General features: G+C 49.5%; 2 pseudogenes; both read right to left on the bottom strand.

The window, feature by feature from the left end:
- Window positions 1-11558: 11558 nt before the first annotated feature.
- Window positions 11559-18665, bottom strand: LOC147118702 (uncharacterized; annotated as a pseudogene).
- A 29249-nt stretch (window positions 18666-47914) lies between these two features.
- On the bottom strand, window positions 47915-48646 carry LOC147118701 (T cell receptor alpha variable 38-2/delta variable 8 pseudogene; annotated as a pseudogene).
- Between the last annotated feature and the right edge of the window lie 23443 nt (window positions 48647-72089).

The following is a 72089-nucleotide window of genomic DNA, read 5'->3' as shown; positions in this document are numbered from 1 at the left end:
TCAAACAGGAAAAGATCAGACCGGCGGGTGTTTAAAATTCAGATTCAAAACATGTTAGAAATGAGAGAAAAGCTGAAGTGTGTTTGGTCCACAATTACCTGTCAGAAATGCCCCCCACACAACCCAGATGCTGAGTAGCCGCATTGTCGCTGTCCGCTCTGTAAAATAGAGTGTTGGATATTTGAAGACTCCCGTTCTAATCCCCGCCCTCAATAAACTGCTGTCGTGTCTCAGGATGCTCTCACCTCACTTCCTAGTGGCCCCAGTGGTGCTGTGAGACCGGTAGGTGGTGAGCTGGCTGTCAGTGAATGGAAACACCCCGAGCTACATAGCTACATGGTTCTGCTTTTAGAGACCGGTGGGATTGAACCCTTGTCTGTTTATTGGAACCGGAAAGCAGAGGGTTGCTAACGGAATTATTTTATTCCGGGGTCAATTCGTTCTCTAGAATTTGTTTCGCCTTACCTTCAGGATACTGGTAATCACGACTCCAGTGAGCTTTCCCTAACGATTCAGTGAAATAACGATTCCGTAATTTATTGGAGTGATTTATAGATGCGTGATATTAGAACGATGATATCTGCTGTTACTGAACAAACAATTGAACAGACTTAAAGAATAAACTCTCCCTGTAATTTAAACAGCGTTTCGAACACCGACCCCTTTTGTTGTTTGTATCTAAAATGTCTTTAAGTTCTATCTGTTGATTTCAGACCTTATTTCTGCCAGTAATTAATTCTTTAAAGATTCATAATCTTCAGATTTTGGATTTGCAATGAAGGAGAATGGAGGGAGCGGCGCATCGGCGCTTTTCAGCAGTTTACCGCTCATTCGCTTAAAGTCCCCGGGAGCAGAGCGGGGGAGCGGGTTCAAAGCCTCCAGGGTGAGATGTAGGGCGGATCCTCGATTACAAGAGCTCAACACCAGCAGAGCGTGAAAAGACTGTCCTTACAACTTTCACTCACAGTAGAAAAGGACGTGGCGCTGAAAAACAAACACAGCACGCCCCGTAAACATCGATCTCCACCATCGGTGCAGTTAATGGCTTCAGGAATCAGGCCTCATTCACATTTTAATATTCCTTTCCCCATCTTCTACAGCCTTCCACTCTCTGGTCCTGCCTACTGTTTAGTGTCAGAATTCAATTCTTCAACATCATGAATGTCTTTTCGTGATGATTATTGCCCGACATACCAACACAGCTGTGGTAAACCACTGTTATTGTTTTCATTGTTGTTCACTGTGGTTCACTACTGTTATCGTTATTGGCACATTGTTACCTCTTGCTACTCACTGTGTACCAATGCATGCCTCAGCTGGCTCCGCCTACGTGACCTGGTATAAAGTTGGCTGCTCGGCAGCCCACCTCCTTCTTGGGACCAGTCGCCCACGAGAGGCATGCTCTGTGCTTTAGTTAATAAAAACCTTTTCATTACTATCCTAATTCATCGCCTTTTATGGAATAATTGATAAGCGTATCATTTTATTAACTAAAATTAAAATGTCGGGACCTGAGCAGCAACAACAGCAACAACAGCAGGCGTTGCTGTGAGCCCTCAGACCAGCATGCCTGGACCTCGACCCTCAAGCGGCGGGTTCAGCTACCAATTTCGAACACTGGCTGAGCTGCTTTGAATCCTTCCTAGAAGCCTCTGCCGTGACATCGGAGGAGAACAAATTAAAAGTTCTGACCACCCAGGTGAGCCCTCAAGTATATACACTCATCCGGGACGCTACTACGTACACGGCAGCTCTCGACCTGCTAAAAGGCAATACAAGTGCCCAGTGAATACGATTTACGCCAGACACCTCCTGGGATCCCGCAGGCAGCAACCGGGGGAATCGGTAGAGACATTTTTACGGGCGTTACAGACACTCTGCAGGGACTGCGACTGTAAGGCGGTAACGGCTGTTGCGCACGCGGAGGGACTTATCTGTGATGCCTTCGTTAAGGGCATCCAGTCCGACTACTCCCGGCAGAGACTGCTCGAAAGCAAGGAGCTCGACCTGAAGACGGCCGTAGCCCTCACGCTCTCACTAGATGCGGCCCACCAAAACCTCGAAGCATACTCACGTAACGGTGCTGCGCCATGGCCATCGCGACCTTGGGACATGGGACTGCCGCCCCCGGTACCAACTACTGCAGCAATGTCCCGAAATCAACTGGGACCGCCGCCCCCGGTACCAACTACTGCAACGATGTCCCGTAACCAGGCCCAAAAATGCTACTTCCGTGGCCTGTTAAAACACCCTAGAGCGCGCTGCCTGGCGAAGACCGCTACCTGCTGTGGCTGCGGGAAGAAAGGCCATTACGCCAACGCCTGCAGAGGGAAACCCGCGAACGCCAGCAGCGCCGTGTGTGAACCGTGCGGGCAGCCATCTTCTCCACCATTTTGTGCACCTCCGGCCATGTGGGGATCGGAATCATGGCCGCCGCCATTTTGCCCACCGCACTCAACTGCCATTTTGTCTCCAGACTCGACCGCCGTCTCGTCTGACGACCATATCGGCTCACTCAGCCATACACTGGCCTCCGTTACGCTGGATCAAGCTGTCCCTCATCATCTGTCCAGGTCCATGATGGACATTACGGTAAATGGCCGCGCCACTACTTGCCTGTTTGACAGCGGGAGCACGGAGAGTTTTATTCACCCCCACACGGTGCGTAGCCACTCCCTCACCGTCCTGCCAATGCGCCATCAGATTTCTATGGCGTCCAAGTCTCATTCAACGGACGTCGGTGGCTACGGTGTGGTGACCCTTTCGGTTAGGGGCACCGAATATAAAAATTTTAAACTTCTTGTCCTGCCCCGTCTTTGCGCTGCCATTCTGCTAGGGTTGGATTTTCAGTGCCACCTCAAAAGTGTCACATTGGCATACGGTGGACCCCTCCCCCCACTCACAGTCTGCAACCAACAGTTTTTAAATCACCCGCCGCGCACCACTTGCAGTCTTTCCACACTCAAAGTCCCCCCCTCCCCTGTTCGCTAACCTCACCCACGACTGTAAACCCATCGCTACCAAGAGCAGGTGGTACAGTGCCGGGGACAGAGCTTTTATTAGTGCTGAGGTGGAGCGGCTCCTGAAGGAGGGCATTATCGAAGGGAGCACCAGCCCCTGGCGAGCCCAGGTTGTAGTCGTTAAGATCGCCGATAAACGCCACCTGGTCATTGGCTACAGCCAAACCATAAACCGGTACACCCAGCTGGACGCATACCCCCTTCCCCGCATATCTGATATGGTCAATCAGATTGCGCAATACAGGGTATTCTCCACCATTGACCATAAATCAGCATACCACCAACTCCCTATCCACCATGAGGACAGCCAGTATACTGCCTTCGAGGCAAACGGCCGCCTCTACCACTTCCTTAGGGTTCCTTTCGGCGTCACCAACGGGGTTTCGGTCTTCCAAAGGGAGATGGACCGGATGGTCGACCAGAACGCGCTGCAGGCCACCTTTCCCTATCTGGATAACGTCACCATCTGCGGCCACGACCAGCAGGACCATGACGTTAATCTCGCGAAATTCCTCCGTACGGCCCAGTGGCTGAATCTAACATACAATAAGGAGAAATGTATGTTTCACACCAAGCGCCTTGCCATCCTCGGCTGCGTAGTGGAGAATGGAGTCATTGGGCCCGACCCCGACAGAATGCGCCCCCTTATGGAGCGCCCCCTCCCCCACTGCCAAAAAGCACTGAAGAGATGTCTGGGGTTTTTCTCTTACTACGCTCAGTGGGTGCCCAACTATGCAGACAAAGCCAGACCCCTCATCAAGTCCACCTCCTTCCCCCTGACATCAGAGGTGGGTGCAGCCTTCACTCTTATCAAGAGTGATATTGCGAAGGCCACAATGCACGCAGTGGATGAGTCCATCCCTTTCCAAGTGGAGAGCGATGCGTCCGACTTCGCCCTAGCTGCAACCCTTAACCAGGCGGGGAGACCCATGGCCTTTTTCTCAAGGACCCTCCAGGGCCCCGAGATTCGACACTCCTCTGTCGAAAAGGAGGCCCAGGCTATTGTGGAAGTGGTGTGGCACTGGAGGCATTACCTGGCCGGAAAACGATTTACCCTTCTCACTGACCAGCGTTCTGTTGCTTTTATGTCCAATAATAAGCAGAGGGGCAAAATCAAGAACGACAAGATCTTGAGGTGGAGAATTGAACTCTCCACCTACAATTACGATAGCTTGTACCGGCCCGGGAAACTCAATGAGCCCCCAGATGCTCTATCACGAGGTACATGCGCCAATGTGCAGGTTGATAGACTGCGGACCCTCCACAATGACCTCTGCCACCCCGGGGCCACCAGATTCTGCCACTTCATTAAGGCCCGCAACCTGTCCTACTCCATCGAGGAGGTCAGGACTATGACCAGGAACTGCCAAACCTGTGCCGAATGCAAACCGCATTTTTATAGGCCAGACAGAGCACACCTGATCAAGGCTACCTGCCCCTTCGAGCGCTTGAGCATCGACTTTAAGGGGTCTCTCCCTTCCTCTGACCGCAACGTGTACTTCCTCAACATAGTTGATTAGTACTCCTGTTTTCCCTTTGCCATCCCTTGCCCAGACATGACCAGTACAACGGTCATCAAATGCCTGAATGACCTCTTCGCCTTGTTCGGGTTCCCTAGCTATATACATAGCAACCGGGGCTCCTCTTTCATGAGCGACGAACTTCAGCAGTATCTGCTCACGAGAGGTATTGCTACGAGCAGGACCACCAGCTACAACCCCCGGGGGAACGGCCAGGTGGAAAGAGAGAAATCTAAGGGCATTCCGACCTCTCGCTGGCAGGAGGTCCTCCCTGCGGCGCTCCACTCCATCTGGTCACTGCTTTGTACTGCCACTAATGCCACCCCTCATGAGCAAATGTTCGTTTTCCCCAGGAAGTCCACATCGGGAACCTCGCTACCGACATGGCTGACTTCTCCTGGGCCCGTCCTACTGCAGAGGCACGTGAGGACCCATAAAACGGACCCCCTGGTCGAGAGGGTGAACCTCCTACACGCCAACCCCCAGTATGCCTACGTGGCATACCCAGACGGGCGGGAGGACACGGTCTCCATACGAGACCTCGCACCCTCGGGCGCCCCTGAATCACCACCGTTATTCCCCACCACTTCTCCCAACCCAACCCCTGTAGACGGCATGCCGGAGCCCCAGGACCCTTCGTTGACCACTCAGACACCAGATTCGACGTTGGATACTGCACCACCGCCGCCGCTGCTACGACGATCAGGATGGCATACAAGGCCTCCTGATAGACTTACCTACATGAACTTTTAGCACACTTCACCCCGCCGGACTCAATTTTAAACAAGGGGTGAATGTGGTAAACCACTGTTATTGTTTTCATTGTTGTTCACTGTGGTTCACTACTGTTATCGTTATTGGCACATTGTTACCTCTTGCTACTCACTGTGTACCAATGCATGCCTCAGCTGGCTCCGCCTACGTGACCTGGTATAAAGTTGGCTGCTCGGCAGCCCACTTCCTTCTTGGGACCAGTCCCCAACGAGAGGCATGCTCTGTTCTTTAGTTAATAAAAACCTTTTCATTACTATCCTAATTCATCACCTTTTATGGAATAATTGATAAGCGTATCAACAACGCATTGTGGATTTCAAATATTAATCTTCAATTCATTCCAAAATAGACACAACTTTTGGAGAAACAGCTTTTAACTCACTGCCCGGGGCCTGGGTCAAAAGAATAAATATTGTGACCTTCCGCCCTCTGGTGGATATTCTGAGAACTGTACAGATGTCTGTGAACAGGGTGAGAAATCCCGTGTTCACTCACTGACCTGTCTGCAGTTTCTGTTTATGGGAAGTTGTGTTGGAGCGGTTCTGAATAAATGTACAGAGAAGCAGCAAAGGTTTTACATCGTTAAACTAAAGGCTGGTTGAAGGAAGTTCAGAGGATTACGGGTGAGGAGCAGAGACAAGGCATGAGAAGGTATAGGCAGGGAAAGGGCATCGAAAGACATGAGGGGAGGTAAGGCGCCACCGATGGATTTGTGAAGTTTTTTAAAATTATAAATGGGAGTTGAAATCACCAATATAATTACGCCAGTGGAGTTCACCTGGTGTTGTTGAGTATTGTGTTTTTTGCCCTTTTAAGAATGTCCCTGTGACTGTCACTGTGGAGGCTGAATTGTCGCTGCTGTTTATGGGTGTGAGAGCGCCCCCTGGTGAGCACTAACTGGAACTTTCAGTGTGGTTTTTTGTACGGGATCCGCAATATCTCTGCAGCAGTGTGGGGCTCATGGCACAGACATACACGGCGATGTTGGAGATCAGGGCTTTGCCGATCGTTTGCTCGGTAATCTTGGTAGTTCGATGGTACGTAGAAGAGAATCGGTCAGTGAAGTCGGGGTTCAAGATCACTATCCCTCTCATAAGATGAATCACGTACTGTGGAGGCTGCCCGGGCTGCTGACTGTACCAGAACAGAGAAGGGCTTCTGTCGCCTGTTTTCAAGGTGCAGGTGAGTGTGACATTACTTTCCTCTTCAACCGTCATTTCAGGGATCGGCTGTTCCACTGTGTCTTGGTGGCTCCATTCTAACATAGAATAATAGTAACAGTCATATCATCAACATCACCATTATCATCACCATCATCATCCTCAGGATCATCTAACCAATTATCACAGCTGGGTTACAGCAGTCAGGAGGAGAATGGATGTTCACTGGGGAGGAAATCCTTACTGAGAAGTGATGTAATGATGAGGAGCGGTGTGAGTCGGTTCCACATGATGCTCCCTGAGTCTGTAACGCTGCAGTCCGGGAAATCCTCTGTCGGAGCAGAAATGCAGATCACCGTCCCACTGCACAGCTGATCCAACCAATGACAAACAGGGAACAGAGGCAGCAATCTCTCCAATAACACAGGGCAGGCAAGGCGGGTCAGAGCGAGAGCAGCAAACCGAAGCTGTGGGCGGGGCTTCCGCGGGCGGTGTTGTCACACGTGAGATCCACCTGTGAGGAACTGAATTGAACAATAATGGCCCCTTCGCATATGATATAACTCTGCCTCTCTATAAGGGTTGCGCCATTTGCACATTCGTTACAAATACGGGGCACGCAGGCTCGCGACATGAATTGCTGAATTATTATATTATTCAATAATTACCGAAATCTTCAACAGTGATGTGGGTTAAAACCAGGGGTTGAGACTAGCGCTGGGAAATAGAACACACTGCAAACGATCCCAAGGTTCTGCAGGCACACTGATCATTAACACTAAACTAACTTGTGAAATTAATAAACTGTAAGGGATTGCATGACATTAATGAGCATTAATATGACGTAAAAAAACAATTTCACGTTAATTTATGTTGAGAAAGTGTCAGTACGTATTGGTTGGTGTAAGGTGACCGGCGGTGGGAATCCGCGCTCTGTCAGCGCCATCTGGTGTCTGGGTTTAAAGTATCTCCTTTGAGCTGATCTCACAGAACGCGGTTTCTGCACAAGGTGTCCCGAGGCCCTTCTCACTGCGGGCCTCAGTGCACAGTAGTGCACGGCGCTGTCAGCGAGCTGCAGCTCAGTCAGGGGCCTCTCTCGGCCTAGATCTGCCGACAGTCAATTTACACAGATCGATAGGATCCGACATTAAGCGGAGCTTCACTTTAGTGATTATCTCCCTGAATTTCTTAGTGGTGTGGTCACAATCGCTGTTTATCGGGAATATTTTACATCGTAGATACATAATATTTATTGATATATTATTATGTTATGTTAGATTATGTTATGCTACATATTGTATTTTATTGTATTGTATTATATTATATTATGTAATATTATATCATGTTATGTTATATTACATTGTATTGTGTTATATTGTATTGTATACTATATTCTACAGTATTGTATTATATTTTATTATGATATGTTATGTTATGTTATATTATATTAAATTGTATTGTATTAATTATAATCAACTGCGCTGTATTAATTAGATTAGATTATATCTACAGACTCTTCTCGGGTGCCACTGGCAGTGAAGAGGTATGGCAGTCTCCCGAGTCAGTGGTTGTTCCCGAGGGACACACTGCATCGTTGACCTGTTCCACCACAATCTTAGGACGGATCCTACAATGGTACAGACAATACCCGAGGCGAACCGTGCAGCACCTGGCGACCGCTACCAGCGATCAGAGCAGGATCCCGGCTCGGTTCAGTTCAGTAGAGAAGCGCAGTGCTCTGACTGTTAGCGACGCTCGAGTGACAGACACCACCACCTATTTCTGTGCGGTGGAGACACAATGCAGCAAAGATCAGCACAAACTTTACAACAACTGCAGGCTGTGCCATTATCAGAGCGCTCAGTGTTTTCTAACAATGGGAGCCACCACCAATCTCCCAGTAAGTGAAGCCTGCTCCTGAATTCAGTTTTCTCTTTAATATCAGACGAGAAGGGTCAACATATTATAAAAATGCTTCTATTTTCTGTCGAACTCAAAACCAGGCATCATGTGCTCACATATTCCTTACTGATAATAATGGTCGTGCTGCCCAGTGAGTCTGTGTTTAAATGTTTCGTGGGTTATCTTTACTGCCAGACTGACAGTCTGTGTTTTGTTACATGAACGAGTGGCGCAGACTCAGTGTCCCAGGATCCGTCTGAATGAACGGTTGTGGAAGAACAGACCCTGATACTCAGCTGTAGTTTCACCACATACGATAGGTTTCCCTACCTCCACTGGTCCATCTAGTATTCCTGGTAATCTCCGTGATATTTACTGACGAGATATTGCTCGGGACAGGGAGACAAGTCACCAGATTTCCCTGATCAGTTCTCCGCTGATTTGGTCAAAGACAAAGACAACCATATCATCTTTGATACAGAAACCTGACAGTCTTTGGTCTCTGTGGGCTTGAGGTCAAAGTAAACCACAGATACAAACACAAAGAACATTTAATGGAGCTGTAAATACTCGCTGAGGTTTGTGTACGGGGCCTTTGCTTGTATCTGACGCTATGCCTCACTGCACAGTGATAGACCGCCCCGTCCTCCACACTCAAGCCACTTATATTGAAGTAACCGTGCTTTCTAGATGTGTTAGAATCCGCCAGATATTCTCCTGAGTCTTCTTCACCCTTATGTGCTACTAGTTTGCTAATTATCCAGCTTGGATGCTGTGCCGGTTTCTGTCGGTACCATTGCATAGTGTAAATATTCGGGGCTGTATATTCGGAATCTAACTGCACCGAACTCTCTTCTGACACGGCGATTGTCACCAGAGACTGTGTTGCTGGATCTGCACATAGTCCGCCTGTGAAGATAGGGAACAAAACAGCAGACGGTTAAACTGGATCGATCTAAACTTGTGTCTCTAGCCTCCCATCTACCCAGCTGCCCATCATGTGGATATTTCTCATGAGTAATTGCATTAAAGCCTTACACAAGATCTTTGCATCAATCGGTTAACGTGTGTTATTTTATATCATCCAGTACTTACTGTCGAACACAGCCGCAAGTATTATTAGCAACACGAGTGACTCGATCCGTCGCAATGAATTGGACTGGAATGAGGCAGAGATTGAGGAGAGCGGTAATCCGGGCTGTTCAGCTCATTGTTCCACCCGCACACCGCAGGGGGCTGACTTCGTTATGACGTCACTCAGACTACCGATTGGCTTTGGCGTTTGCATCACGTGACTTTCTAAGCCCGCTGCTTCAGTTTGGTTCCCTCTGCTGGCGGATTCTGTTATATCGATTTAGTATGAGGTGATTGAGGGGAATTAGCATTTGTTGATCATATATAAAAACACGTGAGCCAGATATTGTGTCTCAAAAACCTATATTATAGCTGATTAAACACTGTATTTCTTATACTTCCTTCATTTCCGTCTCACTCTATTTGGTCCCAGTCACTGTCTCAGTGAGCAGTAGCAGGTTTACCACAGGCTTCTCGAGACCCAACCATCGCCCTTTCCGTTCCATCAGCTCCGAGTGCAGCTGAGCGACACCGCGCACTTTCTGCGGTTACACAGAGCCCTGAATTCGCAGCCCCACCCACAGCTTCCGTTTGCTGCTCTCGCTCTGACCCGCCTTGCCAGCCCCGTGTTATTGGAGAGATTGCGGCCTCTGTTCCTTGTTTGGCATTGGTTGGATCAGCAGTGCAGTTGGTGGGGTTCTTTATTTCTGCTCCGACAAAGCCTTTTCCGGACTGCAGAGTTACAGACTCAGGGAAATCATGCAGAACCGTATCGCACCGCTCCTCATCATTATATCACTTCTCAGTAAATATTTCTTTCCCAGTAAAAATGAATTCTCCCCCTGACTCCTGTAACCCCGATGTTATTATTGGTGAAATGACGATGAATATGTTGATTGAGATGATGATGATGGTGGTGAGTATTGCTATTATTTCATGCTAGAATGGAGCCACCAAGACACAGTGGAACAGCCGGTCCCTGAAATGACGGTTGAAGAGGAAAATAATGTCACTCTAACCTGCACCTTGAAATCAAGCGACAGTAGAACTTATGTGTTCTGGTACAGTCAGCACCCCGGGCAGACCGCACAGTACCTGGTTCGTATTATCGGAGTGAATGTAAAAAGAAACCCAGACATCACTGGGGAGTGACCTTGAACCAATAGGAACCACTGACGAGGTCTATTCCGGTCCGGGATCAGGCTTTTAACGGGAGCGACTGGTTCGGACTCAAATCAAAAAAAATCAAATCAAATCAACTTTTATTGTCATTGTTAGTGCACAAGTGCAGTACAACGAAATGTAGGCTTGCGGCTCCCGAGAGTGTACAATTTGGATTAGGACACTTAACATTTCAACATACATTTGTACATATATATTAGCATAAATATGACCATAATAAAGTGCATTGGCAGATGTGCAGGCTTTAGTGTTTATTTGTGGAGTTCAGTAGGATGACAGCCCTGGGAAAGAAGCTGTTCCTAAATCTGGTCGTACGGGTGCGAATGCATCTGTAGCGTCTTCCAGATGGTAGGAGGGCGAACAGACTGTGACTGGGGTGGGTAGGGTCTTTGATGATGGACCGTGCCCTCCGTAGGCAGCGTTTCTGATATATATGTTCTATGGTCGGTAGCCGGGTGCCGGTAATGCGTTGGGCAGTTTTGACTACCCGTTGCAGGGCTTTCCGGTCATGGGAGCTACAGCTGCCGTACCATACCGTGATACAGTTTGTCAGGATGCTCTCTATAGTGCAGCGGTAGAAGTTAGAGAGGATCGGGGGTGACAGATTACATCCCTTCAGCCTCCTCAAGAAATATAGGCGCTGCTGGGCCTTCTTCACCAGAGAGGAGGTGTTGAGGGACCAGGAGAGGTCTTCCGTGATGTGGACTCCGAGGAACTTAAAGCTGGCCACCCTTTCCACTTCCGCCCCATTGATGTGGATGCGGCTATTCAGTGCCTGGGTTGTGTTTGGGGTGCTTATTGTCGGTAAGGATTAGTCCAATCATGTCGTGTTCAAACTAAAGTGTTAATATTATTTAACTGACACCTTTTAGTACTCGATCCATAACTTTAAGGGAAAACAGCTGATCAGAAGCAGAAAGGACAGTTTAACCGATCGGTTCATTCTGTGATCGATCTTTCGGGCCGATTGGATTCTGCAGTTTGTTTTCTCGGCCGCTCCTGGAAACAGTTGTGTGACAGTTTGATCTGAGGTTAATCTGGTTTCCTCTCGGCGTGTGTTTGAGCGCCTGAAAGCGCGCTGCTCATTGTGGCTGCATCTGCCGCGATTCTACACAACCCCTACAGACAGGAGCTCCGCCCTACAGTCCAATGGCAGTTTTTGTACAGGGCTCTGACTGCTTTCCATCACTGTGAGTCTCAGGGCGCAGTAATACACGGCAGCGTCAGTCAGCTGTAGCCCCGAGATGGTTAAACTGGTGAATTTAGTCGGGGTCTGGAGCTCAGCAGAGAAACGGGTTTTAGCAAATTCTGCTTTATCTTCAGCACCGCCCGAGTATTTCCTCAGTATAAACACGGGCTGTGTGTCTGGGTGTTGCCGGTACCAGTATAAAAAATAGCCGCTCTGTGTAGTATCATAGGTAGAGTTTAAAGTCACCGCTTCTCCTTCTGTCTTAACTCCTGAGGACAGCGGCTGAGTGACAGAATCTCCAAGACTCAGGTCTGAAAAACATGTTCAAACAGGAAAAGATCAGACCGGCGGGTGTTTAAAATTCAGATTCAAAACATGTTAGAAATGAGAGAAAAGCTGAAATGTGTTTGGTCCACAATTACCTGTCAGAAATGCCCCCCACACAACCCAGATGCTGAGTAGCCGAATTGTCGCTGTCCGCTCTGTAAAAGAGAGTGTTGGATATTTGAAGACTCCCGTTCTAATCCCCGCCCTCAAAAACCTGCTGTCGTGTCTCAGGATGCTCTGACCTCACTTCCTAGTGGCCCCAGTGGTGCTGTGAGACCGGTCGGTGGTGAGCTGGCTGTCAGTGAATGGAAACACCCCGAGCTACATAGCTACATGGTTCTGCTTTTAGAGACCGGTGGGATTGAACCCTTGTCTGTTTATTGTAACCGGGAAGCAGAGGGTTGCTAACGGGATTATTTTATTCCGGGGTCAATTCGTTCTCTAGAATTTGGTTCGCCTTACCTTCAGGATACTGGTAATCACGACTCCAGTGAGCTTTCCCTAACGATTCAGTGAAATAACGATTCCGTAATTTATTGGAGTGATTTATAGATGCGTGATATTAGAACGATGATATCTGCTGTTACTGAACAAACAATTGAACAGACTTAAAGAATAAACTCTCCCTGTAATTTAAACAGCGTTTCGAACACTGACCCCTTTTGTTGTTTGTATCTAAAATGTCTTTAATTCTATCTGTTGATTTCAGACCTTATTTCTGCCAGTAATTAATTCTTTAAAGATTCATAATCATCAGATTTTGGATTTGCAATGAAGGAGAATGGAGGGAGCGGCGCATCGGCGCTTTTCAGCAATTTACCGCTCGTTCGCTTAAAGTCCCCGGGAGCAGAGCGGGGGAGCGGGTTCAAAGCCTCCAGGGTGAGATGTAGGGCGGATCCTCGATAACAAGAGCTCAACACCAGCAGAGCGTGAAAACTGTCCTTACAATTTTCACTCATAGTAGAAAAGGACGTGGCGCTGAAAAACAAACACAGCACGCCCCGGAAACATCGATCTCCACCATCGGTGCAGTTAATGGCTTCAGAAATCAGGCCTCATTCACATTTTAATATTCCTTTCCCCATCTTCTACACCCTTCCACTCTCTGGTCCTGCCTACTGTTTAGTGTCAGAATTCAATTCTTCAACATCATGAATGTCTTTTCGTGATGATTATTTCCCGACATACCAACACAGCTGTGGTAAACCACTGTTATTGTTTTCATTGTTGTTCACTGTGGTTCACTACTGTTATCGTTATTGGCACATTGTTACCTCTTGCTACTCACTGTGTACCAATGCATGCCTCAGCTGGCTCCGCCTACGTGACCTGGTATAAAGGTGGCTGCTCGGCAGCCCACTTCCTTCTTGGGACCAGTCGCCCACGAGAGGCATGCTCTGTTCTTTAGTTAATAAAAACCTTTTCATTACTATCCTAATTCATCGCCTTTTATGGAATAATTGATAAGCGTATCAATTTTATTAACTAAAATTAAAACGTCGGGACCTGAGCAGCAACAACAGCAACAGCAGCAGGCGTTGCTGCGAGCCCTCAGACCAGCATGCCTGGCCCTCGACCCTCAAGCGGCGGGTTCAGATACCAATTTCGAACACTGGCTGAGCTGCTTTGAATCCTTCCTAGAAGCCTCTGCCGTGACATCGGAGGAGAACAAATTAAAAGTTCTGACCGCCCAGGTGAGCCCTCAAGTATATACACTCATCCGGGATGCTACTACGTACACGGCAGCTCTCGACCTGCTAAAAGGCAATACAAGCGCCCAGTGAATACGATTTACGCCAGACACCTCCTGGGATCCCGCAGGCAGCAACCGGGGGAATCGGTAGAGACATTTTTACGGGCGTTACAGACACTCTGCAGGGACTGCGACTGTAAGGCGGTAACGGCTGTTGCGCACGCGGAGGGACTTATCTGTGATGCCTTCGTTAAGGGCCTCCAGTCCGACTACTCCCGGCAGAGACTGCTCGAAAGCAAGGAGCTCGACCTGAAGATGGCCGTAGCCCTCGCGCTCTCACTAGATGCGGCCCACCAAAACCTCGAAGCATACTCACGTAACGGTGCTGCGCCATGGCCATCGCGACCTTGGGACATGGGACTGCCGCCCCCGGTACCAACTACTGCAGCAATGTCCCGAAATCAACTGGGACCGCCGCCCCCGGTACCAACTACTGCAATGATGTCCCATAACCAGGCCCAAAAATGCTACTTCTGTGGCCTGTTAAAACACCCTAGAGCGCGCTGCCTGGCGAAGACCGCTACCTGCTGTGGCTGCGGGAAGAAAGGCCATTACGCCAACGCCTGCAGAGGGAAACCCGTGAACGCCAGCAGCGCCGCGTGTGAACCGTTGGGGCAGCCATCTTCTCCACCATTTTGTGCACCGCCGGCCGTGTGGGGATCGGAATCATGGCCGCCGCCATTTTGCCCACCGCACTCAACTGCCATTTTGTCTGCAGACTCGACCACCGTCTCGTCTGACGACCATATCGGCTCACTCAGCCATACACTGGCCTCCGTTACACTGGATCAAGCTCTCCCTCATCATCTGTCCAGGTCCATAATGGACGTTACGGTAAATGGCCGCGCCACTACTTGCCTGTTTGACAGCGGGAGCACGGAGAGTTTTATTCACCCCGACACGGTGCGTAGCCACTCCCTCACCATCCTGCCAACGCGCCATCAGATTTCTATGGCGTCCAAGTCTCATTCAACGGACGTTGGCGGCTACGGTGTGGTGACCCTTTCGGTTAGGGGCACCGAATATAAAAATTTTAAACTTCTTGTCCTGCCCCGTCTTTGCGCTGCCATTCTGCTAGGGTTGGATTTTCAGTGCCACCTCAAAAGTGTCACATTGGCATATGGTGGACCCCTCCCCCCACTCACAGTCTGCAACCAACAGTTTTTAAATCACCCGCCGCGCACCACTTGCAGTCTTTCCACACTCAAAGTCCCCCCCCTCCCCTGTTCGCTAACCTCACCCACGACTCTAAACCCATCGCTACCAAGAGCAGGCGGTACAGTGCCGGGGACAGAGCTTTTATTAGCGCTGAGGTGGAGCGGCTCCTGAAGGAGGGCATTATCGAAGGGAGCACCAGCCCCTGGCGAGCCCAGGTTGTAATCGTTAAGACCGCCGATAAACGCCACCTGGTCATTGACTACAGCCAAACCATAAACCGGTACACCCAGCTGGACGCATACCCCCTTCCCCGCATATCTGATATGGTCAATCAGATTGCGCAATGCAGGGTATTCTCCACCATTGACCTTAAGTCAGCATACCACCAACTCCCTATCCACCATGAGGACAGCCAGTATACTGCCTTCGAGGCAAACGGCCGCCTCTACCACTTCCTTAGGGTTCCTTTCGGCGTCACCAACGGGGTTTCGGTCTTCCAAAGGGAGATGGACTGGATGGTCGACCAGAACGCGCTGCAGGCCACCTTTCCCTATCTGGATAACGTCACCATCTGCGGCCACGACCAGCAGGACCATGACGTTAATCTAGCGAAATTCCTCCGTACGGCCCAGTGGCTGAATCTAACATACAATAAGGAGAAATGTATGTTTCACACCAAGCGCCTTGCCATCCTCGGCTGCGTAGTGGAGAATGGAGTCATTGGGCCCGACCCCGACAGAATGCGCCCCTTATGGAGCTCCCCCTCCCCCACTGCCAAAAAGCACTGAAGAGATGCCTGGGGTTTTTCTCTTACTACGCTCAGTGGGTGCCCAACTATGCAGACAAAGCCAGACCCCTCATCAAGTCCACCTCCTTCCCCCTGGCATCAGAGGTGGGTGCAGCCAGCACTCTTATCAAGAGTGATATTGCGAAGGCCACAATGCACGCAATGGATGAGTCCATCCCTTTCCAAGTGGAGAGCGATGCGTCCGACTTCGCCCTAGCTGCAACCCTTAACCAGGCGGGGAGACCCATGGCCTTTTTCTCAAGGACCCTCCAGGGCCCCGAGATTCGACACTCCTCTGTCGAAAAAGAGGCCCAGGCTATTGTGGACGTGGTGCGGCACTGGAGGCATTACCTGGCCGGAAAACGATTTACCCTTCTCACTGACCAGCGTTCTGTTGCTTTTATGTCCAATAATAAGCAGAGGGGCAAAATCAAGAACGATAAGATCTTGAGGTGGAGAATTGAACTCTCCACCTACAATTACGATAGCTTGTACCGGCCCGGGAAACTCAATGAGCCCCCAGATGCTCTATCACGAGATACATGCGCCAATGTGCAGGTTGATAGACTGCGGACCCTCCACAATGACCTCTGCCACCCCGGGGCCACCAGCTTCTGCCACTTCATTGAGGCCCGCAACCTGTCCTACTCCATCGAGGAGGTCAGGACTATGACCAGGAACTGCCAAACCTGTGCCGAATGCAAACCGCATTTTTATAGGCCAGACAGAGCACACCTGATCAAGGCTTCCTGCCCCTACGAGCGCTTGAGCATCGACTTTAAGGGGCCTCTCCCTTCCTCTGACCGCAACGTGTACTTCCTCAACATAGTTGACGAGTACTCCTGTTTTCCCTTTGCCATCCCTTGCCCAGACATGACCAGTACCACGGTCATCAAATGCCTGAATGACCTCTTCACCTTGTTCGGGTTCCCTAGCTATATACATAGCGACCGGGGCTCCTCTTTCATGAGCGACGAACTTCAGCAGTATCTGCTCACGAGAGGTATTGCTACGAGCAGGACCACCAGCGACAACCCCCGGGGGAACGGCCAGGTGGAAAGAGAGAAATCTAAGGGCCTTCCGACCTCTCGCTGGCAGGAGGTCCTCCCTGCGGCGCTCCACTCCATCCGGTCACTGCTTTGTACTGCCACTAATGCCACCCCTCATGAGCAAATGTTCGTTTTCCCCAGGAAGTCCACATCGGGAACCTCGCTACCGATATGGCTGACTTCTCCTGGGCCCGCCCTACTGCAGAGGCACGTGAGGACCCATAAAACGGACCCCCTGGTCGAGAGGGTGAACCTCCTACACGCCAACCCCCAGTATGCCTACGTGGCATACCCAGACGGGCGGGAGGACACGGTCTCCATACGAGACCTCGCACCCTCGGGCGCCCCTGAATCACCACCGTTATTCCCCACCACTTCTCCCAACCCAACCCCTGTAGACGGCATGCCGGAGCCCCAGGACCCTTCGTTGACCACTCAGACACCAGATTCGACGTTGGATACTGCACCACCGCCGCCGCTGCTGCTACGACGATCAGGATGGCATACAAGGCCTCCTGATAGACTTACCTACATGAACTTTTAGCACACTTCACCCCGCCGGACTCAATTTTAAACAAGGGGTGAATGTGGTAAACCACTGTTATTGTTTTCATTGTTGTTCACTGTGGTTCACTACTGTTATCGTTATTGGCACATTGTTACCCCTTGCTACTCACTGTGTACCAATGCATGCCTCAGCTGGCTCCGCCTACGTGACCTGGTATAAAGTTGGCTGCTCGGCAGCCCACTTCCTTCTTTGGACCAGTCGCCCACGAGAGGCATGCTCTGTTCTTTAGTTAATAAAAACCTTTTCATTACTATCCTAATTCATCACCTTTTATGGAATAATTCATAAGCGTATCAACAACGCATTGTGGATTTCAAATATTAATCTTCAATTCATTCCAAAATAGACACAACTTTTGGAGAAACAGCTTTTAACTCACAGCCCGGGGCCTGGGTCAAAAGAATAAATATTGTGACCTTCCGCCCTCTGGTGGATATTCTGAGAATTGTACAGGTGTCTGTGAAAAGGGTGAGAAATCCCGTGTTTGCTCACTGACCTGTCTGCAGTTTCTGTTTATGGGAAGTTGTGTTGGAGCGGTTCTGAATAAATGTACAGAGAAGCAGCAAAGGTTTTACATCGCTAAACTAAAGACTGGTTGAAGGAAGTTCAGAGGATTACGGGTGAGGAGCAGAGACAAGGCATGAGAAGGGACAGGCAGGGAAAGGGCATCGAAAGACATGAGGGGAGGTAAGGCACCACCGATGGATTTGTGAAGTTTTTTAAAATTATAAATGGGAGTTGAAATCACCAATATAATGACGCCAGTGGAGTTCACCTGGTGTTGTTGAGTATTGTGTTTTTTGCCCTTTTAAGAATGTCCCTGTGGAGGCTGAATTGTCGCTGCTGTTTATGGGTGTGAGAGCGCCCCCTGGTGAGCACTAACTGGAACTTTCAGTGTGGTTTTTTGTACGGGATCCGCAATATCTCTGCAGCAGTGTGGGGCTCATGGCACAGACATACACGGCGATGTTGGAGATCAGGGCTTTGCCAATCGTTTGCTCGGTAATCCTGGTAGTTCGATGGTACGTAGAAGAGAATCGGTCAGTGAAGTCGGGGTTCCAGTTTACTATCCCTTTCATAAGATGAATCACGTACTGTGGAGGCTGCCCGGGCTGCTGACTGTACCAGAACAGATAAGGGCTTCTGTCGCCTGTTTTCAAGGTGCAGGTGAGTGTGACATTACTTTCCTCTTCAACCGTCATTTCAGGGATCGGCTGTTCCACTGTGTCTTGGTGGCTCCATTCTAACATAGAATAATAGTAACAGTCATATCATCAACATCACCATTATCATCACCATCATCATCCTCAGGATCATCTAACCAGTTATCACAGCTGGGTTACAGCAGTCAGGAGGAGAATGGATTTTCACTGGGGAGGAAATCCTTACTGAGAAGTGATGTAATGATGAGGAGCGGTGCGAGACGCTTCCACATGATGCTCCCTGAGTCTGTAACGCTGCAGTCCGGGAAATCCTCTGTCGGAGCAGAAATACAGATCACCGTCCCACTGCACAGCTGATCCAACCAATGACAAACAGGGAACAGAGGGAGCAATCTCTCCAATAACACAGGGCAGGCAAGGCGGGTCAGAGCGAGAGCAGCAAACCGAAGCTGTGGGCGGGGCTTCCGCGGGCGGTGTTGTCACACGTGAGATCCACCTGTGAGGAACTGAATTGAACAATAATGGCCCCTTCGCATATGATATAACTCTGCCTCTCTATAAGGGTTGCGCCATTTGCACATTCGTTACAAATACGGGGCACGCAGGCTCGCGACATGAATTGCTGAATTATTATATTATTCAATAATTACCGAAATCTTCAACAGTGATGTGGGTTAAAACCAGGGGTTGAGACTAGCGCTGGGAAATAGAACACACTGCAAACGATCCCAAGGTTCTGCAGGCACACTGATCATTAACACTAAACTAACTTGTGAAATTAATAAACTGTAAGGGATTGCATGACATTAATGCGCATTAATATGATGTAAAAAAACAATTTCACGTTAATTTATGTTGAGAATGTGTCAGTACGTATTGGTTGGTGTAAGGTGACCGGCGGTGGGAATCCGCGCTCTGTCAGCGCCATCTGGTGTCTGGGTTTAAAGCATCTCCTTTGAGCTGATCTCACAGAACGCGGTTTCTGCACAAGGTGTCCCGAGGCCCTTCTCACTGCGGGCCTCAGTGCACAGTAGTACACGGCGCTGTCAGCGAGCTGCAGCTCAGTCAGGGGCCTCTCTCGGCCTAGATCTGCCGACAGCCAATTTACACAGATCGATAGGATCCGACATTAAGCGGAGCTTCACTTTAGTGATTATCTCCCTGAATTTCTTAGTGGTGTGGTCACAATCGCTGTTTATCGGGAATATTTTACATCGTAGATACATAATATTTATTGATATATTATTATGTTATGTTAGATTATGTTATGCTACATATTGTATTTTATTACATTGTATTATATTATATTATGTAATATTATATCATGTTATGTTATATTACATTGTATTGTGTTATATTGTATTGTATACTATATTCTAGAGTATTGTATTATATTTTATTATGATATGTTATGTTATGTTATATTATATTGAATTGTATTGTATTAATTATAATCAACTGCGCTGTATTAATTAGATTAGATTATATCTACATACTCTTCTCAGGTGCCACTGGCAGTGAATAGGTATGGCAGTCTCCCGAGTCAGTGGTTGTTCCCGAGGGAGACACTGCATCATTGACCTGTTCCACCACAATCTTAGGACGGATCCTACAATGGTACAGACAATACCCGAGGCGAACCGTGCAGCACCTGGCGACCGCTACCAGCGATCAGAGCAGGATCCCGGCTCGGTTCAGTTCAGTAGAGAAGCGCAGTGCTCTGACTGTTAGCGACGCTCGAGTGACAGACACCACCACCTATTTCTGTGCGATGGAGACACAATGCAGCAAAGATCAGCACAAACTTTACAACAACTGCAGGCTGTGCCATTATCAGAGCGCTCAGTGTTTTCTAACAATGGGAGCCACCACCAATCTCCCAATAAGTGAAGTCTGCTCCTGAATTCAGTTTTCTCTTTAATATCAGACGAGAAGTGTCAACATATTATAAAAATGCTTCTATTTTCTGTCGAACTCAAAACCAGGCATCATGTGCTCACATATTCCTTACTGATAATAATGGTCGTGCTGCCCAGTGAGTCTGTGTTTAAATGTTTCGTGGGTTATCTTTACTGCCAGACTGACAGTCTGTGTTTTGTTACATGAACGAGTGGCGCAGACTCAGTGTCCCAGGATCCGTCTGAATGAACGGTTGTGGAAGAACAGACCCTGATACTCAGCTGTAGTTTCACCACATACGATAGGTTTCCCTACCTCCACTGGTCCATCTAGTATTCCTGGTAATCTCCGTGATATTTACTGACGAGATATTGCTCGGGACAGGGAGACAAGTCACCAGATTTCCCTGATCAGTTCTCCGCTGATTTGGTCAAAGACAAAGACAACCATATCATCTTTGATACAGAAACCTGACAGTCTTTGGTCTCTGTGGGCTTGAGGTCAAAGTAAACCACAGATACAAACAAAAAGAACATTTAATGGAGCTGTAAATACTCGCTGAGGTTTGTGTACGGGGCCTTTGCTTGTATCTGACGCTATGCCTCACTGCACAGTAATAGACCGCCCCGTCCTCCACACTCAAGCCACTTATATTGAAGTAACCGTGCTTTCTAGATGTGTTGGAATCCGCCAGATATTCTCCTGAGACTTCTTCACCCTTATATGCTACTAGTTTGCTAATTATCCAGCTTGGATGCTGTGCCGGTTTCTGTCGGTACCATTGCATAGTGTAAATATTCGGGGCTGTATATTCGGAATCTAACTGCACCGAACTCTCTTCTGACACGGCGATTGCCACCAGAGACTGTGTTGCTGGATCTGCACATAGTCCGCCTGTGAAGATAGGGAACAAAACAGCAGACGGTTAAACTGGATCGATCTAAACTTGTGTCTCTAGCCTCCCATCTACCCAGCTGCCCATCATGTGGATATTTCTCATGAGTAATTGCATTAAATCCTTGCACAAGATCTTTGCATCAATCGGTTAACGTGTGTTATTTTATATCATCCAGTACTTACTGTCGAACACAGCCGCAAGTATTATTAGCAACACGAGTGACTCGATCCGTCGCAATGAATTGGACTGGAATGAGGCAGAGATTGAGGAGAGCGGTAATCCGGGCTGTTCAGCTCATTGTTCCACCCGCACACCGCAGGGGGCTGACTTCGTTATGACGTCACTCAGACTACCGATTGGCTTTGACGTTTGCATCACGTGACTTTCTAAGTCCGCTGCTTCAGTTTGGTTCCCTCTGCTGGCGGATTCTGTTATATCGATTTAGTATGAGGTGATTGAGGGGAATTAGCGTTTGTTGATCATATATAAAAGCACGTGAGTCGGATATTGTGTCTCAAAAACCTACATTATAGCTGATTAAACACTGTATTTCTTATACTTCCTTCATTTCCGTCTCACTCTATTTGGTCCCAGTCACTGTCTCAGTGAGCAGTAGCAGGTTTACCACAGGCTTCTCGAGACCCAACCATCGCCCTTTCCGTTCCATCAGCTCCGAGTGCAGCTGAGCGACACCGCGCACTTTCTGCGGTTACACAGAGCCCTGAATTCGCAGCCCCACCCACAGCTTCCGTTTGCTGCTCTCGCTCTGACCCGCCTTGCCAGCCCCGTGTTATTGGAGAGATTGCGGCCTCTGTTCCTTGTTTGGCATTGGTTGGATCAGCAGTGCAGTTGGTGGGGTTCTTTATTTCTGCTCCGACAAAGTATTTTCCGGACTGCAGAGTTACAGACTCAGGGAAATCATGCAGAACCGTATCGCACCGCTCCTCATCATTATATCACTTCTCAGTAAGTATTTCTTTCCCAGTAAAAATGAATTCTCCCCCTGACTCCTGTAACCCCGATGTTATTATTGGTGAAATGACGATGAATATGTTGATTGAGATGATGATGATGGTGGTGAGTATTGCTATTATTTCATGCTAGAATGGAGCCACCAAGACACAGTGGAACAGCCGGTCCCTGAAATGACGGTTGAAGAGGAAAATAATGTCACTCTAACCTGCACCTTGAAATCAAGCGACAGTAGAACTTATGTGTTCTGGTACAGTCAGCACCCCGGGCAGACCGCACAGTACCTGGTTCGTATTATCGGAGTGAATGTAAAAAGAAACCCAGACATCACTGGGGAGTGACCTTGAACCAATAGGAACCACTGACGAGGTCTATTCCGGTCCGGGATCGGGCTTTTAACGGGAGCGACTGGTTCGGACTCAAATCAAAAAAAATCAAATCAAATCAACTTTTATTGTCATTGTTAGTGCACAAGTGCAGTACAACGAAATGTAGGCTTGCGGCTCCCGAGAGTGTACAATTTGGATTAGGACACTTAACATTTCAACATACATTTGTACATATATATTAGCATAAATATGACCATAATAAAGTGCATCGGCAGATGTGCAGGCTTTAGTGTTTATTTGTGGAGTTCAGTAGGATGACAGCCCTGGGAAAGAAGCTGTTCCTAAATCTGGTCGTACGGGTGCGAATGCATCTGTAGCGTCTTCCAGATGGTAGGAGGGCGAACAGACTGTGACTGGGGTGGGTAGGGTCTTTGATGATGGACCGTGCCCTCCGTAGGCAGCGTTTCTGATTTTTATGTTCTATGGAATGTAGCCGGGTGCCGGTAATGCGTTGGGCAGTTTTGACTACCCGCTGCAGGGCTTTCCGGTCATGGGAGCTACAACTGCCGTACCATACCGTGATACAGTTTGTCAGGATGCTCTCTATAGTGCAGCGGTAGAAGTTAGAGAGGATCGGGGGTGACAGATTACATCCCTTCAGCCTCCTCAAGAAATATAGGCGCTGCTGGGCCTTCTTCACCAGAGGAGGTGTTGAAGGACCAGGAGAGGTCTTCCGTGATGTGGACTCCGAGGAACTTAAAGCTGGCCACCCTTTCCACTTCCGCCCCATTGATGTGGATGCGGCTATTCAGTGCCTGGGTTGTGGTTGGGGTGCTTATTGTCGGTAAGGATTAGTCCAATCATGTCGTGTTCAAACTAAAGTGTTAATATTATTTAACTGACACCTTTTAGTACTCGATCCATAACTTTAAGGGAAAACAGCTGATCAGAAGCAGAAAGGACAGTTTAACCGATCGGTTCATTCTGTGATCGATCTTTCGCGCCGATTGGATTCTGCAGTTTGTTTTCTCGGCCGCTCCTGAAACAGTTGTTTGACAGTTTGATCTGAGGTTAATCTGGTTTCCTCTCGGCGTGTGTTTGCGCGCCTGAAAGCGCGCTGCTCATTGTGGCTGCATCTGCCCGTGATTCTACACAACCCCTAGAGACAGGAGCTCCGCCCTACAGTCCAATGGCAGTTTTTGTACAGGGCTGTGACTGTTTTCCATCACTGTGAGTCTCAGGGCGCAGTAATACACGGCAGCGTCAGTCAGCTGTAGCCCCGAGATGGTTAAACTGGTGAATTTAGTCGGGGTCTGGAGCTCAGCAGAGAAACGGGTTTTAGCAAATTCTGCTTTATCTTCAGCACCGCCCGAGCCTTTCCTCAGTATATACACGGGCTGTGTGTCTGTGTGTTGCCGGTACCAGTATAAATAATAGCCGCTCTGTGTGGTATCATAGGTACAGTTTAAAGTCACCGCTTCTCCTTCTGTCTTAACTCCTGAGGACAGCGGCTGAGTGACAGAATCTCCAAGACTCAGGTCTGAAAAGCATGTTCAAACAGGAAAAGATCAGACCGACGGGTGTTTAAAATTCAGATTCAAAACATGTTAGAAATGAGAGAAAAGCTGAAATGTGTTTGGTCCACAATTACCTGTCAGAAATGCCCCCCACACAACCCAGATGCTGAGTAGCCGCATTGTCGCTGTCCGCTCTGTAAAAGAGAGTGTTGGATATTTGAAGACTCCCGTTCTAATCCCCGCCCTCAATAAACTGCTGTCGTGTCTCAGGATGCTCTGACCTCACTTCCTAGTGGCCCCAGTGGTGCTGTGAGACCGGTAGGTGGTGAGCTGGCTGTCAGTGAATGGAAACACCCCGAGCTACATAGCTACATGGTTCTGCTTTTAGAGACCGGTGGGATTGAACCCTTGTCTGTTTATTGTAACCGGGAAGCAGAGGGTTGCTAACGGGATTATTTTATTCCGGGGTCAATTCGTTCTCTAGAATTTGGTTCGCCTTACCTTCAGGATACTGGTAATCACGACTCCAGTGAGCTTTCCCTAACGATTCAGTGAAATAACGATTCCGTAATTTATTGGAGTGATTTATAGATGCGTGATATTAGAACGATGATATCTGCTGTTACTGAACAAACAATTGAACAGACTTAAAGAATAAACTCTCCCTGTAATTTAAACAGCGTTTCGAACACTGACCCCTTTTGTTGTTTGTATCTAAAATGTCTTTAAGTTCTATCTGTTGATTTCAGACCTTATTTCTGCCAGTAATTAATTCTTTAAAGATTCATAATCTTCAGATTTTGGATTTGCAATGAAGGAGAATGGAGGGAGCGGCGCATCGGCGCTTTTCAGCAATTTACCGCTCATTCGCTTAAAGTCCCCGGGAGCAGAGCGGGGGAGCGGGTTCAAAGCCTCCAGGGTGAGATGTAAGGCGGATCATCGATAACAAGAGCTCAACACCAGCAGAGCGTGAAAAAACTGTCCTTACAACTTTCACTCATAGTAGAAAAGGACGTGGCGCTGAAAAACAAACACAGCACGCCCCGTAAACATCGATCTCCACCATCGGTGCAGTTAATGGCTTCAGGAATCAGGCCTCATTCACATTTTAATATTCCTTTCCCCATCTTCTTCACCCTTCCACTCTCTGGTCCTGCCTACTGTTTAGTGTCAGAATTCAATTCTTCAATATCATGAATGTCTTTTCGTGATGATTATTGCCCGACATACCAACACAGCTGTGGTAAACCACTGTTATTGTTTTCATTGTTGTTCACTGTGGTTCACTACTGTTATCGTTATTGGCACATTGTTACCTCTTGCTACTCACTGTGTACCAATGCATGCCTCAGCTGGCTCCGCCTACGTGACCTGGTACAAAGGTGGCTGCTCGGCAGCCCACTTCCTTCTTGGGACCAGTCGCCCACGAGTGGCATGCTCTGTGCTTTAGTTAATAAAAACCTTTTCATTACTATCCTAATTCATCGCCTTTTATGGAATAATTGATAAGCGTATCAATTTTATTAACTAAAATTAAAATGTCGGGACCTGAGCAGCAACAACAGCAACAGCAGCAGGCGTTGCTGCGAGCCCTCAGACCAGCATGCCTGGACCTCGAACCTCAAGCGGCGGGTTCAGCTACCAATTTCGAACACTGGCTGAGCTGCTTTGAATCCTTCCTAGAAGCCTCTGCCGTGACATCGGAGGAGAACAAATTAAAAGTTCTGACCGCCCAGGTGAGCCCTCAAGTATATACACTCATCCGGGACGCTACTACGTACACGGCAGCTCTCGACCTGCTAAAAGGCAATACAAGTGCCCAGTGAATACGATTTATGCCAGACACCTCCTGCGATCCCGCAGGCAGCAACCGGGGGAATCGGTAGAGACATTTTTACGGGCATTACAGACACTCTGCAGGGACTGCGACTGTAAGGCGGTAACGGCTGTTGCGCACGCAGAGAGACTTATCTGTGATGCCTTCATTAAGGGCCTCCAGTCCGACTACTCCCGGCAGAGACTGCTCGAAAGCAAGGAGCTCGACCTGAAGACGGCCGTAGCCCTCGCGCTCTCACTAGATGCGGCCCACCAAAACCTCAAAGCATACTCACGTAACGGTGCTGCGCCATGGCCATCGCGACCTTGGGACATGGGACTGCCGCCCCCGGTACCAACTACTGCAGCAATGTCCCGAAATCAACTGGGACCGCCGCCCCCGGTACCAACTACTGCAACGATGTCCCATAACCAGGCCCAAAAATGCTACTTCCGTGGCCTGTTAAAACACCCTAGAGCACGCTGCCTGGCGAAGACCGCTACCTGCTGTGGCTGCGGGAAGAAAGGCCATTACGCCAACGTCTGCAGAGGGAAACCCGTGAACGCCAGCAGTGCCGCGTGTGAACCGTGGGGGCAGCCATCTTCTCCACCATTTTGTGCACCTCCGGCCGTGTGCGGAACGGAATCATGGCCGCCGCCATTTTGCCCACCGCACTCAACTGCCATTTTGTCTCCAGACTCGACCACCGTCTCGTCTGACGACCATATTGGCTCACTCAGCCATACACTGGCCTCCGTTACGCTGGATCAAGCTCTCCCTCATCATCTGTCCAGGTCCATGATGGACATTACGGTAAATGGCCGCGCCACTACTTGCCTGTTTGACAGCGGGAGCACGGAGAGTTTTATTCACCCCGACACGGTGCGTAGCCACTCCCTCACCATCCTGCCAACGCGCCATCAGATTTCTATGGTGTCCAAGTCTCATTCAACGGACGTCGGCGGCTATGGTGTGGTGACCCTTTCGGTTAGGGGCACCGAATATAAAAATTTTAAACTTCTTGTCCTGCTCCGTCTTTGCGCTGCCGTTCTGCTAGGGTTGGATTTTCAGTGCCACCTCAAAAGTGTCACATTGGCATACGGTGGACCCCTCCCCCCACTCACAGTCTGCAACCAACAGTTTTTAAATCACACGCCGCGCACCACTTGCAGTCTTTCCACACTCAAAGTCCCCCCCCTCCCCTGTTCGCTAACCTCACCCACGACTGTAAACCCATCGCTACCAAGAGCAGGCAGTACAGTGCCGGGGACAGAGCTTTTACTAGCGCTGAGATGGAGCGGCTCCTGAAGGAGGGCATTATCGAAGGGAGCACCAGCCCCTGGCGAGCCCAGGTTGTAGTCGTTAAGACCGCCGATAAACGCCACCTGGTCATTGACTACAGCCAAACCATAAACCGGTACACCCAGCTGGACGCATACCCCCTTCCCCGCATATCTGATATGGTCAATCAGATTGCGCAATACAGGGTATTCTCCACCATTGACCTTAAGTCAGCATACCACCAACTCCCTATCCACCATGAGGACAGCCAGTATACTGCCTTCGAGGCAAACGGCCGCCTCTACCACTTCCTTAGGGTTCCTTTCGGCGTCACCAACGGGGTTTCGGTCTTCCAAAGGGAGATGGACCGGATGGTCGACCAGAACGCGCTGCAGGCCACCTTTCCCTATCTGGATAACGTCACCATCTGCGGCCACGACCAGCAGGACCATGACGTTAATCTAGCGAAATTCCTCCGTACGGCCCAGTGGCTGAATCTAACATACAATAAGGAGAAATGTATGTTTCACACCAAGCGCCTTGCCATCCTCGGCTGCGTAGTGGAGAATGGAGTCATTGGGCCCGACCCCGACAGAATGCGCCCCCTTATGGAGCTCCCCCTCCCCCACTGCCAAAAAGCACTGAAGAGATGCCTGGGGTTTTTCTCTTACTACGCTCAGTGGGTGCCCAACTATGCAGACAAAGCCAGACCCCTCATCAAGTCCACCTCCTTCCCCCTGACATCAGAGGTGGGTGCAGCCTTCACTCTTATCAAGAGTGATATTGCGAAGGCCACAATGCACGCAGTGGATGAGTCCATCCCTTTCCAAGTGGAGAGCGATGCGTCCGACTTCGCCCTAGCTGCAACCCTTAACCAGGCGGGGAGACCCATGGCCTTTTGCTCAAGGACCCTCCAGGGCCCCGAGATTCGACACTCCTCTGTCGAAAAGGAGGCCCAGGCTATTGTGGAAGCGGTGCGGCACTGGAGGCATTACCTGGCCGGAAAACGATTTACCCTTCTCACTGACCAGCGTTCTGTTGCTTTTATGTTCAATAATAAGCAGAGGGGCAAAATCAAGAACGACAAGATCTTGAGGTGGAGAATTGAACTCTCCACCTACAATTACGATAGCTTGTACCGGCCCGGGAAACTCAATGAGCCCCCAGATGCTCTATCACGAGATACATGCGCCAATGTGCAGGTTGATAGACTGCGGACCCTCCACAATGACCTCTGCCACCCCGGGGCCACCAGATTCTGCCACTTCATTGAGGCCCGCAACCTGTCCTACTCCATCGAGGAGGTCAGGACTATGACCAGGAACTGCCAAACCTGTGCCGAATGCAAACCGCATTTTTATAGGCCAGACAGAGCACACCTGATCAAGGCTACCTGCCCCTTCGAGCGCTTGAGCATCGACTTTAAGGGGCCTCTCCCTTCCTCTGACCGCAACGTGTACTTCCTCAACATAGTTGATTAGTACTCCTGTTTTCCCTTTGCCATCCCTTGCCCAGACATGACCAGTACCACGGTCATCAAATGCCTGAATGACCTCTTCGCCTTGTTCGGGTTCCCTAGCTATATACATAGCAACCGGGGCTCCTCTTTCATGAGCGACGAACTTCAGCAGTATCTGCTCACGAGAGGTATTGCTACGAGCAGGACCACCAGCTTCAACCCCCGGGGGAACGGCCGGGTGGAAAGAGAGAAATCTAAGGGCCTTCCGACCTCTCGCTGGCAGGAGGTCCTCCCTGCGGCGCTCCACTCCATCTGGTCACTGCTTTGTACTGCCACTAATGCCACCCCTCATGAGCAAATGTTCGTTTTCCCCAGGAAGTCCACATCGGGAACCTCGCTACCGATATGGCTGACTTCTCCTGGGCCCGTCCTACTGCAGAGGCACGTGAGGACCCATAAAACGGACCCCCTGGTCGAGAGGGTGAACCTCCTACACGCCAACCCCCAGTATGCCTACGTGGCATACCCAGACGGGCGGGAGGACACGGTCTCCATACGAGACCTCGCACCCTCGGGCGCCCCTGAATCACCACCGTTATTCCCCACCACTTCTCCCAACCCAACCCCTGTAGACGGCATGCCGGAGCCCCAGGACCCTTCGTTGACCACTTAGACACCAGATTCGACGTTGGATACTGCACCACCGCCGCCGCTGCTACGACGATCAGGACGGCATACAAGGCCTCCTGATAGACTTACCTACATGAACTTTTAGCACACTTCACCCCGCCGGACTCAATTTTAAACAAGGGGTGAATGTGGAAAACCACTGTTATTGTTTTCATTGTTGTTCACTGTGGTTCACTACTGTTATCGTTATTGGCACATTGTTACCTCTTGCTACTCACTGTGTACCAATCCATGCCTCAGCTGGCTCCGCCTACGTGACCTGGTATAAAGTTGGCTGCTCGGCAGCCCACTTCCTTCTTGGGACCAGTCGCCCACGAGAGGCATGCTCTGTTCTTTAGTTAAGAAAAACCTTTTCATTACTATCCTAATTCATCACCTTTTATGGAATAATTGATAAGCGTATCAACAACGCATTGTGGATTTCAAATATTAATCTTCAATTCATTCCAAAATAGACACAACTTTTGGAGAAACAGCTTTTAACTCACTGCCCGGGGCCTGGGTCAAAAGAATAAATATTGTGACCTTCCGCCCTCTGGTGGATATTCTGAGAACTGTACAGGTGTCTGTGAACAGGGTGAGAAATCCCGTGTTTACTCATTGACCTGTCTGCAGTTTCTGTTTATGGGAAGTTGTGTTGGAGCGGTTCTGAATAAATGTACAGAGAAGCAGCAAAGGTTTTACATCGTTAAACTAAAGACTGGTTGAAGGAAGTTCAGAGGATTACGGGTGAGGAGCAGAGACAAGGCATGAGAAGGGACAGGCAGGGAAAGGGCATCGAAAGACATGAGGGGAGGTAAGGCGCCACCGATGGATTTGTGAAGTTTTTTAAAATTATAAATGGGAGTTGAAATCACCAATATAATTACGCCAGTGGAGTTCACCTGGTGTTGTTGAGTATAGTGTTTTTTGACCTTTTAAGAATGTCCCTGTGACCGTCACTGTGGAGGCTGAATTGTCGCTGCTGTTTATGGGTGTGAGAGCGCCCTCTGGTGAGCACTAACTGGAACTTTCAGTGTGGTTTTTTGTACGGGATCCGCAATATCTCTGCAGCAGTGTGGGGCTCATGGCACAGACATACACGGCGATGTTGGAGATCAGGGCTTTGCCGATCGTTTGCTCGGTAATCTTGGTAGTTCGATGGTACGTAGAAGAGAATCGGTCAGTGAAGTCGGGGTTCCAGTTTACTATCCCTTTCATAAGATGAATCACGTACTGTGGAGGCTGCCCGGGCTGCTGACTGTACCAGAACAGATAAGGGCTTCTGTCGCCTGTTTTCAAGGTGCAGGTGAGTGTGACATTACTTTCCTCTTCAACCGTCATTTCAGGGATCGGCTGTTCCACTGTGTCTTGGTGGCTCCATCCTAACATAGAATAATAGTAACAGTCATATCAACAACATCACCATTATCATCACCATCATCATCCTCAGGATCATCTAACCAGTTATCACAGCTGAGTTACAGCAGTCAGGAGGAGAATGGATGTTCACTGGGGAGGAAATCCTTACTGAGAACTGATGTAATGATGAGAAGCGGTGCGAGACGCTTCCGCATGATGCTCCCTGAGTCTGTAACGCTGCAGTCCGGGAAATCCTCTGTCGGAGCAGAAATACAGATCACCGTCCCACTGCACAGCTGATCCAACCAATGACAACCAGGGAACAGAGGCAGCAATCTCTCCAATAACCCAGGGCAGGCAAGGCGGGTCAGAGCGAGAGCAGCAAACCGAAGCTGTGGGCGGGGCTTCCGCGGGCGGTGTTGTCACACGTGAGATCCACCTGTGAGGAACTGAATTGAACAATAATGGCCCCTTCGCATATGATATAACTCTGCCTCTCTATAAGGGTTGCGCCATTTGCACATTCGTTACAAATACGGGGCACGCAGGCTCGCGACATGAATTGCTGAATTATTATATTATTCAATAATTACCGAAATCTTCAACAGTGATGTGGGTTAAAACCAGGGGTTGAGACTAGCGCTAGGAAATAGAACACACTGCAAACGATCCCAAGGTTCTGCAGGCACACTGATCATTAACACTAAACTAACTTGTGAAATTAATAAACTGTAAGGGATTGCATGACATTAATGAGCATTAATATGATGTAAAAAAACAATTTCACGTTAATTTATGTTGAGAAAGTGTCAGTACGTATTGGTTGGTGTAAGGTGACCGGCGGTGGGAATCCGCGCTCTGTCAGCGCCATCTGGTGTCTGGGTTTAAAGTATCTCCTTTGAGCTGATCTCACAGAACGCGGTTTCTGCACAAGGTGTCCCGAGGCCCTTCTCACTGCGGGCCTCAGTGCACAGTAGTACACGGCGCTGTCAGCGAGCTGCAGCTCAGTCAGGGGCCTCTCTCGGCCTAGATCTGCCGACAGTCAATTTACACAGATCGATAGGATCCGACATTAAGCGGAGCTTCACTTTAGTGATTATCTCCCTGAATTTCTTAGTGGTGTGGTCACAATCGCTGTTTATCGGGAATATTTTACATCGTAGATACATAATATTTATTGATATATTATTATGTTATGTTAGATTATGTTATGCTACATATTGTATTTTATTACATTGTATTATATTATATTATGTAATATTATATCATGTTATGTTATATTACATTGTATTGTGTTATATTGTATTGTATACTATATTCTAGAGTATTGCATTATATTTTATTATGATATGTTATGTTATGTTATATTATATTGAATTGTATTGTATAAATTATAATCAACTGCGCTGTATTAATTAGATTAGATTATATCTACATACTCTTCTCAGGTGCCACTGGCAGTGAAGAGGTATGGCAGTCTCCCGAGTCAGTGGTTGTTCCCGAGGGAGACACTGCATCGTTGACCTGTTCCACCACAATCTTAGGACGGATCCTACAATGGTACAGACAATACCCGAGGCGAACCGTGCAGCACCTGGCGACCGCTACCAGCGATCAGAGCAGGATCCCGGCTCGGTTCAGTTCAGTAGAGAAGCGCAGTGCTCTGACTGTTAGCGACGCTCGAGTGACAGACACCACCACCTATTTCTGTGCGGTGGAGACACAATGCAGCAAAGATCAGCACAAACTTTACAACAACTGCAGGCTGTGCCATTGTCAGAGCGCTCAGTGTTTTCTAACAATGGGAGCCACCACCAATCTCCCAGTAAGTGAAGCCTGCTCCTGAATTCAGTTTTCTCTTTAATATCAGACGAGAAGGGTCAACATATTATAAAAATGCTTCTATTTTCTGTCGAACTCAAAACCAGGCATCATGTGCTCACATATTCCTTACTGATAATAATGGTCGTGCTGCCCAGTGAGTCTGTGTTTAAATGTTTCGTGGGTTATCTTTACTGCCAGACTGACAGTCTGTGTTTTGTTACATGAACGAGTGGCGCAGACTCAGTGTCCCAGGATCCGTCTGAATGAACGGTTGTGGAAGAACAGACCCTGATACTCAGCTGTAGCTTCACCACATACGATAGGTTTCCCTACCTCCACTGGTCCATCTAGTATTCCTGGTAATCTCCGTGATATTTACTGACGAGATATTGCTCGGGACAGGGAGACAAGTCACCAGATTTCCCTGATCAGTTCTCCGCTGATTTGGTCAAAGACAAAGACAACCATATCATCTTTGATACAGAAACCTGACAGTCTTTGGTCTCTGTGGGCTTGAGGTCAAAGTAAACCACAGATACAAACACAAAGAACATTTAATGGAGCTGTAAATACTCGCTGAGGTTTGTGTACGGGGCCTTTGCTTGTATCTGACGCTATGCCTCACTGCACAGTAATAGACCGCCCCGTCCTCCACACTCAAGCCACTTATATTGAAGTAACCGTGCTTTCTAGATGTGTTACCCTTATGTGCTACTAGTTTGCTAATTATCCAGCTTGGCTGCTGTGCCGGTTTCTGTCGGTACCATTGCATAGTGTAAATATTCGGGGCTGTATATTCGGAATCTAACTGCACCGAACTCTCTTCTGACACGGCGATTGTCACCAGAGACTGTGTTGCTGGATCTGCACATAGTCCGCCTGTGAAGATAGGGAACAAAACAGCAGACGGTTAAACTGGATCGATCTAAACTTGTGTCTCTAGCCTCCCATCTACCCAGCTGCCCATCATGTGGATATTTCTCATGAGTAATTGCATTAAATCCTTACACAAGATCTTTGCATCAATCGGTTAACGTGTGTTATTTTATATCATCCAGTACTTACTGTCGAACACAGCCGCAAGTATTATTAGCAACACGAGTGACTCGATTCGTCGCAATGAATTGGACTGGAATGAGGCAGAGATTGAGGAGAGCGGTAATCCGGGCTGTTCAGCTCATTGTTCCACCCGCACACCGCAGGGGGCTGACTTCGTTATGACGTCACTCAGACTACCGATTGGCTTTGGCGTTTGCATCACGTGACTTTCTAAGCCCGCTGCTTCAGTTTGGTTCCCTCTGCTGGCGGATTCTGTTATATCGATTTAGTATGAGGTGATTGAGGGGAATTAGCATTTGTTGATCATATATAAAAACACGTGAGTCAGATATTGTGTCTCAAAAACCTATATTATAGCTGATTAAACACTGTATTTCTTATACTTCCTTCATTTCCGTCTCACTCTATTTGGTCCCAGTCACTGTCTCAGTGAGCAGTAGCAGGTTTACCACAGGCTTCTCGAGACCCAACCATCGCCCTTTCCGTTCCATCAGCTCCGAGTGCAGCTGAGCGACACCGCGCACTTTCTGCGGTTACACAGAGCCCTGAATTCGCAGCCCCACCCACAGCTTCCGTTTGCTGCTCTCGCTCTGACCCGCCTTACCAGCCCCGTGTTATTGGAGAGATTGCGGCCTCTGTTCCTTGTTTGGCATTGGTTGGATCAGCAGTGCAGTTGGTGGGGTTCTTTATTTCTGCTCCGACAAAGTCTTTTCCGGACTGCAGAGTTACAGACTCAGGGAAATCATGCAGAACCGTATCGCACCGCTCCTCATCATTATATCACTTCTCAGTAAGTATTTCTTTCCCAGTAAAAATGAATTCTCCCCCTGACTCCTGTAACCCCGATGTTATTATTGGTGAAATGACGATGAATATGTTGATTGAGATGATGATGATGGTGGTGAGTATTGCTATTATTTCATGCTAGAATGGAGCCACCAAGACACAGTGGAACAGCCGGTCCCTGAAATGACGGTTGAAGAGGAAAATAATGTCACTCTAACCTGCACCTTGAAATCAAGCGACAGTAGAACTTATGTGTTCTGGTACAGTCAGCACCCCGGGCAGACCGCACAGTACCTGGTTCGTATTATCGGAGTGAATGTAAAAAGAAACCCAGACATCACTGGGGAGTGACCTTGAACCAATAGGAACCACTGACGAGGTCTATTCCGGTCCGGGATCAGGCTTTTAACGGGAGCGACTGGTTCGGACTCAAATCAAAAAAAATCAAATCAAATCAACTTTTATTGTCATTGTTAGTGCACAAGTGCAGTACAACGAAATGTAGGCTTGCGGCTCCCGAGAGTGTACAATTTGGATTAGGACACTTAACATTTCAACATACATTTGTACATATATATTAGCATAAATATGACCATAATAAAGTGCATCGGCAGATGTGCAGGCTTTAGTGTTTATTTGTGGAGTTCAGTAGGATGACAGCCCTGGGAAAGAAGCTGTTCCTAAATCTGGTCGTACGGGTGCGAATGCATCTGTAGCGTCTTCCAGATGGTAGGAGGGCGAACAGACTGTGACTGGGGTGGGTAGGGTCTTTGATGATGGACCGTGCCCTCCGTAGGCAGCGTTTCTGATATATATGTTCTATGGTCGGTAGCCGGGTGCCGGTAATGCGTTGGGCAGTTTTTACTACCCGCTGCAGGGCTTTCCGGTCATGGGAGCTACAGCTGCCGTACCATACCGTGATACAGTTTGTCAGGATGCTCTCTATAGTGCAGCGGTAGAAGTTAGAGAGGATCGGGGGTGACAGATTACATCCCTTCAGCCTCCTCAAGAAATATAGGCGCTGCTGGGCCTTCTTCACCAGAGAGGAGGTGTTGAGGGACCAGGAGAGGTCTTCCGTGATGTGGACTCCGAGGAACTTAAAGCTGGCCACCCTTTCCACTTCCGCCCCATTGATGTGGATGCGGCTATTCAGTGCCTGGGTTGTGTTTGGGGTGCTTATTGTCGGTAAGGATTAGTCCAATCATGTCGTGTTCAAACTAAAGTGTTAATATTATTTAACTGACACCTTTTAGTACTCGATCCATAACTTTAAGGGAAAACAGCTGATCAGAAGCAGAAAGGACAGTTTAACCGATCGGTTCATTCTGTGATCGATCTTTCGGGCCGATTGGATTCTGCAGTTTGTTTTCTCGGCCGCTCCTGGAAACAGTTGTGTGACAGTTTGATCTGAGGTTAATCTGGTTTCCTCTCGGCGTGTGTTTGAGCGCCTGAAAGCGCGCTGCTCATTGTGGCTGCATCTGCCGCGATTCTACACAACCCCTACAGACAGGAGCTCCGCCCTACAGTCCAATGGCAGTTTTTGTACAGGGCTCTGACTGCTTTCCATCACTGTGAGTCTCAGGGCGCAGTAATACACGGCAGCGTCAGTCAGCTGTAGCCCCGAGATGGTTAAACTGATGAATTTAGTCGGGGTCTGGAGCTCAGCAGAGAAACGGGTTTCAGCAAATTCTGCTTTATCTTCAGCACCGCCCGAGTATTTGCTCAGTATATACACGGGCTGTGTGTCTGGGTGTTGCCGGTACCAGTATAAAAAATAGCCGCTCTGTGTAGTATCATAGGTAGAGTTTAAAGTCACCGCTTCTCCTTCTGTCTTAACTCCTGAGGACAGCGGCTGAGTGACAGAATCTCCAAGACTCAGGTCTGAAAAACATGTTCAAACAGGAAAAGATCAGACCGGCGGGTGTTTAAAATTCAGATTCAAAACATGTTAGAAATGAGAGAAAAGCTGAAATGTGTTTGGTCCACAATAACCTGTCAGAAATGCCCCCCACACAACCCAGATGCTGAGTAGCCGCATTGTCGCTGTCCGCTCTGTAAAAGAGAGTGTTGGATATTTGAAGACTCCCGTTCTAATCCCCGCCCTCAAAAACCTGCTGTCGTGTCTCAGGATGCTCTGACCTCACTTCCTAGTGGCCCCAGTGGTGCTGTGAGACCGGTCGGTGGTGAGCTGGCTGTCAGTGAATGGAAACACCCCGAGCTACATAGCTACATGGTTCTGCTTTTAGAGACCGGTGGGATTGAACCCTTGTCTGTTTATTGTAACCGGGAAGCAGAGGGTTGCTAACGGGATTATTTTATTCCGGGGTCAATTCGTTCTCTAGAATTTGGTTCGCCTTACCTTCAGGATACTGGTAATCACGACTCCAGTGAGCTTTCCCTAACGATTCAGTGAAATAACGATTCCGTAATTTATTGGAGTGATTTATAGATGCGTGATATTAGAACGATGATATCTGCTGTTACTGAACAAACAATTGAACAGACTTAAAGAATAAACTCTCCCTGTAATTTAAACAGCGTTTCGAACACTGACCCCTTTTGTTGTTTGTATCTAAAATGTCTTTAAGTTCTATCTGTTGATTTCAGACCTTATTTCTGCCAGTAATTAATTCTTTAAAGATTCATAATCATCAGATTTTGGATTTGCAATGAAGGAGAATGGAGGGAGCGGCGCATCGGCGCTTTTCAGCAAGTTACCGCTCATTCGCTTAAAGTCCCCGGGAGCAGAGCGGGGGAGCGGGTTCAAAGCCTCCAGGTTGAGATGTAGGGCGGATCCTCGATAACAAGAGCTCAACACCAGCAGAGCGTGAAAAACTGTCCTTACAATTTTCACTCATAGTAGAAAAGGACGTGGCGCTGAAAAACAAACACAGCACGCCCCGTAAACATCGATCTCCACCATCGGTGCATTTAATGGCTTCAGAAATCAGGCCTCATTCACATTTTAATATTCCTTTCCCCATCTTCTACACCCTTCCACTCTCTGGTCCTGCCTACTGTTTAGTGTCAGAATTCAATTCTTCAACATCATGAATGTCTTTTCGTGATGATTATTGCCCGACATACCAACACAGCTGTGGTAAACCACTGTTATTGTTTTCATTGTTGTTCACTGTGGTTCACTACTGTTATAGTTATTGGCACATTGTTAGCTCTTGCTACTCAATGTGTACCAATGCATGCCTCAGCTGGCTCCGCCTACGTGACCTGGTATAAAGGTGGCTGCTCGGCAGCCCACTTCCTTCTTGGGACCAGTCGCCCACGAGAGGCATGCTCTGTTCTTTAGTTAATAAAAACCTTTTCATTACTATCCTAATTCATCGCCTTTTATGGAATAATTGATAAGCGTATCAATTTTATTAACTAAAATTAAAATGTCGGGACCTGAGCAGCAACAACAGCAACAGCAGCAGGCGTTGCTGCGAGCCCTCAGACCAGCATGCCTGGAAATCGACCCTCAAGCGGCGGGTTCAGCTACCAATTTCGAACACTGGCTGAGCTGCTTTGAATCCTTCCTAGAAGCCTCTGCCGTGACATCGGAGGAGAACAAATTAAAAGTTCTGACCGCCCAGGTGAGCCCTCAAGTATATACACTCATCCGGAACGCTACTACGTACACGGCAGCTCTCGACCTGCTAAAAGGCAATACAAGCGCCCAGTGAATACGATTTACACCAGACACCTCCTGGGATCCCGCAGGCAGCAACCGGGGGAATCGGTAGAGACATTTTTACGGGCGTTACAGGCACTCTGCAGGGACTGCGACTGTAAGGCGGTAACGGCTGTTGCGCACGCGGAGGGACTTATCTTTGATGCCTTCGTTAAGGGCCTCCAGTCCGACTACTCCCGGCAGAGACTGCTCGAAAGCAAGGAGCTCGACCTGAAGACGGCAGTAGCCCTCGCGCTCTCACTAGATGCGGCCCACCAAAACCTCAAAGCATACTCACGTAACGGTGCTGCGCCATGGCCATCGCGACCTTGGGACATGGGACTGCCGCCCCCGGTACCAACTACTGCAGCAATGTCCCGAAATCAACTGGGACCGCCGCCCCCAGTACCAACTACTGCAACGATGTCCCATAACCAGGCCCAAAAATGCTACTTCCGTGGCCTGTTAAAACACCCTAGAGCGCGCTGCCTGGCGAAGACCGCTACCTGCTGTGGCTGCGGGAAGAAAGGCCATTACGCCAACGCCTGCAGAAGGAAACCCGGGAACGCCAGCAGCGCCGCGTGTGAACCGTGGGGGCAGCCATCTTCTCCACCATTTTGTGCACCGCCGGCCGTGTGGGGATCGGAATCATGGCCGCCGCCATTTTGCCCACCGCACTCAACTGCAATTTTGTCTCCAGACTCGACCACCGTCTCGTCTGACGACCATATCGGCTCACTCAGCCATACACTGGCCTCCGTTACGCTGGATCAAGCTCTCCCTCATCATCTGTCCAGGTCCATGATGGACATTACGGTAAATGGCCGCGCCACTACTTGCCTGTTTGACAGCGGGAGCACGGAGAGTTTTATTCACCCCGACACGGTGCGCAGCCATTCCCTCACCATCCTGCCAACGCGCCATCAGATTTCTATGGCGTCCAAGTCTCATTCAACAGACGTCGGCGGCTACGGTGTGGTGACACTTTCGGTTAGGGGCAGCGAATATAAAAATTTTAAACTTCTTGTCCTGCCCCGTCTTTGCGCTGCCGTTCTGCTAGGGTTGGATTTTCAGTGCCACCTCAAAAGTGTCACATTGGCATACGGTGGACCCCTCCCCCCACTCACAGTCTGCAACCAACAGTTTTTAAATCACCCGCCGCGCACCACTTGCAGTCTTTCCACACTCAAAGTCCCCCCCCTCCCCTGTTCGCTAACCTCACCCACGACTGTAAACCCATCGCTACCAAGAGCAGGCGGTACAGTGCCGGGGACAGAGCTTTTATTAGCGCTGAGGTGGAGCGGCTCCTCAAGGAGGGCATTATCGAAGGGAGCACCAGCCCCTGGCGAGCCCAGGTTGTAGTCGTTAAGACCGCCGATAAACGCCACCTGGTCATTGACTACAGCCAAACCATAAACCGGTACACCCAGCTGGACGCATACCCCCTTCCCCGCATATCTGATATGGTCAATCAGATTGCGCAATACAGGGTATTCTCCACCATTGACCTTAAGTCAGCATACCACCAACTCCCTATCCACCATGAGGACAGCCAGTATACTGCCTTCGAGGCAAACGGCCGCCTCTACCACTTCCTTAGGGTTCCTTTCGGCGTCACCAACGGGGTTTCGGTCTTCCAAAGGGAGATGGACCGGATGGTCGACCAGAACGCGCTGCAGGCCACCTTTCCCTATCTGGATAACGTCACCATCTGCGGCCACGACCAGCAGGACCATGACATTAATCTAGCGAAATTCCTCCGTACGGCCCAGTGGCTGAATCTAACATACAATAAGGAGAAATGTATGTTTCACACCAAGCGCCTTGCCATCCTCGGCTGCGTAGTGGAGAATGGAGTCATTGGGACCGACCCCGACAGAATGCGCCCCCTTATGGAGCTCCCCCCCCACTGCCAAAAAGCACTGAAGAGATGCCTGTGGTTTTTCTCTTACTACGCTCAGTGGGTGCCCAACTATGCAGACAAAGCCAGACCCCTCATCAAGTCCACCTCCTTCCCCCTGACATCAGAGGTGGGTGCAGCCTTCACTCTTATCAAGAGTGATATTGCGAAGGCCACAATGCACGCAGTGGATGAGTCCATCCCTTTCCAAGTGGAGAGCGATGCGTCCGACTTCGCCCTAGCTGCAACCCTTAACCAGGCGGGGAGACCCATGGCCTTTTTCTCAAGGACCCTCCAGGGCCCCGAGATTCGACACTCCTCTGTCGAAAAGGAGGCCCAGGCTATTGTGGAAGCGATGCGGCACTGGAGGCATTACCTGGCCGGAAAACGATTTACCCTTCTCACTGACCAGCGTTCTGTTGCTTTTATGTCCAATAATAAGCAGAGGGGCAAAATCAAGAACGACAAGATCTTGAGGTGGAGAATTGAACTCTCCACCTACAATTACGATAGCTTGTACCGGCCCGGGAAACTCAATGAGCCCCCAGATGCTCTATCACGAGGTACATGCGCCAATGTGCAGGTTGATAGACTGCGGACCCTCCACAATGACCTCTGCCACCCCGGGGCCACCAGATTCTGCCACTTCATTAAGGCCCGCAACCTGTCCTACTCCATCGAGGAGGTCAGGACTATGACCAGGAACTGCCAAACCTGTGCCGAATGCAAACCGCATTTTTATAGGCCAGACAGAGCACACCTGATCAAGGCTACCTGCCCCTTCGAGCGCTTGAGCATCGACTTTAAGGGGCCTCTCCCTTCCTCTGACCGCAACGTGTACTTCCTCAACATAGTTGATGAGTACTCCTGTTTTCCCTTTGCCATCCCTTGCCCAGACATGACCAGTTACACGGTCATCAAATGCCTGAATGACCTCTTCGCCTTGTTCGGGTTCCCTAGCTATATACATAGCGACCGGGGCTCCTCTTTCATGAGCGACGAACTTCAGCAGTATCTGCTCACGAGAGGTATTGCTACGAGCAGGACCACCAGCTACAACCCCCGGGCGAACGGCCAGGTGGAAAGAGAGAAATCTAAGGGCCTTCCGACCTCTCGCTGGCAGGAGGTCCTCCCTGCGGTGCTCCACTCCATCCGGTCACTGCTTTGTACTGCCACTAATGCCACCCCTCATGAGCAAATGTTCGTTTTCCCCAGGAAGTCCACATCGGGATCCGCGCTACCGACATGGCTGACTTCTCCTGGGCCCGTCCTACTGCAGAGGCACGTGAGGACCCATAAAACGGACCCCCTGGTCGAGAGGGTGAACCTCCTACACGCCAACCCCCAGTATGCCTACGTGGCATACCCAGACGGGCGGGAGGACACGGTCTCCATACGAGACCTCGCACCCTCGGGCGCCCCTGAATCACCACCGTTATTCCCCACCACTTCTCCCAACCCAACCCCTGTAGACGGCATGCCGGAGCCCCAGGACCCTTCGTTGACCACTCAGACACCAGATTCGACGTTGGATACTGCACCACCGCCGCCGCTGCTACGAAGATCAGGATGGCATACAAGGCCTCCTGATAGACTTACCTACATGAACTTTTAGCACACTTCACCCCGCCGGACTCAATTTTAAACAAGGGGTGAATGTGGTAAACCACTGTTATTGTTTTCATTGTTGTTCACTGTGGTTCACTACTGTTATCGTTATTGGCACATTGTTACCTCTTGCTACTCACTGTGTACCAATGCATGCCTCAGCTGGCTCCGCCTACGTGACCTGGTATAAAGTTGGCTGCTCGGCAGCCCACTTCCTTCTTGGGACCAGTCGCCCACGAGAGGCATGCTCTGTTCTTTAGTTAATAAAAACCTTTTCATTACTATCCTAATTCATCACCTTTTATGGAATAATTGATAAGCGTATCAACAGCGCATTGTGGATTTCAAATATTAATCTTCAATTCATTCCAAAATAGACACAACTTTTGGAGAAACAGCTTTTAACTCACTGCCCGGGGCCTGGGTCAAAAGAATAAATATTGTGACCTTCCGCCCTCTGGTGGATATTCTGAGAACTGTACAGATGTCTGTGAACAGGGTGAGAAATCCCGTGTTTGCTCACTGACCTGTCTGCAGTTTCTGTTTATGGGAAGTTGTGTTGGAGCGGTTCTGAATAAATGTACAGAGAAGCAGCAAAGGTTTTACATCGTTAAACTAAAGACTGGTTGAAGGAAGTTCAGAGGATTACGGGTGAGGAGCAGAGACAAGGCATGAGAAGGGACAGGCAGGGAAAGGGCATCGAAAGACATGAGGGGAGGTAAGGCGCCACCGATGGATTTGTGAAGTTTTTTAAAATTATAAATGGGAGTTGAAATCACCAATATAATTACGCCAGTGGAGTTCACCTGGTGTTGTTGAGTATTGTGTATTTTGCCCTTTTAAGAATGTCCCTGTGACTGTCACTGTGGAGGCTGAATTGTCGCTGCTGTTTATGGGTGTGAGAGCGCCCCCTGGTGAGCACTAACTGGAACTTTCAGTGTGGTTTTTTGTACGGGATCCGCAATATCTCTGCAGCAGTGTGGGGCTCATGGCACAGACATACACGGCGATGTTGGAGATCAGGGCTTTGCCGATCGTTTGCTCGGTAATCTTGGTAGTTCGATGGTACGTAGAAGAGAATCGGTCAGTGAAGTCGGGGTTCCAGTTTACTATCCCTCTCATAAGATGAATCACGTACTGTGGAGGCTGCCCGGGCTGCTGACTGTACCAGAACAGATAAGGGCTTCTGTCGCCTGTTTTCAAGGTGCAGGTGAGTGTGACATTACTTTCCTCTTCAACCGTCATTTCAGGGATCGGCTGTTCCACTGTGTCTTGGTGGCTCCATTCTAACATAGAATAATAGTAACAGTCATATCATCAACATCACCATTATCATCACCATCATCATCCTCAGGATCATCTAACCAGTTATCACAGCTGGGTTACAGCAGTCAGGAGGAGAATGGATTTTCACTGGGGAGGAAATCCTTACTGAGAAGTGATGTAATGATGAGGAGCGGTGCGAGACGCTTCCGCATGATGCTCCCTGAGTCTGTAACGCTGCAGTCCGGGAAATCCTCTGTCGGAGCAGAAATACAGATCACCGTCCCACTGCACAGCTGATCCAACCAATGACAAACAGGGAACAGAGGCAGCAATCTCTCCAATAACACAGGGCAGGCAAGGCGGGTCAGAGCGAGAGCAGCAAACCGAAGCTGTGGGCGGGGCTTCCGCGGGCGGTGTTGTCACACGTGAGATCCACCTGTGAGGAACTGAATTGAACAATAATGGCCCCTTCGCATATGATACAACTCTGCCTCTCTATAAGGGTTGCGCCATTTGCACATTCGTTACAAATACGGGGCACGCAGGCTCGCGACATGAATTGCTGAATTATTATATTATTCAATAATTACCGAAATCTTCAACAGTGATGTGGGTTAAAACCAGAGGTTGAGACTAGCGCTAGGAAATAGAACACACTGCAAACGATCCCAAGGTTCTGCAGGCACACTGATCATTAACACTAAACTAACTTGTGAAATTAATAAACTGTAAGGGATTGCATGACATTAATGAGCATTAATATGATGTAAAAAAACAATTTCACGTTAATTTATGTTGAGAAAGTGTCAGTACGTATTGGTTGGTGTAAGGTGACCGGCGGTGGGAATCCGCGCTCTGTCAGCGCCATCTTGTGTCTGGGTTTAAAGTATCTCCTTTGAGCTGATCTCACAGAACGCGGTTTCTGCACAAGGTGTCCCGAGGCCCTTCTCACTGCGGGCCTCAGTGCACAGTAGTACACGGCGCTGTCAGCGAGCTGCAGCTCAGTCAGGGGCTTCTCTCGGCCTAGATCTGCCGACAGTCAATTTACACAGATCGATAGGATCCGACATTAAGCGGAGCTTCACTTTAGTGATTATCTCCCTGAATTTCTTAGTGGTGTGGTCACAATCGCTGTTTATCGGGAATATTTTACATCGTAGATACATAATATTTATTGATATATTATTATGTTATGTTAGATTATGTTATGCTACATATTGTATTTTATTACATTGTATTATATTATATTATGTAATATTATATCATGTTATGTTATATTACATTGTATTGTGTTATATTGTATTGTATACTATATTCTAGAGTATTGTATTATATTTTATTATGATATGTTATGTTATGTTATATTATATTGAATTGTATTGTATAAATTATAATCAACTGCGCTGTATTAATTAGATTAGATTATATCTACATACTCTTCTCAGGTGCCACTGGCAGTGAAGAGGTATGGCAGTCTCCCGAGTCAGTGGTTGTTCCCGAAGGAGACACTGCATCGTTGACCTGTTCCACCACAATCTTAGGACGGATCCTACAATGGTACAGACAATACCCGAGGCGAACCGTGCAGCACCTGGCGACCGCTACCAGCGATCAGAGCAGGATCCCGGCTCGGTTCAGTTCAGTAGAGAAGCGCAGTGCTCTGACTGTTAGCGACGCTCGAGTGACAGACACCACCACCTATTTCTGTGCGGTGGAGACACAATGCAGCAAAGATCAGCACAAACTTTACAACAACTGCAGGCTGTGCCATTGTCAGAGCGCTCAGTGTTTTCTAACAATGGGAGCCACCACCAATCTCCCAGTAAGTGAAGCCTGCTCCTGAATTCAGTTTTCTCTTTAATATCAGACGAGAAGGGTCAACATATTATAAAAATGCTTCTATTTTCTGTCGAACTCAAAACCAGGCATCATGTGCTCACATATTCCTTACTGATAATAATGGTCGTGCTGCCCAGTGAGTCTGTGTTTAAATGTTTCGTGGGTTATCTTTACTGCCAGACTGACAGTCTGTGTTTTGTTACATGAACGAGTGGCGCAGACTCAGTGTCCCAGGATCCGTCTGAATGAACGGTTGTGGAAGAACAGACCCTGATACTCAGCTGTAGCTTCACCACATACGATAGGTTTCCCTACCTCCACTGGTCCATCTAGTATTCCTGGTAATCTCCGTGATATTTACTGACGAGATATTGCTCGGGACAGGGAGACAAGTCACCAGATTTCCCTGATCAGTTCTCCGCTGATTTGGTCAAAGACAAAGACAACCATATCATCTTTGATACAGAAACCTGACAGTCTTTGGTCTCTGTGGGCTTGAGGTCAAAGTAAACCACAGATACAAACACAAAGAACATTTAATGGAGCTGTAAATACTCGCTGAGGTTTGTGTACGGGGCCTTTGCTTGTATCTGACGCTATGCCTCACTGCACAGTAATAGACCGCCCCGTCCTCCACACTCAAGCCACTTATATTGAAGTAACCGTGCTTTCTAGATGTGTTACCCTTATGTGCTACTAGTTTGCTAATTATCCAGCTTGGATGCTGTGCCGGTTTCTGTCGGTACCATTGCATAGTGTAAATATTCGGGGCTGTATATTCGGAATCTAACTGCACCGAACTCTCTTCTGACACGGCGATTGTCACCAGAGACTGTGTTGCTGGATCTGCACATAGTCCGCCTGTGAAGATAGGGAACAAAACAGCAGACGGTTAAACTGGATCGATCTAAACTTGTGTCTCTAGCCTCCCATCTACCCAGCTGCCCATCATGTGGATATTTCTCATGAGTAATTGCATTAAATCCTTACACAAGATCTTTGCATCAATCGGTTAACGTGTGTTATTTTATATCATCCAGTACTTACTGTCGAACACAGCCGCAAGTATTATTAGCAACACGAGTGACTCGATCCGTCGCAATGAATTGGACTGGAATGAGGCAGAGATTGAGGAGAGCGGTAATCCGGGCTGTTCAGCTCATTGTTCCACCCGCACACCGCAGGGGGCTGACTTCGTTATGACGTCACTCAGACTACCGATTGGCTTTGGCGTTTGCATCACGTGACTTTCTAAGCCCGCTGCTTCAGTTTGGTTCCCTCTGCTGGCGGATTCTGTTATATCGATTTAGTATGAGGTGATTGAGGGGAATTAGCATTTGTTGATCATATATAAAAACACGTGAGTCAGATATTGTGTCTCAAAAACCTATATTATAGCTGATTAAACACTGTATTTCTTATACTTCCTTCATTTCCGTCTCACTCTATTTGGTCCCAGTCACTGTCTCAGTGAGCAGTAGCAGGTTTACCACAGGCTTCTCGAGACCCAACCATCGCCCTTTCCGTTCCATCAGCTCCGAGTGCAGCTGAGCGACACCGCGCACTTTCTGCGGTTACACAGAGCCCTGAATTCGCAGCCCCACCCACAGCTTCCGTTTGCTGCTCTCGCTCTGACCCGCCTTGCCAGCCCCGTGTTATTGGAGAGATTGCGGCCTCTGTTCCTTGTTTGGCATTGGTTGGATCAGCAGTGCAGTTGGTGGGGTTCTTTATTTCTGCTCCGACAAAGTCTTTTCCGGACTGCAGAGTTACAGACTCAGGGAAATCATGCAGAACCGTATCGCACCGCTCCTCATCATTATATCACTTCTCAGTAAGTATTTCTTTCCCAGTAAAAATGAATTCTCCCCCTGACTCCTGTAACCCCGATGTTATTATTGGTGAAATGACGATGAATATGTTGATTGAGATGATGATGATGGTGGTGAGTATTGCTATTATTTCATGCTAGAATGGAGCCACCAAGACACAGTGGAACAGCCGGTCCCTGAAATGACGGTTGAAGAGGAAAATAACGTCACTCTAACCTGCACCTTGAAATCAAGCGACAGTAGAACTTATGTGTTCTGGTACAGTCAGCACCCCGGGCAGACCGCACAGTACCTGGTTCGTATTATCGGAGTGAATGTAAAAAGAAACCCAGACATCACTGGGGAGTGACCTTGAACCAATAGGAACCACTGACGAGGTCTATTCCGGTCCGGGATCGGGCTTTTAACGGGAGCGACTGGTTCGGACTCAAATCAAAAAAAATCAAATCAAATCAACTTTTATTGTCATTGTTAGTGCACAAGTGCAGTACAACGAAATGTAGGCTTGCGGCTCCCGAGAGTGTACAATTTGGATTAGGACACTTAACATTTCAACATACATTTGTACATATATATTAGCATAAATATGACCATAATAAAGTGCATCGGCAGATGTGCAGGCTTTAGTGTTTATTTGTGGAGTTCAGTAGGATGACAGCCCTGGGAAAGAAGCTGTTCCTAAGTCTGGTCGTACGGGTGCGAATGCATCTGTAGCATCTTCCAGATGGTAGGAGGGCGAACAGACTGTGACTGGGGTGGGTAGGGTCTTTGATGATGGACCGTGCCCTCCGTAGGCAGCGTTTCTGATATATATGTTCTATGGTCGGTAGCCGGGTGCCGGTAATGCGTTGGGCAGTTTTGACGACCCGCTGCAGGGCTTTCCGGTCAAGGGAGCTACAGCTGCCGTACCATAACGTGATACAGTTTGTCAGGATGCTCTCTATAATGCAGCGGTAGAAGTTAGAGAGGATCGGGGGTGACAGATTACATCCCTTCAGCCTCCTCAAGAAATATAGGCGCTGCTGGGCCTTCTTCACCAGAGAGGAGGTGTTGAGGGACCAGGAGAGGTCTTCCGTTATGTGGACTCCGAGGAACTTAAAGCTGGCCACCCTTTCCACTTCCGCCCCATTGATGTGGATGCGGCTATTCAGTGCCTGGGTTGTGTTTGGGGTGCTTATTGTCGGTAAGGATTAGTCCAATCATGTCGTGTTCAAACTAAAGTGTTAATATTATTTAACTGACACCTTTTAGTACTCGATCCATAACTTTAAGGGAAAACAGCTGATCAGAAGCAGAAAGGACAGTTTAACCGGTCGGTTCATTCTGTGATCGATCTTTCGGGCCGATTGGATTCTGCAGTTTGTTTTCTCGGCCGCTCCTGGAAACAGTTGGGTGACAGTTTGATCTGAGGTTAATCTGGTTTCCTCTCGGTGTGTGTTTGGGCGCCTGACAGCGCGCTGCACATTGTGGCTGCATCTGCCCGTGATTCTACACAACCCCAACAGACAGGAGCTCCGCCCTACAGTCCAATGGCAGTTTTTGTACAGGGCTGTGAATGCTTTCCATCACTGTGAGTCTCAGGGCGCAGTAATACACGGCAGCGTCAGTCAGCTGTAGCCCCGAGATGGTTAAACTGGTGAATTTAGTCGGGGTCTGTAGCTCAGCAGAGAAACGGGTTTTAGCAAATTCTGCTTTATCTTCAGCACCGCCCGAGTATTTCCTCAGTATATACACGGGCTGTGTGTCTGGGTGTTGCCGGTACCAATATAAATAATAGCTGCTCTGTGTAGTATCATAGGTACAGTTTAAAGTCACCGCTTCTCCTTCTGTCTTAACTCCTGAGGACAGCGGCTGAGTGACAGAATCTCCAAGACTCAGGTCTGAAAAACATGTTCAAACAGGAAAAGATCAGACCGGCGGGTGTTTAAAATTCAGATTCAAAACATGTTAGAAATGAGAGAAAAGCTGAAATGTGTTTGGTCCACAATTACCTGTCAGAAATGCCCCCCACACAACCCAGATGCTGAGTAGCCGCATTGTCGCTGTCCGCTCTGTAAAAGAGAGTGTTGGATATTTGAAGACACCCGTTCTAATCCCCGCCCTCAATAAACTGCTGTCGTGTCTCAGGATGCTCTGACCTCACTTCCTATTGGCCCCAGTGGTGCTGTGAGACCGGTAGGTGGTGAGCTGGCTGTCAGTGAATGGAAACACCCCGAGCTACATAGCTACATGGTTCTGCTTTTAGAGACCGGTGGGATTGAACCCTTGTCTGTTTATTGTAACCGGGAAGCAGAGGGTTGCTAACGGGATTATTTTATTCCGGGGTCAATTCGTTCTCTAGAATTTGGTTCGCCTTACCTTCAGGATACTGGTAATCACGACTCCAGTGAGCTTTCCCTAACGATTCAGTGAAATAACGATTCCGTAATTTATTGGAGTGATTTATAGATGCGTGATATTAGAACGATGATATCTGCTGTTACTGAACAAACAATTGAACAGACTTAAAGAATAAACTCTCCCTGTAATTTAAACAGCGTTTCGAACACTGACCCCTTTTGTTGTTTGTATCTAAAATGTCTTTAAGTTCTATCTGTTGATTTCAGACCTTATTTCTGCCAGTAATTAATTCTTTAAAGATTAATAATCTTCAGATTTTGGATTTGCAATGAAGGAGAATGGAGGGAGCGGCGCATCGGCGCTTTTCAGCAATTTACCGCTCGTTCGCTTAAAGTCCCCGGGAGCAGAGCGGGGGAGCGGGTTCAAAGCCTCCAGGGTGAGATGTTGGGCGGATCCTCGATAACAAGAGCTCAACACCAGCAGAGCGTGAAAAACTGTCCTTACAATTTTCACTCATAGTAGAAAAGGACGTGGCGCTGAAAAACAAACACAGCACGCCCCGTAAACATCGATCTCCACCATCGGTGCAGTTAATGGCTTCAGAAATCAGGCCTCATTCACATTTTAATATTCCTTTCCCCATCTTCTACACCCTTCCACTCTCTGGTCCTGCCTACTGTTTAGTGTCAGAATTCAATTCTTCAATATCCTGAATGTCTTTTCGTGATGATTATTGCCCGACATACCAACACAGCTGTGGTAAACCACTGTTATTGTTTTCATTGTTGTTCACTGTGGTTCACTACTGTTATCGTTATTGGCACATTGTTACCTCTTGCTACTCACTGTGTACCAATGCATGCCTCAGCTGGCTCCGCTTACGTGACCTGGTACAAAGGTAGCTGCTCGGCAGCCCACTTCCTTCTTGGGACCAGTCGCCCACGAGAGGCATGCTCTGTTCTTTAGTTAATAAAAACCTTTTCATTACTATCCTAATTCATCGCCTTTTATGGAATAATTGATAAGCGTATCAATTTTATTAACTAAAATTAAAATGTCGGGACCTGAGCAGCAACAACAGCAACAGCAGCAGGCGTTGCTGCGAGCCCTCAGACCAGCATGCCTGGACCTCGACCCTCAAGCGGTGGGTTCAGCTACCAATTTCGAACACTGGCTGAGCTGCTTTGAATCCTTCCTAGAAGCCTCTGCCGTGACATCGGAGGAGAACAAATTAAAAGTTCTGACCGCCCAGGTGAGCCCTCAAGTATATACACTCATCCGGGATGCTACTAAGTACACGGCAGCTCTCGACCTGCTAAAAGGCAATACAAGCGCCCAGTGAATACGATTTACGCCAGATACCTCCTGGGATCCTGCAGGCAGCAACCGGGGGAATCGGGAGAGACATTTTTACGGGCGTTACAGACACTCTGCAGGGACTGCGACTGTAAGGCAGTAACGGCTGTTGCGCACACGGAGGGACTTATCTGTGATGCCTTCGTTAAGGGCCTCCAGTCCGACTACTCCCGGCAGAGACTGCTCGAAAGCAAGGAGCTCGACCTGAAGACAGCCGTAGCCCTCGCGCTCTCACTAGATGCGGCCCACCAAAACCTCGAAGCATACTCACGTAACGGCGCTGCGCCATGGCCATCGCGACCTTGGGACATGGGACTGCCGCCCCCGGTACCAACTACTGCAGCAATGTCCCGAAATCAACTGGGACCGCCGCCCCCGGTACCAACTACTGCAACGATGTCCCGTAACCAGGCCCAAAAATGCTACTTCCGTGGCCTGTTAAAACACCCTAGAGCGCGCTGCCTGGTGAAGACCGCTACCTGCTGTGGCTGCGGGAAGAAAGACCATTACGCCAACGCCTGCAGAGGGAAACCCGTGAACGCCAGCAGCGCTGCGTGTGAACCGTGGGGGCAGCCATCTTGTCTGCCATTTTGTGCACCTCCGCCCGTGTTGGGATCGGAATCATGGCTGCCGCCATTTTGCCCACCGCACTCAACTGCCATTTTGTCTCCGGACTCGACCACCGTCTCGTCTGACGACCATATCGGCTCACTCAGCCATACACTGGCCTCCGTTATGCTGGATCAAGCTCTCCCTCATCATCTGTCCAGGTCCATGATGGACATTACGGTAAATGGCCGCGGCACGACTTGCCTGTTTGACAGCGGGAGCACGGAGAGTTTTATTCACCCCGACACGGTGCGTCGCCACTCCCTCACCATCCTGCCAATGCGCCATCAGATTTCTATGGCGTCCAAGTCTCATTCAACAGACGTCGGCGGCTACGGTGTGGTGACCCTTTCGGTTAGGGGCACCGAATATAAAAATTTTAAACTTCTTGTCCTGCCCCGTCTTTGCGCTGCCGTTCTGCTAGGGTTGGATTTTCAGTGCCACCTCAAAAGTGTCACATTGGCATACGGTGGACCCCTCCCCCCGCTCACAGTCTGCAACCAACAGTTTTTAAATCACCCGCCGCGCACCACTTGCAGTCTTTCCACACTCAAATTCACCCCCTCCCCTGTTCGCTAACCTCACCCACGACTGTCAACCCATCGCTACCAAGAGCAGGCGGTACAGTGCCGGGGACAGAGCTTTTATTAGCGCTGAGGTGGAGCGGCTCCTGAAGGAGGGCATTATCGAAGGGAGCACCAGCCCCTGGCGAGCCCAGGTTGTAGTCGTTAAGACCGCCGATAAACGCCACCTGGTCATTGACTACAGCCAAACCATAAACCGGTACACCCAGCTGGACGCATACCCCCTTCCCCGCATATCTGATATGGTCAATCAGATTGCGCAATACAGGGTATTCTCCACCATTGACCTTAAGTCAGCATACCACCAACTCCCTATCCACCATGAGGACAGCCAGTATACTGCCTTCGAGGCAAACGGCCGCCTCTACCACTTCCTTAGGGTTCCTTTCGGCGTCACCAACGGGGTTTCGGTCTTCCAAAGGGAGATGGACCGGATGGTCGACCAGAACGCGCTGCAGGCCACCTTTCCCTATCTGGATAACGTCACCATCTGCGGCCACGACCAGCAGGACCATGACGTTAATCTAGCGAAATTCCTCCGTACGGCCCAGTGGCTGAATCTAACATACAATAAGGAGAAATGTATGTTTCACACCAAGCGCCTTGCCATCCTCGGCTGCGTAGTGGAGAATGGAGTCATTGGGCCCGACTCCGACAGAATGCGCCACCTTATGGAGCTCCCCCTCTACCACTGCCAAAAAGCACTGAAGAGATGCCTGGGGTTTTTCTCTTACTACGCTCAGTGGGTGCCCAATTATGCAGACAAAGCCAGACCCCTCATCAAGTCCACCTCCTTCCCCCTGACATCAGAGGTGGGTGCAGCCTTCACTCTTATCAAGAGTGATATTGCGAAGGCCACAATGCACGCAGTGGATGAGTCCATCCCTTTCCAAGTGGAGAGCGATGCGTCCGACTTCGCCCTAGCTGCAACCCTTAACCAGGCGGGGAGACCCATGGCCTTTTTCTCAAGGACCCTCCAGGGCCCCGAGATTCGACACTCCTCTGTCGAAAAGGAGGCCCAGGCTATTGTGGAAGTGGTGTGGCACTGGAGGCATTACCTGGCCGGAAAACGATTTACCCTTCTCACTGACCAGCGTTCTGTTGCTTTTATGTTCAATAATAAGCAGAGGGGCAAAATCAAGAACGACAAGATCTTGAGGTGGAGAATTGAACTCTCCACCTACAATTACGATAGCTTGTACCGGCCCGGGAAACTCAATGAGCCCCCAGATGCTCTATCACGAGGTACATGCGCCAATGTGCAGGTTGATAGACTGCGGACCCTCCACAATGACCTCTGCCACCCCGGGGCCACCAGATTCTGCCACTTCATTAAGGTCCGCAACCTGTCCTACTCCATCGAGGAGGTCAGGACTATGACCAGGAACTGCCAAACCTGTGCCGAATGCAAACCGCATTTTTATAGGCCAGACAGAGCACACCTGATCAAGGCTACCTGCCCCTTCGAGCGCTTGAGCATCAACGTTAAGGGGCCTCTCCCTTCCTCTGACCGCAACGTGTACTTCCTCAACATAGTTGATTAGTACTCCTGTTTTCCCATTGCCATCCCTTGCCCAGACATGACCAGTACCACGGTCATCAAATGCCTGAATGACCTCTTCACCTTGTTCGGGTTCCCTAGCTATATACATAGCAACCGGGGCTCCTCTTTCATGAGCGACGAACTTCAGCAGTATCTGCTCACGAGAGGTATTGCTACGAGCAGGACCACCAGCTACAACCCCCGGGGGAACGGTCAGGTGGAAAGAGAGAAATCTAAGGGCCTTCCGACCTCTCGCTGGCAGGAGGTCCTCCCTGCAGCGCTCCACTCCATCCGGTCACTGCTTTGTACTGCCACTAATGCCACCCCTCATGAGCAAATGTTCGTTTTCCCCAGGAAGTCCACATCGGGAACCTCGCTACCGACATGGCTGACTTCTCCTGGGCCCGTCCTACTGCAGAGGCACGTGAGGACCCATAAAACGGACCCCCTGGTCGAGAGGGTGAACCTCCTACACGCCAACCCCCAGTATGCCTACGTGGCATACCCAGACGGGCGGGAGGACACGGTCTCCATACGAGACCTCGCACCCTCGGGCGCCCCTGAATCACCACCGTTATTCCCCACCACTTCTCCCAACCCAACCCCTGTAGACGGCATGCCGGAGCCCCAGGACCCTTCGTTGACCACTCAGACACCAGATTCGACGTTGGATACTGCACCACCGCCGCCGCTGCTACGACGATCAGGATGGCATACAAGGCCTCCTGATAGACTTACCTACATGAACTTTTAGCACACTTCACCCCGCCGGACTCAATGTTAAACAAGGGGTGAATGTGTTAAACCACTGTTATTGTTTTCGTTGTTGTTCACTGTGGTTCACTACTGTTATCGTTATTGGCACATTGTTACCTCTTGCTACTCACTGTGTACCAATGCATGCCTCAGCTGGCTCCGCCTATGTGACCTGGTATAAAGTTGGCTGCTCGGCAGCCCACTTCCTTCTTGGGACCAGTCGCCCACGAGAGGCATGCTCTGTTCTTTAGTTAATAAAAACCTTTTCATTACTATCCTAATTCATCACCTTTTATGGAATAATTGATAAGCGTATCAACAACGCATTGTGGATTTCAAATATTAATCTTCAATTCATTCCAAAATAGACACAACTTTTGGAGAAACAGCTTTTAACTCACTGCCCGGGGCCTGGGTCAAAAGAATAAATATTGTGACCTTCCGCCCTCTGGTGGATATTCTGAGAACTGTACAGGTGTCTGTGAACAGGGTGAGAAATCCCGTGTTTACTCACTGACCTGTCTGCAGTTTCTGTTTATGGGAAGTTGTGTTGGAGCGGTTCTGAATAAATGTACAGAGAAGCAGCAAAGGTTTTACATCGTTAAACTAAAGACTGGTTGAAGGAAGTTCAGAGGATTACGGGTGAGGAGCAGAGACAAGGCATGAGAAGGGACAGGCAGGGAAAGGGCATCGAAAGACATGAGGGGAGGTAAGGCGCCACCGATGGATTTGTGAAGTTTTTTAAAATTATAAATGGGAGTTGAAATCACCAATATAATTACGCCAGTGGAGTTCACCTGGTGTTGTTGAGTATTGTGTTTTTTGCCCTTTTAAGAATGTCCCTGTGACTGTCACTGTGGAGGCTGAATTGTCGCTGCTGTTTATGGGTGTGAGAGCGCCCCCTGGTGAGCACTAACTGGAACTTTCAGTGTGGTTTTTTGTATGGGATCCGCAATATCTCTGCAGCAGTGTGGGGCTCATGGCACAGACATACACGGCGATGTTGGAGATCAGGGCTTTGCCGATCGTTTGCTCGGTAATCTTGGTAGTTCGATGGTACGTAGAAGAGAATCGGTCAGTGAAGTCGGGGTTCCAGTTTACTATCCCTTTCATAAGATGAATCACGTACTGTGGAGGCTGCCCGGGCTGCTGACTGTACCAGAACAGATAAGGGCTTCTGTCGCCTGTTTTCAAGGTGCAGGTGAGTGTGACAATACTTTCCTCTTCAACCGTCATTTCAGGGATCGGCTGTTCCACTGTGTCTTGGTGGCTCCATTCTAACATGCAATAATAGTAACAGTCATCATCATCAACATCACCATTATCATCACCATCATCATCCTCAGGATCATCTAACCAGTTATCACAGCTGGGTTACAGCAGTCAGGAGGAGAATGGATGTTCACTGGGGAGGAAATCCTTACTGAGAAGTGATGTAATGATGAGGAGCGGTGCGAGACGGTTCCGCATGATGCTCCCTGAGTCTGTAACGCTGCAGTCCGGGAAATCCTCTGTCGGAGCAGAAATACAGATCACCGTCCCACTGCACAGCTGATCCAACCAATGACAAACAGGGAACAGAGGCAGCAATCTCTCCAATAACACAGGGCAGGCAAGGCGGGTCAGAGCGAGAGCAGCAAACCGAAGCTGTGGGCGGGGCTTCCGCTGGCGGGGCTTCCGCGGGCGGTGTTGTCACACGTGAGATTCACCTGTGAGGAACTGAATTGAACAATAATGGCCCCTTCGCATATGATATAACTCTGCCTCTCTATAAGGGTTGCACCATTTGCACATTCGTTACAAATACGGGGCACGCAGGCTCGCGACATGAATTGCTGAATTATTATATTATTCAATAATTACCGAAATCTTCAACAGTGATGTGGGTTAAAACCAGGGGTTGAGACTAGCGCTGGGAAATCGAACACACTGCAAACGATCCCAAGGTTCTGCAGGCACACTGATCATTAACACTAAACTAACTTGTGAAATTAATAAACTGTAAGGGATTGCATGACATTAATGAGCATTAATATGATGTAAAAAAACAATTTCACGTTAATTTATGTTGAGAAAGTGTCAGTACGTATTGGTTGATGTAAGGTGACCGGCGGTGGGAATCCGCGCTCTGTCAGCGCCATCTGGTGTCTGGGTTTAAAGTATCTCCTTTGAGCTGATCTCACAGAACGCGGTTTCTGTACGAGGTGTCCCGAGGCCCTTCTCGCTGCGGGCCTCAGTGCACAGTAGCACACGGCGCTGTCAGCGAGCTGCAGCTCAGTCAGGGTGAAAACAGCGAAAGATTTCGACTTTTTCAGAATGACAGAGAAACGGCCGTTAACTTCCTCCTTTACAATGGAATGTATTCGAATTTTGACAGTGGGAGCCTTTTTCTGATTCTGACGATAAAGCTCCAGGTAATAGCTCGTTACAGAGGTTGAATAGTTACAATTAATGCTCATCGAGGTTCCTTCAAGATATTGGGATTCAGTTGGCCACTGATCGACGGAGTCTCCAGAACTCAGTCCTGCAGAAAACATTCCTGGTTACCCAAGGAAACAGAGTGAAGAACAGATTACGTGTTTCTCTTTCTTTAACAGTATATCTGTCTTTCCCGCTGTGTGTACACAGGGAGACAAAGATACAGAACGAGAAATCATCAGATTAATGGATAGATCTTAATCGGCGGATGGATAATCAGAGAGACCCACAGAGAGACATGGAGGCAGGCAGATTGACAGACAGACAGCGGGACAAGCAGAAAAGCAGGCAGATAGACAGACAGATAGTTTGACAGACAGGTGGAAAGAAAATTTGACCGACAGGTGGATAGAGCTAGGGATCGACGAATAGAAGACAATTTTATCAATAATGGAATGGACAGACAGATACAGATAAACCAATCAAATAACAACGTTGTAAGGCTCCAAATAACGAAAAGTCCAAACTCCATAATGGCCGCAGTCTTCCCACACTGGAATCCCGCACTTCACCCGGTGCCTCCTCTCAGTTGCAGCTTTCACACTGAAGAGGAGAATTTGAAGTCTTTCTGTCAGCACAGAGTCCACCGTCATTTCCTGAATCAAACCAAGAGCCTGGTTTCAACGAGCTGCCGGTGATCATTGTCGCTGTCTGTGTTCATCATCACTGCCCGCGGCCCCGGCACACAGGCTCCGTGTGCTGTTCTGCTTTGTCCCGGACATCTGAGCACCCGATCCCGGGAATGGGTGAGGATTCTGTCTGACCATTACCGGCCTCACCCATAATATCATGGGTACATCCCTGAAATGCTCGGAAGGAGGGGGAAATAACCTTCAATTCAAGTTTATTTTTCAGAACGATTCCCATTTTAACCGTGTTTTGAAACCGATGCTCACGATTAATGAGGAATCGATTTGAAGATTTTCTTGTGCAAGAGAAAAGTTCAATTTGACAGAAATGAAAATCTGACACGATGTTGTCGCAATGTCACTAACTCAGAATTTCCCATTAACCACAGTTTACCCTTAAACGGTTTTGTCTGTGTGTCTCTCTGTATTTATTTGTCTGTATCTGAGTGTGAATGTATGTGTTGATGTGTGTGTTTATCTGTCTGCTGTGTTTGTCTGTCTGTGCTTGTCTGTGTGTGCTTATTTTTCTGTCTTTGAGAATGAACTTGTGTGCCTGTGTGTGTTTATCTGTCTATGTTTGTGAATGTGAATACGTGTGTCTGTGTGTGTTCATCCTTATGTCTGTGTTTATCTGTAAATGTTTGTCCGTATGTGTTTATCTGTGTGATGTTTGTGAATGTGTATGTTTGTGTGTATCTGTCTGTCTGTCTGTGTTTATGTGTACGTGTTTGTCTGTGTGTGTTTATCTGTCTCTGTTTCTGGGTGTGTCTGCGTGTGCTTTACTGTACCTCTGTCGGTGTTTAAGTGTACGTGTTTGTCTGTGTCTGTTTACCTGTCTCTCTCTGTTTGTCTGTGTGTGTTTATTCTGTGTGTGTTTATTTGTCTGAGTTTGTGTCGCTATGTGTGTGTCTCTGTGTTTGTGTTTCCAATCCTCTCGGTGAGGCTTGTAGGAACACAGCAGAGCGCTGTCTGTTCACTTCTTAAACATATTTCATCTTAAACAACTCAGCAGCAGTTAAATATATCTCCTCCACAACACATGAACCAGTTTTGTTTATCGGTTTATATTGCCTGCGTCTGTGCATGTGCCATTCTGTGTGTCTGTGTAAAGGTGTCTGTGTGCCTGTGTATGCGTGTGTTTGTGTCTGTGTGTGTTTATGGGTGTCTGTGTATCTGTGGGTATATGGGTGTCTGTGAAAGTGTGTCTGTGTATCTGTGTCTGTATGTATGTCAGTATCTATTTGTGTGTATGTGTGTCTGTCTGCATGTGTTTGTCTGTGTTTCCAATGCATTATGTCATGATTGTACTGTCCATAAGAGGGCGCGCTCTGATCACTTGCTAAAGATCATGGCCTAGAAATTCAGTTGGTTGCGCCAGCCGTTAGCGCCTTAGGAGGAGGAGATGTCGGGCGCTAGGCAGGTAGCGCCCGGGCGCAGCGAGAACTGCGCCTCACCCCAACTTCACTAGAGATTTAGCGGCGGCGCAAAGTCTTTGTGTGCGCTCAGCTGCGCGCGCAGATCATGACGTTATTTCCTCATGCAACGCCCTTTGTGCGCCCCCAACCGGAACTTCAGTGGCAACGCCCCATTGTGCGCCTGGCGGCCCTAGCGACTGTTAAGTGGAACGGTGCTCAGCCGATGCGGGGCGCGGGGGGTGCAAATTAAAGGGCACTCCTCCTGCAATATAAAAGGCTGCCATTTCGCAGCACTCCCTCTTGCGAAACGGATCTTTGGAGAGAGACCAAGGTAGATAGCTTTCTGCTTTGGCCCGACACTCGGACAGGTACTTCTGGCTTCAGGCCACAGATTTCCACTAGTCTTTGCCTTCATTGACATCTCATTGTTTGCCAGCATATTATGGGGGCTGCAATGGGTGTCAACGCAGGCTTTCTCAATTACATCCAAAGGGCTCACAGATTCCGTGAGAGAGTGGCAGCCCTGGCTAGACGGAGAGGGGGCAACAGGCGTCGGCAAAGGAGGCCTTACCCACCCAGGGTATACCGCCAGCAGTTCTCCTATCTCAACATGTCTGAGGAGCAGTGTGTTCAGAGGCTGCGATTCAGAAGGGACGTGGTCACAGAGATCTGCCAGCTGCTTGGCGGTGATCTGCAGCCACAGCTGAGGAGCAGGACGTCTCTGTCGGTGGCAGTGAAGGTGACGGTGGCTCTCAACTTCTATGCCACCGGCTCCTTCCAATCCGCTACTGGGGACATTGCCAACATCTCCCAGTTCGCCGTGCATTGCTGCATCCACCAGGTCACCAATGCCCTTTTCAAAAGGAGACGTCAGTTCATCTCCTACTCCATGGCCCTTGCCAAGCAACAAGAGTGTGCAATGGGCTTTGCAGCATTCGCGGGCTTCCTCATGGTGCAGGGCGCCATTGACTGCACGCATGTGGCTTTGCGGGCACCTCTGGAGAATGCCGAGGATTACCGCAACCGGAAGGGCTACCATTCGCTGAACGTCCAGCTGGTGTGTGACCACAGGCAGCTCATCCTAGCTGTCAATGCCCGCTTTCCAGGCAGCAGCCACGATGCCTTCATCCTGCGACAGACTTCTGTGGCAGACATGTTCCAGGCCCAGCCTCACCCACGCGGATGGCTTATCAGGGACAAAGGCTATCCTTTGTGCACCTGGCTGATGACCCCGCTCCGTGCGCCCAGCACCCCTGCTGAAGAGAGATACAACGAGAGCCATCAAGCAACCAGGAACATCATCGAACAAACAATCGGCGTCCTGAAGCAACGGTTCCGCTGTCTGGATCATTCCGGTGGAGCCCTACAGTATTCGCCGGAGCGAGTCTCCCATTTCGTGGTCGTTTGCTGCATGCTGCACAACCTGGCTATCTGCAGGACTCAGCCACTGCCACCACAGATTGGAGGACCACCTGAGGAGGAGGAGGAGGAGGAGGACCAGCACAGGAGGGAGGCACAAAGTGCAAGGGCCGCCCGTCACCGGCTTATTGAATGTCGGTTCTAGGCCCCCTCTCAGGGACTGGCTTGTGCCAATGTCAGCAGATGAATGTAGCCGCTCCACAAGCCCTCAGCCGAGCAGGGCAACCAGAACTTAACCAAAAAACATGCACACTGCAATTTAACCACAATAATTTATTGAAAACCTCTGCCCTTCCCACATTACATGCTCATGTGGAGAAGCCCCCTCCAAAAACACAAAACTACCAGTCTTGGCCTCACAAAAAGAAAGAAAGACACCAGTCTCGGCCTTACATAAAGAAAGAAAGACACCAGTCTCGGCCTTACATAAAGAAAGAAAGACACCAGTCTCGGCCTTACATAAAGAAAGAAAGACACCAGTGTCGGCCTTACACAAAAACAACTGCACCACTGTCAGCCTTACAACAAGCACCAGGCATTTGTGCATGCCTCTACTTTTTGTCCTGCGAGGGCGATGCCTTGCGCATCCTTGCCTGGCCCCTGCCCGGCCTGCTGCTCCTCCTCAATGGGAGCCCAGTGGCTGCAGCAAGGCTGGGGGAAGGCTGCTGAGGGGCAGATGGCGAGATGGCAGATGCCCTTGGGGGTCGGCCTGCACCAGCTCTGGCCTTGGAGTGGCCGGCTGCTGACTGCTCCAACTCTGGCTGGGCGGCAGCAGTCTGTCCAGCAGCTCGTGGTAGCTGCAATGGTGGAGTGGCAGTGTCGGCTGCAGGAATGGTGGCAACCTGGCAGATCGCAGGTGCTTGCTGGTCGCCTGACACATTGGCACTCGCACGGGCCAGCACTGCAGCATGCGCAGCAAACAGCTGAAGGACAGACTGCTGGGCTGCTGCTGCGCGACGAGTGCCCTGGCGATGCCTGGCTGATCCAGCGAGGGTGGCAGCAGTTAGTGCCCATGTGGCCCTGGTCTGTGTCCACATGACACCAGCCAGTGAATGGATGGCACGACTGAGCACTTGGCTAGAAGCCGACTGTGCTGCCGCGAAGTCCTGCAGACTCCTGGCCTGTGCTGCCGTGATGTCCTGCAGACTCCTGGCCTGTGCTGCACTGAAGGGTTCCAGACTCCTGGCCTGTGCTGCACTGAATTGTTGCAGACTCCTGGCCTGTGCTGCCCCGAATTCCTGCACACTGCTTGCCAGTGACTCTATGGAGTCAGGCATCCTTGCCACTGCAGCCATGAACTCAGTGTGCCTGCGCTCAGCCTGGACGGCCATTTCCTCTAGGAGGCGCACCTCCTCTGCGCTCACCGTTGCAGGACTGGAGGCCGCACTCACCCTCTGGGGAGAAGTCCGCCGAGCTTCCCCACCCCTCCCACGTTGCTGCAGGCCGCTGGGCCCCGGAGCTTCACTCTCCTCTGACCCTTCCCACCGGATCCGCTCCAGGGAAGACGTGTCCCCTACATCGCCATGGGCTGGCGCGGCTGAGGGTGGCACTGATGGGCTGGCTTCCTCTTCCTCCTCCTCGTCTTCCGAAGGGCTGACAGTGGCAGCTTGAGGGCCCGCCTCCTCACCTGGCGATTCACCATCTGAAAGCAGGAAGGCACAAGAGTAGCTTTAGAGTGAGGACAGGGCGGCAGCGAGGGAGGCATGAGTGGTGGCATTCACCGCATTGGTCGGACAGTGGCAAAGGATGCTGATTTGATGCACAAGTGGAACGAGAGAGGTCCAAAAGGTGATGCCCTTACCATTGGTGCCCAGAACAGGGTCGGCATCGCCACTGGCGACGGGGCCAATCAGCCGGCCTCCCATAATGCGCTCCACACGCTGGTCGAGGTCGGAGAGCTCTTTGAGGTCAGGACGGCTTCTGCCGGTGTCAGTTCGGTTGCGCCGGTTGTGCGCAACCTTGGCCTGCAAGAGAAAGGACGGCCTCTAAGTACAGTGTGTAGCCCTGATCTTGTCTGCACTGCCTCCTATGATCGAATAGCTTGGACAGTGTGTAGCCCTGATCTTGTCTGCACTGCCTCCCATAGTCGAATAGCTTGGACAGTGTGTAGCCCTGATCTTGTCTGCAATGCCTCCCATGGTCGAATAGCTTGGGCAGTGTGTAGCCCTGATCTTGTCTGCACTGCCTCCCATGGTCGAATAGCTTGGACAGTGTGTAGCCCTGATCTTGTCAGCAATGCCTCCCATGGTCGAATAGCTTGGGCAGTGTGTAGCCCTGATCTTGTCTGCAATGCCTCCCATGGTCGAATAGCTTGAGCAGTGTGTAGCCCTGATCTTGTCTGCACTGCCTCCCATGGTCGAATAGCTTGGACAGTGTGTAGCCCTGATCTTGTCTGCACTGCCTCCCATAGTCGAATAGCTTGGACAGTGTGTAGCCCTGATCTTGTCTGCAATGCCTCCCATGGTCGAATAGCTTGGGCAGTGTGTAGCCCTGATCTTGTCTGCACTGCCTCCCATGGTCGAATAGCTTGGACAGTGTGTAGCCCTGATCTTGTCAGCAATGCCTCCCATGGTCGAATTGCTTGGACAGTGTGTAGCCCTGATCTTGTCTGCAATGCCTCCCATGGTCGACTAGCTTTGACAGTGTGTAGCCCTGATCTTGTCTGCAATGCCTCCCATGGTCGAATAGCTTGGACAGTGTGTAAAGTGCTGAATGTGCAATTGATTTTCATGCCAGTCCCATAGCTGCTGGATGAGGGCTGGCCATTAGGGCTTTCAGGTCCCTTTGCCCATAATGTGAGGTGCACATGCAAGGATGAGGAGGACACTGGAAAGGGTACTCACCCTGACAACCCGAGTGAGGTCGTTCAACTTCTTCCGGCATTGCACAGGAGTCCTGGCAACCACGCTGTTGGAAGACACCCTGTTGGACACTTCCCTCCAGGCTTTCTGGTAGGTGCTGGGCAGCGGCCTCTTGCCACCTTCTGGGAACAAAACATGGCGCCTGCGCTCCACTCCACCAACCAGCACCCTCAGGTCTCCGTCGCTGAAGCGCTGCGCTCTCTCCCTGGCCTTCTCCATAGTCCTGGGCGTTGTACAGGTGAAGCTGAAGTGGTCAGGCCTAGGTTGAGGGCTGCAGAGTGCAGGGCGTGGCAGGCAAACAAATCCACCCTCCCCCTTTAAGAGATGACCGGCGCCAGAGTGTCTGCCGTCAATCAAGAACTCGCCGCACCTGCGCTGCGCCCGGCCTCGGGGGTATTGCTCAGCATAGCCGGCTTAGTGCCTAAAGATAGTCGTGCATCGCCTGCTTTAGCGCAGCAGCAACCTCTTGGGGCAATGCGACTGAATATCGGTGAAGGGGGCGCGACTTTGCGCCGGGCGCAAACTTTAGCGGCCGCCCGACTTTACCACCCCAAAAGTGGCTATACTGAATTTCTAGGCCCATGATCCCCATCTACAGGAAGAGGCTGTTTCGAGCGATACAAATGGGCGGGGAGAAGAAATCCAAACCGATCTGATGACATCTCTGTGCTGTTTTAGTTGCTCCCATTCCAGGCCCAGTATAGGCAGTCACCACAGTCTCTTGTTTCTGGAGTTAAGACTGCAACCATGAAGGTGAAACTCTGCCTGACTCTGGTTATTGTCCTGATCACAGGTCAGTGATATTGGAACATTCCTACAATATTCTCCAATCCCCAACTCCATCTCCGGGTGATTGTTCTCTTTCTGTTACTCCATCTAACCCGCTGTATGCCCGCTGTTTATTTTCAGAGATGAGTAACGGAGACTCGGTGTCCCAGTCAGAATGACGAATTGGGTCAAAACATGGTGCAGATTCAATAATACCCTGCAGTTACTGTGGTAAACCACTGTTATCGTTCACAACCGTTCACTATTGTTACACTGTTGTTATCACTGTTTACACTGTTGTTATCACTACACAAGGTTACCTCTTGCCACGCACGTTGTTATACCTAGGCATACCTCAGCTGACTCCGCCCATGGCTCCGCCTGCTTGCCCAGGTATAAAGGTGACCGCTTGGCTAGTATTCTTCCTTGTTGGAACCGATCACCCACGAGGGTGGGCTCTGTTATTTAGCCAATAAAAACCTATAGTTACTATCTTAACTCGTCGCTTTTCATGGAATGAATTGATAGGTATATCAATTTTATTGGCTAAATTTTGAAATGAATGGACTGGAGCAGCCAAACGACCAGCCAAACGGCCAGCTACAACAGCCCCAGCTGCCGACTTGGCTGCGAGCCCTCCGACCGCCGTACCTGGATCTAAATCCACAGGCAGCGAATTCAGCCCTCGACTTCGATCACTGGCTGAGCTGCTTTGAATCCTACCTGGTAGCCTCCGGCGTGCCATCGGAAGCCGACAAACTAAGAGCTCTGACCGCCCAAGTGAGCCCTAAAGTATTTGCACTCATCCGTGACCTTGCTACATACGAGGAGGCCCTCAACCTGCTAAAAGAGCAGTACCGGAGCCCAGTAAATTCAATGTATGCCAGACATCTCCTAAGATCCCGCTCGCAACAGCCAGGAGAGTCTGTAGATGAATTTTTACGGGCGCTACAAACACTCGGCAGGGACTGTGACTTTAAAGCTGTATCAGCTGCACAACATGCTGAAGGAAATATCCGTGATGCCTTCGTGAAAGGCCTTCGGTCCGACTACTCACGGCAAAGACTGCTCAAATCAAAGGACCTCGGCTTGAAAGCAGCTGCAGCCCTCGCTCGCTCCCTGGAAGTGGCCCATCGGGACCTCAAGGCGTACTCCGGGTACAGTGCTGCGTGACCCTGGGACTCGGGCCCGACTTCGGCCGCAATACCCCTCGCACCGCCGCCCCTGGGACCTACTACGGCGTCGGTGTCCCGGAATCGATCGGGACCGCCACCCTCGGGACCTGCTGCGGCAGCGGAGCCCCGCGATCGGGCCGCCAGCTGCTATTTCTGTGGCCAGGCAAGACATTAAAGGGCGCACTGCCCTGCAAGGAACGTGACCTGCTCCGGATGTGAAAAAAAAGGCCACTTCGCAAACGCCTGCAGGGGGAAAGCCACAGGCGCCAGCAGTGCCTCATGTGAGTCGTGGGGGCGGCCATCTTTGATCAAGGCCACAGACGCCAGCAGTGCCTCATGTGAGTCGTGGGGGCGGCCATCTTCTCCGCCATTTTGTTCAACTTCGACCTCGTGGGAATCCACGTCATGGGCGCCGCCATTTTGTTCGCCGCAATCGGCCGCCATTTTGTCTCCAGACCCGACCACCGCCTCACCTTCCGACTACAGCAGCTCACTCAGCCATACACTGGCCTCCGTCACGCTTGACCAAGCTCTCCCGCATCATCTGTCCAGGTCCATGATGGACATCGAAGCAAACGGCCATGCCACGACCTGCCTGTCGACAGCGGGAGCACGGAGAGTTTTATTCACCCAGACACGGTGCGCTGCTACTCCCTCACTGTCTGGCCAACGTGCCATCGGATCTCGATGGCGTCGAAGTCCCATTCAACAGACGTCAGTGGCTACTGTGTGGTGACCCTGTCGGCTAGGGGCACGGAATGTATAAACTTTAAACTTCTCGTCCTGCCCCAGCTCTGCGCTGCCATCCTACTAGGGCTGGATTTCCAATGCCACCTTCAAAGTGTCACTTTGGCATACGGTGGACCCCTCCCCCCACTCACAGTCTACAACCAGCAGTTTTTAAACCGCCCGCCGCGTACCACCTGCGGCCTCTCCACTCTCAAAGTCCCGCCCCCCTCCTTGTTCGCTAACCTTACCCGCGACTGTAAACCCGTCGCTACCAAGAGCAGGCGGTACAGCACCGGGGACAGAGCTTTTATTAGCTCTGAGGTGCAGCGACTCCTGAAGGAGGGCATCATCGAGGGGAGCACCAGCCCCTGGCGTGCCCAGGTCGTAGTCGTTAAGACCGGCAATAAACACCGCCTGGTCATCGACTACAGCCAAACCATAAACTGGTACACCCAGCTGGACGCATACCCCCTTCCCCGCATATCTGATATGGTCAACCAGATTGCACAGTACCGGGTATTCTCCACCATCGACCTTAAGTCGGCCTATCACCAACTCCCTATCCGCCCTGAGGACTGCCAGTATACTGCCTTCGAGGCGAATGGCCGCCTCTACCACTTCCTTAGGGTTCCCTTCGGCGTCACCAACGGGGTTTCGGTCTTCCAAAGGGAGATGGACCGGATGGTTGACCAGAACGCGCTGCAGGCCACGTTTCCTTATCTAGATAACGTCACCATCTGCGGCCACGACCAGTAGGACCATGATGTTAATCTGGAGAAATTCCTCCGTATGGCCCAACGGCTGAATCTCACTTACAATAAGGAGAAATGTATGTTTAACACCTCGCGCCTTGCCATCCTCGGCTGCGTAGTAGAGAACGGAGTCATCGGCCCCGACCCCGAAAGAATGCACCCCTTCATGGAGCTGCCCCTTCCCCACTGTCAAAAGGCACTGAAGAGAACCCTGGGGCTCTTCGCTTACTATGCCCAATGGGTGCCCAATTATGCGGACAAAGCCAGACCCCTCATGAAGTCTACCTCCTTCCCCCTGACAGCAGAAGCATGCGCAGCCTTCTCCCTCATAAAAGGAGACATTGCGAAGGCCACAATGCACGCAGTGGATGAGTCCATCCCTTTCCAAGTGGAGAGCGATGCATCCGACTTCGCCCTAGCTACAACCCTTAACCAGGCGGGGAGATCTATGGCCTTCTTCTCAAGGACCCTCCAGAGCCCTGAGATCCGACACTCTTCTGTCGAGAAGGAGGCCCAGGCGATTGTGGAAGCGGTACGACGCTGGAGGCATTACCTGGCAGGCAAACGATTTATCCTCCTCACCGACCAGCGTTCGGTTGCTTTTATGTTTAATAACAAGCTGAGGGGCAAAATCAAGAACGACAAGATCTTGAGGTGGAGAATTGAGCTCTCCACCTACGATTACGATATCTTGTACTGGCCTGGTAAACTCAACGAGCCCCCAGATGCTCTATCACGAGGTACATGCACCAACGCGCAAGTTGATAGACTGCGGACGCTCCACAACGACCTCTGCCACCCCAGGGTCACTAGACTTTACCATTTCATTAAGGCCCGCAACCTGCGCTACTCCATCGAGGAGGTCAGGACCATGACCAGGAACTGCCAAGCCTGTGCCGAATGCAAACCGCATTTCTATAGGCCGGACAGAGCAAGCCTGATCAAGGCCACCCGCCCCTTCGAGCGCTTGAGTATCGATTTTAAGGGGCCCCTCCCGTCCTCTGACCGTAATGTGTACTTCCTCAACATTATTGACGAGTACTCCCGTTTGCCCTTTGCCATCCCCTGCCCAGACATGACCAGTACCATGGTCATCAAATGCCTGAACGACCTCTTCGCCTTGTTCGGGTTCCCGAACTATATACATAGTGACCGGGGCTCATCCTTCATGAGCGAGGAACTTCGCCAGTCCCTGCTCGTGAGAGGTATTGCTGCGAGCAGGACCACCAGCTATAACCCCCGGGGGAACGGCCAGGTGGAAAGAGAGAACGCGCCAGTTTGGAAGGCCGTCCTCTTAGCCCTAAAGTCTAAGGGCCTCCCAACCTCTCGCTGGCAGGAAGTCCTCCCGGCAGTGCTCCATTCCATCCGGTCACTGCTTTGTACTGCCATTAATGCCATCCCTCATGAGCAAATGTTTGTTTCCCCCAGGAAGTTGACTACGGGAACCTCGCTACCAACATGGCTGACTTCTCCTGGGCCCGTCCTGCTGCGGAAGCACGTGAGGACCCATAAAACGGACCCCCTGGTCGAGAGGATGAACCTCCTGCACGCCAACCCCCAGTATGCCTATGTGGCATACCCAGACGGGCGGGAGGACACAGTCTCCTTGCAAGACCTCGCACCCTCGGGCACCCCTGAGATACCACCATTATCCCCCACCACTCCCCCAAGTTCAGCTCCTGTAGGCGGCATGCCAGAACCCCAGGAGCCTTCGTCGACCACGCAGACACCAGCATTAACATCGGATACTGCACCACCGCCGCCGCTGCTGCGCCGATCAGAAAGGCTTACGAGGCCTCCTGATAGACTGACATACACGAACTGGTAGTACACTTCACCCCACCGGACTCAATTTTAAACAAGGGGTGAATGTGGTAAACCACTGTTATCGTTCACAACCGTTCACTATTGTTACACTGTTGTTATCACTGTTTACACTGTTGTTATCACTACACAAGGTTACCTCTTGCCACGCACGCTGTTATACCTAGGCATACCTCAGCTGACTCCGCCCATGGCTCCGCCTGCTTGCCCAGGTATAAAGGTGACTGCTTGGCTAGCATTCTTCCTTGTTGGAACCGATCACCCACGAGGGTGGGCTCTGTTATTTAGCCAATAAAAACCTATAGTTACTAACGTAACTCATCGCTTTTCATGGAATGAATTGATAGGTATATCAGTTACTCTGTATCGTGGTCAGCTACAAACTATGGCATCTTCCAGTCTCGCCAGTATGCCCACCAAGCCCCTCAGCATCTGGTCAGAGGCGATAGTTATGGAAATAACGAGACAGCTCCAGGTTTTGAACACTTCAGTGGAAAAATCAACCGGACACAAGGCAATTTTCACTGATGTCATAGAGTCATAGAGTCATAACGGCACAGAGGAGGCCATTCGACCCATCGAGCCCGTGCCTGCTCTCTGTAGAACAATCCAGTCAGTTCCATTGCTCCGCTCTATCCCCGTAGCCCTGCAAGTTTATTTCCCTCAAGCGACTATCCAGTCTCCCCGTGAAAACATTGAGTATCTCCACTTCTACCACTTCCGTTGGCAGCAAATTCCAGGTCATCACCACTCACTGCGTAAAAAAGTTTTTCCTCACATCCCCCCTACATCTCTTGCCCAAAAACATAAATCTGTGTTCCCTAGCCCTTGTACCATCAACTAGTGGGAAGAGCTTTTACCCGTCTTGCTTATTCAAACCCGACATAATCCATGTAGACACCACATTCACTTTTTCAATCCTCTCTGTTACTTCATCAAAAAATTCAATTAGATTAGTCAAACATGATCTTCCTTTTACAAACCAGTGCTGGCTCTCCTTAATTAGGTTAAACCTCTCCATATGCCCGTTATTCTTTTCCTTGTTTATTGTTTCTTAAAATTTACCCACCACTGATGTTAAATTTACCGGCCTGCAGTTACTAGGATTGTCTGTACACCCTTTCTTGAACAATAGTGTCATATTTGCCACTTTCCAATCCTCAGGCACCTCCCCCGCACCTAGGGAAAATTGGAAAATTATGGCAAGCACTTCCTCCCATAATTCCCTTAGCAACCTGGGATGCAATCCATCCGGACCAGGCGACTTGTCCACTCTAAGCATACCCAGCCTTTCTAGTACATCCTGTCTATCAATTTTCACCCCTTCCATTGATTCTACCTTTTCCACTTCTATCGATATTTTGTCAGCATCCACCTACTTAGTAAACACCGATACAAAGTACTCATTGTGTATTCTAGCCTTGCCCTGCACCTCTAAGTGTATATCACCTTCTTTGTCTTTAATAGTCCCCACCCCGCCTCTTACTACGTGCTTACTGTTTACATCCCTTTTATGTTAACTGCAATTCTACTCTCATATTCTCTCTTTGAAAATCTTATTTTCATCTTCACATCCCCTCACAAATATTGTATTTGTTCTGGTTCTCCCTTGAAGAATTCACCTGAGATGCATCATTTATCCTCTTTTTTGTTTCATCATCTTCTCTATCTCCCACGTCTTCCAAGGAGCCCTTGCTGTGATTCCTTTACCCTTCCCTATTTTTGGAATGTACCTAGCCTATACTTGGAACATCTCCTTCTTAAAGATCACTCATTTTTCCGTTACAGTTTTTCCTGTCAGCCTTTGGATCCATTTTACCTTGGCTAGATCCATTAGCATCCCATTGAAGTAAGCCCTATTCCAGTTTAGAAGTTCCACTCTAGATTTGTTCTTGCTTCTCTCCAGTGCTAATCTAAATCTTATGATCCGATGATCACTCGAACCCAAGTGTTCTCCCACAGACACATGGTCGACCTGGCCAACCTCATTCCCCAGCACCAGATCCAGCAATGCTTTCTTCCTATTGGGCCAAGAACGTACTGGTCAAGGAAATTCTTCTGAACACATTTCAGAAATTCCTCCCCATCCTTTCCCTATCCCCCATAGAAACAAGGAAACATAGAAGACAGGAGCAGGAGTAGGTCATTCGGCCCCTCGAGCCTGCTCCGCCATTCAATGAGATCATGGCTGATCATCCAAATTCATTACCCTGTCCCTGCTTTCTCCCCATATCCCTTGATCCCTTTAGCCTTAAGAACCAGGGGCCACAGTCTAAAAATAGCGGGCAAATCATTTAAAACAGAGATGAGGAAGAATTTCTTCACTCAAAGAGTGGTGAGCCTGTGGAATTCCCTGCCACAGAGGGCTGTGAAGGCTAATTCAATAAATATTTTCAAGAGAGAATTGGATATATTTCTGAAGGCTAAGGGGATTAAGGGTTACGGAGAAAAGGCGGGGACGGGGTACTGAACTGGTAAGATCAGCTATGATCTCAGACGAAGATCAGCCATGATCTCATTGAATGGCGGAGCAGGCTCGAAGGGCCGAATGGCCTACTCCTGTTCCTATCTCTATGTTTAAAAAATATATCTAGCTCCTTCTTAAATATATTTAATGAATTGGCCTCAACTGCCTTTTGTGGTAGAGAATTCCACAGGTTCACCACTCTCTGGGTGAAGAAATTCCTCCTCATCTCTGTCCTAAATGACTTACTCCTTATCCTTAGACTGTGACCCCTGGTTCTGGACTCCCCAGCCATCGGGAACATCCTTTCTGCATCTAGTCTGTCTAGTCCTGTTAGAATTTTATAAGTTTCAATGATATCCCTTCTCATTCTTCTACCTCCAGCGAATATAAGCCCAATCGACCCAATCTCTCCTCATACGTCATTCCTGCCATCCCAGGTATCAGGCTGGTGAATCTTCGCTGCACTCCCTCCATGGCAAGAACATCCTTCCTCAGATAATGCAACCAAAACTGCGCACAATATTCAAAGTTTGGTCTCACCAAGGCCCTGTACAAATGCAGCAAGACATCCTTGCTGCTGTACTCGAATCCTCTCGCTATGAGGGCCAACATACCATTTGCCTTCTGAACCGCAAGTTGCACCTGCATGCTTACCTTCAGCAACTGGTGCACAAGGACACCCAGATCTCGTTACGCTTCCCCTTCGCCCAATCTATTGCCGTTCAGATAATAATCTGCCTTCCTGTTTTTGCCACCAAAGTGGATAACCTCGCATTTATCCACATTATACTGCATCTGCCATGCATCTGCCCAATCACCCAACCTGTCCAAATCATATTGGAATTTCTCGGCATCCTCCTCACAGCACACACACCCACCCAGCTTTTTGTCATCTGCAAACTTGGAGATAGTACATCTAGTTCCCTCATCTAGTTCATTAATATATATTGTGAATAGCTGGGGTCCTAGTACCGATCCCTGCGGTACCCCACTAGTCACTGCCTGCCGCTCGGGACTGCTCCTTTTAACTGCTCCGCTCTCGCTGTGCTCCCTCCAAGGCCGCTCCTTTCGGTCTCCATGAAAGTCCCGGAGATCACAGACAGCGCCGTGTATTATTGTGCCCTGAGACCCACAGTGAATAAGTGTCCCTCGGTCCTCATACAAAAACAAGGCACAGATCGACATCAAGTGTGAGCTCCAGGAAAATACCAGGGATTAAATCCCAAAGCGTTTCTTTAAAATGTAAATAGGAAAATAAAGCCTGATTCGAGAAGTTTTTTCTTGTTCTGGTCAGTGCAGTCCGCGTTGAGCGATGTGACTGTGCTCAACCATTTTAATCCAGGGTCCAATTCAGCCCCCAGTGTTAGTACAAACTAGCAGATCTCTGGGATGAATAACAGTATCGATCTCTATAAGTAAAAGTCCTGGGTGTGGTGAAGATCCCTCAGGTAACATTTTAAAAGCCATCTCACTGGTGCAGAGGGCTGTCCACTTGTCATGTCGCTCGTGGTCTGAAGGCTATGACTAGCAATGGAGTTCATTGACTGTGGGGGAAGCTCAGTGATACCGGGAATTGGGACTGATTTATTTTATTTTTCGCCTTAACCTCACTGAGGCAGAGTGAGAGGGAGAGGGAGACAGACACCGAGTAAAGCACAGTCAGTGACAACGGGACAGAGGGAAATAGAGAGAGAGAGAGACAAAGAGAGGGGCAGACAGAGAGACAGAGGGAGCAAGAGACTCACGCACAGAGCTAGGCAAGGAAAGGGTTTGTC

The sequence above is a fragment of the Somniosus microcephalus genome, chromosome 4 (genome assembly GCF_052327205.1).
Source record: "Somniosus microcephalus isolate GS21.2 chromosome 4, FLI_Smic_1.0, whole genome shotgun sequence".
NCBI classification, from domain to species: Eukaryota; Metazoa; Chordata; class Chondrichthyes; order Squaliformes; family Somniosidae; genus Somniosus; species Somniosus microcephalus.
This window is presented reverse-complemented; position numbering and strand designations above follow the sequence as displayed.